This window comes from Macadamia integrifolia, chromosome 6 (assembly GCF_013358625.1).
Source record: "Macadamia integrifolia cultivar HAES 741 chromosome 6, SCU_Mint_v3, whole genome shotgun sequence".
Taxonomy (NCBI): Eukaryota; Viridiplantae; Streptophyta; class Magnoliopsida; order Proteales; family Proteaceae; genus Macadamia; species Macadamia integrifolia.
The window spans coordinates 23,768,058-23,837,318 of record NC_056562.1 but is presented as its reverse complement, the minus strand read 5'-3'; the positions used below and the strand labels follow the sequence as shown (position 1 = coordinate 23,837,318).

The following is a 69,261-nucleotide window of genomic DNA, read 5'->3' as shown; positions in this document are numbered from 1 at the left end:
GAGTTGGATAAATATTTTATTGTTATTTAGTTTCCGTGTTTATTTAGTTTAAATATTCATTATATTGTAATCATTCAATAAAATACTAGATTTGAAAATTCTGAATTAAAATATGAAGCTTCTATTGGATTTGCGACAGTCAAAGGTGACCAAGTGCTACTTAATTTCATCTCTTCGATGTTCATGATCTATTCTTTCTCTAGTACTACCATCTACTTTCCCTCTTAATTTTTTCCTCTATACTTGCCGAGATTTTGTTTTATTGTTTCTATGCTTGTAAAATGGTACTTTCAGTCCAATTTTTTGTGTTGCCATCTCCCGATCCTTCTCTTTTCTTCTTGAAATTTTGTGTACTGATACTTGTTGTGTGTGTCTCAAATCTTTGTATCCATTTTGAAGATCGTCTCGCTCTGATATTTTGGGTGGCGATCTGAATGAGAATTTTTCTGAGATCTATGATGATAACATAACAAATGTTTGTTCTACTGTCTTGTTGTGTGAGTCGGCCAGAGTTGGGGATTTTCGTGTTACGGTTTCAAGGGAGAGTTCATGCTGTAAGTTTGGTGTTCTTGAGAGATCTCCATTGCAATCTTTCTCCCGTTATAAAGTGAATCATCTTCAGCTTCGCAAGTGGACGTATCACGTCATATTGATGTGTGTTAGATCAAACACCAAGAAACACGAATAAAGGGAGACAATAGATCCATACGACACAGAGATTTAACGAGGTTCACACACCAAGGTGGTGTGCTACGTCCTCGGGCAAAGAAGAAGATGATTCACTATACAGAAGAGAGATTACACCCTAGTAGCGGCGAGGAAGAACTCGCCCTGAAAACCCTAGCTTCGTGAAAACCCTAGAATACAATGACTTTCTCAACAAGCAACAGTACATTATATATATATTCCAAAAACGTGGGTCGAACCCATCGGGTCGCGGTCGATCCGATCGAACCATACCGTGGGGGCGTAGCCCCCGCACCCCCATACGAGATCAGTGATCGGGTCGCCACCAAAATATGTCGGATCGGGTCAATCTTCAAAACGGGTCAAGAATTCGAGACAAACTTAACAAATCTCCACCTTGGTTTGAATTCTCCTCCAACAGATAAACAAATAGCTAATATCTTCATCTTCTCCAATAGCCCTCCAAAGGGCTGAACTCAAACACGACAAACACCAAGTAAGTTCAAGCAATGCTCGAACTTACCAACACATAAAGGCTTAGTCAACATATCAGCTGGATTGTTTTCAGTACCAATCTTCAACACTTGAATATTACCTTGAGCAATTATCTCTTTTATGAAATGATACCGAACATCAATGTGGTTTGTCCTCTCATGATACATAGAATCTTTAGTCAAGTGAATAGCACTCTGGCTATCACAATGGACAACAGTCACCCCATGATCCATGCTGAGTTCTCCCAACAACCCTCTGAGCTAAATAGCTTCTTTAATTGCCTCAGTCACTGCCATATACTCTGCTTCAGTGGTAGATAATGCAACTGTAGCTTGTAAAGTAGTTTTCCAACTAACCGTACTTCCTCCAAGAGTAAATACATGGCCTGTGAGTACCTTCTCTTGTCAAGATCACCTGCATAATCTGAATCAACATAACCAGATAAACTATCACCATTCCTCCCAAACTCCAAACAAACACCAGAGGTCCCTTTCAAGTACCTAAGTATCCACTTCACTGCTTCCCAATGAGCTTTACCTGGACATGACAAATATCTGCTCACCACACTGACAACTTGTGAAATGTCAGGACGAGTGCAAACCATAGCATACATAATGGAGCCAACTGCACTAGAGTATGGAACACGTGACATGTACTCCACCTCTTCATCTGTCTTAGGTGATAGAGCAGTTGAAAGTCTAAAATGAGATGCAAGAGGAGTAGTTACAGGTTTGGCATCTTTCATGCCAAAACGATTCAATACCTTCTCAGTGTACTTTTGTTGAGATAGCCACAGCTTCCCTGCTTTTCTATCCCTCTTGATCTCCATACCAAGGATCTTCCTTGATGCCCCCAAATCTTTCATCTCAAATTCAGAACTTAATTGTTCCTTCAACCTATTGACCTCATTCCTATCTTTTGCTGCAATCAGCATATCATCAACATAAAGCAACAAATATATGAATGACCCATCAGAGAGCTTTCTGAAATAAACACAACAGTCATATTGACACCTGGAGTATCCAAAACTAGCCATAACTGAATCAAACCTTTTATACCACTGTCTAGGAGACTGTTTTAAACCATATAGGGACTTCTTCAACAAGCATACATGGTCCTCCTTATCTTCAATAACAAACCCTTCAGGTTGATGCATATAAATCTGTTCTTCTAGTTCACCATGCAAGAATGCTGTTTTCACATCAAGTTGCTCCAACTCCAAATCATGCATAGCAACTAAAGCAAGTAGGACACGAATAGAACTATGCTTAACAACAGGTGAGAAAACATCATTAAAATCAATTCCTTGTACCTGACTGTAGCCCTTTGCAACCAAACGTGCCTTGTACCTAGCATCTTCAACACCTGAGGCAGATTCCTTCTTCTTGAAGACCCATTTGCAACCAACAATTTTCTTCCCTGTTCTTGGCTTCACAAGCTCCCAAGTCTGATTTTTATGAAGAGATTCCATCTCCTCATTCATGGCAATCAACCATTTTGTAGAATCAATTAAAGCAACAGCTTCAGAATATGTTGCAGGCTCACTATTTTCAATTGTATCTGCAACAGACAATGCATAAGCAACAAATTCAGCATGCCCATACTTTTGTGGTTGTCTAATATTCCTCCTTGGTCTATCCTTGGCAATGCTGTACCACTCTTCTTCTTGATTCTCTTGAGCATCATCTCCTTCAGTAAAAGTAGGCAACTAGACTAAAGTAGATTGTGCTTTGTTTGAAGATGAACCACCAATTTCAAACTCCACCTTCTCTCTAGATTTTTCTTGACCTTCATCACAATGAATAGGAACTTCTTTCCTAGGATGCAACATAGCAGATTCATCAAAAGTAACATCTCTGCTAATAAGAAATTTTGGAGACTTTGGATCAGAACACCACAACCTGTATCCTTTCACTCCAGATCCATACCCAAGAAAAATGCATTTCTTAGCCCTAGGTTCTAACTTCCCTTCATTTACATGTGCATAAGCAGGACATCCAAATACTTTTAAATTTGAGTAGTCTGCAGGTTTACCTGACCAAACTTCTTCTGGAGTCTTGCACTCAATAGCTGTGCAAGGAGATCGATTCACCAACAAGGTTGCTGTGTTAACTGCTTCTGCCCAGAACTCCTTGCCCAATCCCGCATTTGATAACATACACCTTGCCTTTTCTAACAAGGTTCTATTCATACGCTCCGCCACTCCATTCTGCTGGGGTGTTTTAACAACTGTATGGTGTCTTGCAATACCTTCATTTTTGCAGAACTCATTAAAGTCACCTTCACAAAACTCTAGACCATTATCGGTTCTCAACCTTTTAATTTGTTTCCCGGTCTGCTTTTCAAGCAAATTCTTCCACTGTTTGAAAGTGACAAATACTTCATTTTTGTGCTTCAAGAAATAGACCCAAACCTTCCTAGAGAAATCGTCAATGAAAGTAAACAAGTATCTTGCACCAGCCCCCTTTGAAGCAACCCTGGAGGGCCCCCATAGGTCTGAATGAATGTAGTCCAAAGTTCCCTTGGTCCTGTGAATAGTAGTACTGAAACTAACTCTTTTCTGCTTCCCAAACACACAATGCTCACAGAACTTCATTGCTCCTGTACTCTGACCACACAGCAAGCCCCTTTTACTTAATGATGCCATCCCTCTTTCACTCATATGGCCTAACCTCATGTGCCATAAATTTGTGACATCTGATTCAGACATAGATGATGAAGCTGCTGCAACAGACCCAGTGACTATAGTACCCTGCAGCACATACAAACTGCCAACCTTGATTCCTCTCATCAATAAGAGAACACCCTTGCTGACCTTCATGACTCCACCTTCAGCTGTATACTTGCACCCATTTGAATTAAGAGTGCCTAAACTGATGAGATTCTTCTTCAAATCAGGGACATGCCTGACATTGGACAATGTTCTGACAATGCCATCATACATCTTGATATTGATCGTTCCCATTCCAATAGTCTTACAAGAAGCATTATTTCCCATCAACACAACTCCACCTCGAACTGATTCGTATGTGGAGAACCATTCACGATTGGGACACATATGGTAGGAACAACCAGAGTCAAGAATCCATTCATCCTGTGATCTAACTTTATCATCAGTCACCAAAAGCATATCAGACTCACTCTCATCTTCAGCAATACTAGCTTCTGCAGAATCATCTCTTTTCTGTTGATTTTGAGCACCACCACCTGCCTTCTACTTATTTAAAAGCTTATAGCATTCAGATTTAATATGCCCCTTCTTCTTACAATAATTGCAGGTTAAATTCTTGTACTTAGATTTTGATCTAGCCTTCTTTTTGTCACCATATGAACCCCTTTCATTCGTTCTCCCTCTAGCTACCAAACCAACACCATCAGATTTATTGGTAGTTGTCAACTCATCATCAATCTTCTGCTTGCTTTGCAGATTTGTTTTGACATCCTCAATAGAGATTGTCTCTCTACCATAAATCATGGTATCCCTAAAATGCTTATAAGATGGAGGCAGAGAACATAACAATAATAGGGTCAAATCTTCATCGTCTATTTTAACATCTATCATTTTCAAATCAGTAACAATAGAATTGAACTTAGATATATGGGATTTAATAGAAGTACCTTCACCCATATGAAGGGTATACAGTTGTTGCTTCAATCTCAACCTATTGGTGAGGGATTTGGTGAGGTAGAGGTTCTCTAACTTCACCCATAACTCTGCAGCCGTTTTCTCTGAGAGAACTTCCTGTAGAACATCATTCGAAAGACAAAATTGAATAGCTGAAAGGGCTTTATCGTCCAAATCGCTCCAATCATCATCGGACATAGTTGCAGGTTTCTTCGCCTTCCCAAATAGAGTTTTCTTCAAACCCTGCTGCGTGAGAACAGCCATCATTCGAACCTGCCATAAACTAAAACTGATGTTGCCGTCAAACCTATCAATATCGTATTTCGTTGAAGCCATGGATCGAAGTAACGAAGAGCTCTGATACCAGTTTATTAGATCAAACACCAAGAAACACGAATAAAGGGAGATAATAGATCCGTATGACACAGAGATTTAACGAGGTTCACACACCAGGGTGGTGTGCTACGTCCTCGGGCAAAGAAGAAGATGATTCACTATGCAAAAGAGAGATTACACCTAGCAGCGGCGAGGAAGAACTCGCCCTGAAAACCCTAGCTTCGTGAAAACCCTAGAATACAATGACTTTCTCAACAAGCAACAGTACATTATATATATTCCAAAAACGTGGGTCGAACCCATCGGGTCGCGGTCGATCCGGTCGAACCTACACCCCCGCACACCCATACGAGATCAGTGATGGGCTCCGGGCTTGGGCCGATTCCATCACAGATCTCAAAAAATTTCCCATTCGGGTCGCCACCAAAATATGTCGGATCGGGTCAATCTTCAAAACGGGTCAAGAATTCGAGACAAACTTAACAATGTGTGTGAATCATGTTAAATCTCTGTCATCTTTGTGGAATATGTCTATTTCTTTTTTTTTCTTTCTCGTGTTTATTCCAACAATACTGCCCCAGTGGGATGACCTATCTTGTGTTACCCGGTTCCTTAAGAGGGAGTCTAGAGTGGTATTCAAACAAAGTTTTGACCAGAAGCTAAAACCTCTACTTGGGACCGTTTCAGCCTTTTATCTTTTCTTGTTACTGGTATTCACGGGGTTTTTGAGATGGGATCAGCTGGCCTTCGAAATAGGGAACATCTCCTAAAATTTTAGGCCATTTGTGGATTTCCAATCCTAGCTTAAACCACCCTGAATCAGACCAATTACTCAACCTGCCCGAATCTGTCAAAACCCTCAAAATCTCGACCACAATTTTGGAATCTTAGTTGGAAGTGATGTAATACATTGTACTTTGTATCAAGTGTGAGATATCTTTAGGTAAGAATCATTTGATCAGCATAGATGACTTCCATCAAAATTAATGCATGATCCTAATAGGAGAGGAGACTCAAATCAAGGATTTTAAAGGTAGTGTAGCTCACAATCCAATAGATATCTCGGATCCATACAGATGTCGAGATCCTGATATAGGTTGGCGGATTAGATCCTGTTTTTTTTAAACTTTGGGTACTCTTCAATCTATTGTATCAAAAACATCCATTCCTAAAAATTTCAAAAATAGTGTATCTTTGTAGGGAGTAGGGATCTATACTCAATAGCCCTAGTTCTATCAGCTCCTCTCAATTCAACAAAGCCATATGTGAACATGGTCCTAAAAGGATTGGGTTGTAATAAGGATCCCAATATTGGAAAAGAAAGGTGAGCAACTCCACAAAAGGCAAGTAGTTGTAGTCGCACAGGAAGCAGTAAGAGCAAGAAGTAGGGTTGGCCGATAAGAGTAGCCTAAGTAGCAAGCATATAGGTCAGAAGATGGGTTAGAGCAGGCAGTGTTTATGGAGGAAATACATTGCAAACATGAAAGGGTTGGACTGATTGTTCAGTGGGCGTATGCAATAAGTAAACACATCTGTGCATGGAGCAATTGTCGCCTGTTGGTTCTGCAGAAGTGTTGTTTGCCATATGAGGGCTATGATCACTCACCACCATGGAGCATCCTTTTCCTGTTAAAAAATAAAATAAAATAAAATCTGTGCATGGATATACATATACATAGATTAGAGCTTATTTAAGGTTTGTTAGGGATGGATGAGCTTAAGTTGTTTGAGCCATGAGATGGTGTGTGTTGTAATGGGCATACCCTTAAGCTCAACCATGTAAATCATATCAAGAATCATAGTGCCTTTTTTTTTTTTCTAAAGATGGGAATCCAAGCCTTCGGATTGACTAGTCCTGCAGACCCATAATGATCCCACAATTACATGGGTTGAGTTATATTGGGGTTGAATGAGAACCATTCAACTTTCACTGAAACAGAAAGTAAAAAGAGTCGAACTTAGAACCACAGGCTACCTAAGATAAAAATCCCTTGCCAACTCAAGTGAAGAATTATAGTGCTTTTTCTTTAGCAAGTTAATCCGAATTAAATTTGAAAACCAACGATTCTGGTTAACGAATGAATTTCACAACCTCTCCCATCATGATTTTAAAATTCGGATCAGATCAACTAGGATCGCCAAGATTGAATCGGCATTGACTGAAACCGATCTCCAATATCAATCCAATCCAATCTAAACCGATCTCCTCAGGAGAAAGTGGGAAGGGGATCCACGCTCCTTCTTGAGCCTTCCTACCAGCTTCCATGCCACCTTGGTTCCATCGCCTACGTCAATCATGACACCCCAATTTTCTCATTTGTGTTCCATCTTGATTCTTCATTTGAGAGTGCCGCCCTGTGTGAATTGCATTCAAATGTATTTCCATCTGATGCTGACATGCCGAAGCGGACGTTTGAGGACGAGGGTGTGAAAAGTGAGCTCTTATTCTATCTTTCCTTCCTTCTTTGTTACGTTTCCTTTTCTTCTTTTATTTTGCACCTCCCTCCTTTAAGTCTTTTCTTTGGTTTTTTCTTTTGCATGGATCCTCGTTGTGAGGACCACAACATTTATACTCTACTAAATATAGTGACACTCAGAAAGACTTTTTTTAATACTAAATATATATTCACCATAATTCTGAACAATTTCACAATTAAAAACAGAACACGCCCGAATTTTATTAAACTGGTTCATGGTCTAATCTAAGTCGGATTTTGTCTAATCAAATCGTGGTTTCAAAAATGACCTAAAAATAAGTAGAAAGTTTTTTATTCAGATACTAGGGAATTTCCTTGCCACAGCACTGTTCCACAAATCACAAGTGGATACCACTGAGGGTTTTTTCTTAGATAAGTAATATAGTTTAGAGTGTATAATCCCATGAAGAAGAGTAAAAGTTAGTACACCGAACAGTGTCAATTGTATTTTTACCCAACTTGGCAGTCAAGTCCAATCCGCTTTTCAATGTTCGAGCCTCTTTTTTTTTTTTTCCTCCGGCCACATGGAAATCCACCAGCTCTTGTCACTTCCAAATTAAAATAATACTTGTGCAGGTCACCGAATAAAACATGTGTTGTTGATAACCAAGTGGGAGCTTGATGGCAATATTTAAGGTAATTTACAACGTCATCTCCTGGAGAATGTCAGTACTATAGGGACACCTCCTCTTTTTTATCAAATTAGACTCGGATCCCCTGTCGTTGGTTAGTGTTAAGTGATGCAATGAAATAACACTTTATCTCTTATGAGTAAAACATTCTTATCTTATTATACCAAAAATGACTCTCCATTTCTCACCGACTCTCCTTTCCACATCTCCTTCTATCCTTCTCTCCCTGCGAGTTCAGCTCCATCCGTCCCAGCCCAGTTCAGCTCCATCCATCGCCGACAGAAGTGCTCCATCCGTCGCTGCCATCTTAGGTATCCGTGAACGGCTCGTTGGTTTTAAGAAAAAGAGAAGAGCGAAGTATAGCTACTGGACAATTGGGATCAGAGAACACTTTACTGTAAGAATTTGATCAGTTTCTCCCTAGTTCATCTGGAATTTGATGACATGCGATAATCGTGGCAATGTCAGATCTTTGAGCATTCAGATTTGGGTTTGATAATTGGGGTGTACCTTGATTTTGGGTATGGAATAAGCCAAGTTTCCCAAATATGACATTTGAGCATACAATTTAATCTCTACCAAGGACACTCGGCAGAGCAACCTGGAGAAAGAATCCCTATCAAATTTGATCTCCTGCTGCTTAGCCAGCCCTTCCTCCTCTTCCTCCTTGCCATCAACACCACAAACTCCAGAATTTCAGGCACGACAACAAGAAGGTCTTCCGATTTCCCCACCCCTGCCTCCACCGTCACCCTTGATTACTATTTTTGTTTCCTTTACAGTACCTGTTTCTTTTTATATCATTTGGCTTCTTCCCCAAATTCTCTTTCGTATTCTTGTCCCTATCACCACCACCGTCTTTGGCGTCTTTGTTGTTCTTTGACATGGGTGAAATGAGTTCAACTTTCTTCTTCGTCTTCTGCTCTATCCTCTCCTGGAGCTTCCCTGGGTCCATCGCCCATATCACCGTTAGCTTGTTACTGCTGAAGTCCCCTTTCACGTCTTCTGTTTGAACCTCTCAAACAGAACAAAAAACCAATAAAATGTAGAGCAAACAATCAACAAAACACGTAGAAATTAGAAAACAGAGAACATAAGACCAATCGAGACAAAAGAACTAGAAATTAGTGAAAACATTCAATAGTCCAGACTCCAGATTTCTAGTTCTGTGATAAATTCGAAGGACCAAAAGAATTATAAGTAGATTTAAATTATTACAAAAGGGAGGATAAACGGGTCTGAACATTCCACATACCTGTAGTTGCTGAAGGGTGTTCGCAGCCGCTGTAGATTTCGTCGCTGAAAGGGAGAGTGAGCTGGGTTTGTTTCTTCGATGGATTTGGGGACTAAAACTAATGAGGGTAATTTTAGTACTCTCTTATTTTTAAGGGTAAAATGGTATTTAGAAGAAAAATGAACTGCTGATGTCAGCATTCTTGGTATATTCTATAACATTAACTGACTGCAAGGGATCCGAGTTTAATTTGGTAAAAGAGAGGGGTGTCCCTATCATACTGGCATTCCCCGGGGTGTGTGTTGTAAATTACCCTTATTATTATGGGATTAAAAATCAGACAAAGCAACTCAGAAAGTGAGTCAACACTCAGCCTTCCACTTATTTACGTAAACTATGATTTTGTGAAAGACAATTGAGTCAGTCAGTCCAATATTTCCTAATAAAAAAACAAACCAAGAGAGTCTCTTGAGAGAAAACTCTTCTCTGCAACTGCAACTACACCTTGAATTTAAACTTCAATTTCATGGCGGCACTAGATTTGGCTTCCTCCTCCTCCTCCACTGTCTCCACAGGCGGAATCCGATTTGCAAGTGGGGAAGACACTCCAAATGACATGGGATAAACCGTTATCAATGATGCTTTTTTCTCTTTTTTCAGATTTTGTTATCTATAATTTTCATTAACTTGAGTTATTTTCTATTATAGGCAACTGATATGATAAAAAGGATGAGTTTCCCGCACAACTGGCTAATTAATATTACTAGTGAACATTTTGAGATGATGTCCAATTTTAGATTTCTCTTCATTGCACACCCAAACTTCAAGGGAGACTTTTCACGCCTTCCTTCCACATTAAGACGGTTTGGGGGAAAGTGTCAGGAAATTCTACCAACCGATTTTTATCATAAGAAACTAGTTCATCTCGACCTACCAGGGAGTAAATTTTAACAAGTTTGGAATATCAAGACTCAAGATGAAAGTAAGGTCTAGTATTTGACTTTTCCCTTTCTCATTTGATTATTAAATTATATGGATAGTAATATATGTATGTTTTCTCATTGTTTGGCAGTAGTTCCAAAATTTGAAAGTTCTCAATCTTAGTGATTGTCGATATCTATCTAAGCCCCTACACTTTTCATGGTTTCCTAAATTGGAGAAATTAGATCCTGACCCCTGCATATCCTTGGATGAGCTAGATGAGTCCATCGGGCAATTGAGTCAACTCAAAAGTCTTAATCTCAAATATAGCATCATTAAGAAGTTGCCAGAGTCCATTGATGATCTAAAATCTCTAGCCATGCTTGACTTGACGGGGACACAAATAGAAGAACTCCCACACAACATATCCAAGATGAGTTCTTTCAAAGATCTTATTCTCAAATCGTGCAACTCACTCAAAAAATTGTCTGAATCCATTGGTGATCTAAAATCTCTAGTCAGGCTCGACTTGACGGGGACATAAATAGAAGAACTCTCACAAAGCATTTCCAAGATGAGTTCTCTTAAGGAGCTTATTCTCAAATCATGCAACTCACTCAAGAAATTGCCCGATGCTATTGGACTATTAGAGGAACTTGAGGTATTAGATTTGAGTATACTACTGATAGAGATATAATCTGCATTCACCATTTTAAAGGCCTTGACTGGTTTGGGATTCCGTTGCAAGAAAAAGATGCCATTGAGATTTTAGATATCATTCCACTCAACGCCACTGTGAAATTCTGTGAGATATTGTTCAAGAACAGGGAACCTGACCAGAATAAGCCTAATTCCAGTGATTTGCTCAAGTGGTCATATGTCAATGATGCGTTTAAGATTAGAGTCTGTTTCTGATGTAATGGGGGAAAGGGGAGAGATGATGAGGCAGCAGACAGGTCCTTTTCTTAGCATGACTTAAGGTTAACCAGCCAGCAAATGATGATGATGATGATGATGATGATGCAACAATCTTACTGAAGAGGTGAAAACTGTTTATGGATGCCAACACTAATGATCTCAGACTTACCCTCTACAGAGATGTTTTGGTTGGTTCTTTACCTTACTTTAAAGGGTTCTACTTGCACATGTGTATAATGTTAGAGAAATCAAATTAATAACAGCTACACATGATAAAGTAATTGAAACAATTGTTATATTACTCCATCTTTTTTCTTCTTGTCTCCCTATTTTGTAGTATGTTGTGTTTGACTTCCTCTAGAATAGGACTGTGAATGGTTCTTCAGTGTATTCAGCTGGATATGATTTGATAGATGAGTAGGGGAGGGTGATCTCTAATCCAGACAGATGGCCTTCTTCTAAGGGTGGTAAAGGGTTTTCTGAAGTAGCCAAACAAGTTCATGCCATGGGTTTGATTCATGAGGGGAATAAGTGCACATGCAGTCAATGCAAACACACCAATCTTGGACATTACAAAGGTCTTGTTCTTTTTTCTTACCATAAGATTCAAATTCTCTTTCTTCTTTCCTTTTGGCTATGTTTGGTTGTAAGGGGAATTAAAGGGAAGGGAAGTGAAATTTTCATACTTAAAAAGAAATATATGTAATCATTACCCCATGTGACTATATCATTACTTCAAATCATTCCATATTTGGTTATAAAATTTTACTTTACTTTACATCCAAAACCCTTTGCTATAATATGTAAAATGTATCATTAACAAATATGGTTAAAAAAATCAAGTAATTTATATAATCACATTGAATCACATGGGGTAATGATTATAAACATTCCTTTTTTAAGTAAGATAATTTCACTTCTCTTCCCTTTAAATTTCCCTTGCATGCAAACGGAGCCTTTGGTTTTAAATGATTCCATATTCTTCACTATTAGGTTTGTTCTAAACTTCACTCGTATTGGTGAAATTTAAAACTTGCATCACCTGCCACATGGCAGTACAAGAGGTGATACTATGCACCCATCTCACTCATGAACACTTCCTCTCTTCATTCCTTGATGATGTGTTCAGTCTGCCCTGCCCTGTATTCATAAGTTCCTTGATGCAGCCAATCGTTATATTTGTTGGGTTTATGGTCTTGAACAGTGGATTTCGATATTTGGATGCAGCCAATCATTATATTAATTGGGTTCATGGTGTTGATCAGTGTAAATAAAGAAATTTAAAGGGCTATAACATTACAGGTCCTACATAGCAACCAAAAATTTCTGAAATTATTGAGCGGGTAAAACTTTATACGACTAAGGATTTAATGGGTCATAAAAGTTCTAATTGGTGAATAATATTTATTATCTTTGATCTCTTTGCGGTAAAGCATGGCTGCATCTTTGGTGATTACTTGGACATGAATGAGATAAGAACTGTGTCAAAGGTGAATTTTAAATAACCTATTCTACTTTAGTTGTTAGTTATTTTCCAGTTTAGACTATTTTTATTTGAAGGATCACTCAATTGAGTCTTAGGGCTATGTCAGTTGTGAGCATGTGTGGTTTATATTGTACATGATTTTTTGTGACAGGGACTTTGCTATTGCTGGTATGGTAAGAGCCAGTGATTTGCAGGGGAAGTCATAGCCTGACTTAGATATGCTACCATTGGTGTGGCTAACTGATCCAGTCGGAATGGGGCATTAGTATGTTGTAACTGAATATGTGACACTTATCTTTGTTCTGTTTATTGGCCCTTTCAAGAAACTAATCCAACTAATGATGTACAAATCGCGGTATAAACTTCGACCTTTTCTTTCTTTTCTTTTTCAGATTTTGAATCTAGTACAATAAGCCTGGAGCGGGGGATCATTGGTTGTGAGAATGCAATTGCTTTGTGGCAATGAATAATGTTTGGGATTGTTTCTGAAACAATTTCAGTACAGGTTTTTGTGATGAGGCCTCGTCTCTTGTACTGGTCCTTTTCTTATGTTGCTTGAGTCCAACTTTCTCAACAACTAACAATAGTTATGGTCTTATGAAGGTTTTATTTTTCTGGCGATATGTTACTGGTGTCAACACCAAGCACAAACGGGTTAATTTCATTTCCAAGGGATTGATAATTAGCCATTACGCGGCATCATCTGAAGCTTATGCTAACAACCCACCAAGAGGCTGGAACGATTATGACTGGATCATCTCTAGAAGATGAGTTCCTTAGAAATGCAAAAGTCATCACTAACAGTCTACTTGGTCATGGGTATAAGGTCAGAGGCTTGACAATAATAACAGTTAAAACAAACACAAAGGAAAGTAGAACACATTCACCTAAGACAGAGATTTAATGAGGTTTACACCAATATGGTGTGCTACATACTTGGAGGAAGAAGAAGGTGATTCATTATATTGGAGTGAGATTACAACGGAGTTCTCTCAAGAACACACGAACTTGTAGCAAGAACTCTTGCCTAAAAAATCCTAAAATAAAAAAAAACCCCCAAATCTCACAATGTCTGCTCAAGAAGATAATACATTCAATCCTTCAACTCGGGTCGATCCATCACAGATGATAAGTACATATAAGAAGAAGGTGATTTATCATATTGATTGTTTTTAGCGTTCTCATTTAAACTATGGTTTGACCCAATAAATTTGGATCAAGTTCATGTACAAGAACAATCTCATACGTTATTGGACCATGGATTTGAAATCTATTAAATAAAAATAGAAAAAATAGATTCCAAATCCATGAACCAAGAACATAAACCTGATCTACTCTTTAACCCAACAATGCTTCACTACCTTTGGTACGGTACTAGATTTCCTCCGCTTGAAAGAACCTCAAATAATACTATCCACACAAAGTTTCAAACAACTTCACCCGTAATGTATATTGATGGGCCCAACACGAAAGCTAAAAACGAGAGCATAATTTCCAAAAGCACACCTCACCCAACTAAGATGGCCAAGACTCCTTTTCCATGGTGGAGCAACTTGCCTCAACGTTTGAATCAATAGCCATGGACGGGCCCAATACAGAAGACTTTAGAAAACCGTAATTTCCAAGATGGACACCTCGCCGACATACAAAGACAAGTCTCCTTTCCATACTTCATAGCCTGGTTTTAAAAATCCGATTGTATCGGTCAGGATCGTTCAGATTAGATTGGTATTGATTGAGTCTGATTCCTAATCCTGATCGGTGTAATCCGATCCTAACGAATACTTGTTGCTACTCGTTGAGAAAGAAGATCTCTTTGGTCATCTTCTTCTCTGCAACTGAAACTGCAACTGCAACCGCAACTGCAACTTCATGGCAGCACAAAATTGGGCTTCCACCTCCTCCTCTGCTGCTTCCACAATTGGATCTTCCAGCAGTTACGATGTGTTTCTCAACTTCAGAGGAGAAGATACTCGCAATAACTTTACTGGTTTCCTTCACAAAATTCTGAAAGACGGGAATTAATGCCTTTATTGACAGTGAAAATTTGAGGACTGGAGAAGCCATTGGCCAAGCCCTCCTTGGAGCGATTCAGGGCTCCAAGATTTCGATCCCTGTCTTCTCTAAAGGTTATGCGTATAGCAAATGGTGCTTGCTTGAACTTGCTCAGATAGTTCAATGTCAAAGATCCAACGGTCAAATGGTCCTGCCTATATTCTTCTACGTTGAGCCATCACATGTTCGGAACCAAACTGGAAGTTTTGAAGAAGCATTTCGGGAATACGAAAAGATTTTGGAGCCCCACATAGTGGAGAGTTGGAGGGAAGCTTTGCGAGTGGTAGGGAATTTGAAAGGAGAAGTTCTTGACGAAACTAAGTAAGTCTCGAACCCTTTTCTTTTAGTAGTCTTATTATGATATCTTACACTTAATTAACCAGTTATTATCTATGTATTTCATTCCTTTAAGCCCATTCCATTTCCATCTGTTCCAGTTGCAAATACATATGAGCCTAAGTGAAAAGCCACCACACTACCCCTACTTCGTATATAAGGTCTCTCATATTTCAAATTTTTACTCATACCAATTATTTCTCATTGTTAATATATATATATATATATATATATTACTGCTTTCTGTTCCATCAAAAACTTTAAATTTATATGTTATTTCTTTACTAGATATTTTGATCTTATCAGTTATTGTTGTGATTTTACTTTTGATATAAATGAAATGATAGCAGGGATCAAGCAGAGTTGGTTGAATTAGTTGTCAAAAGGGCTCTAAGTGAATTGGTCAGTAGCACACAGTTGGCTGGGTGTAAGTACCGTGTTGGAATGGATTCCTGTGTGAATGATCTATTATCATTATTAGATATTGGCTCAAAGGATGCTCATTTCGTGGGAATCTGTGGTTCTGGAGGCATCGGGAAGACAACTATTGCCAAGGCTGTATATAATCACATCTTTTCATCCTTCAAGAGGCATAGTTTTCTTTCAGATGTTAGAGAACAAGCAATGCAATACATGGGTCTAGTGTCTTTGCAAAAACGACTATTTAAAGATATCTTCAAAGCAGACTTTGATATAGGCGATTTTCATACTGGAAAAAAATTGATAGAAGAAAGAGTCTGTAAAGAAAAGGTTCTTCTTGTTCTTGATGACGTGGATGGTAATGAACAAATAGATGCTTTGGCTGGTGGACTCAATTGGTTTGGTCATGGAAGTAGGGTTATAATTACAACCAGAGATGAACATATTTTGAACGTCGCTAAACTTAACAGAGATAAAATATATAGGCCTCAATTGTTAGATCAAGAACATTCTCTTCAACTATTTAGTTGGCATGCCTTTCAAAACAACCAGCCTCCTGAAGATTATATGCAACTCTCACGTATTGTAGCAGTCCATTCTGGAGGGTTGCCGTTAGCTCTTGAGGTGTTTGGCTCTTACCTATCGGACCTAAGCAACAAAGAAGAGTGGGAAAGTACAATACAAATATTGAAAGAAATTCCTCCTGAAGAAGTCCAGAGAAGGTTGAAGATAAGTTATGACAATCTAGAAAATGATTATCAAAAGGCCATATTTCTTGATGTTGCATGCTTTTTCATTGGATGGAAGAAAGAAATTGTAATTTCCATATGGGAAGCTTGTGGCTATCATCCAAAATCATCAATATGCAGATTAATAAAAAGATCCCTTCTAAAATTTGAAGATAGTTGGGATGGTGAATGCTTGATGATGCATGACCATATTCGAGACATGGGAAGAGAAGTTGTCTTAGAAGAAGGCCGTATGGAGCTAGGAAAGCGTAGTAGGTTATGGTCTTATGGCGAACTCTTAGAAGTATTAGAAGGAAATAAGGTATATTTGTGTGTGTGTGTGTTGCATTAACACTTCCACATTTTAAAATTCTTTTGGACAATGATTGTATGCACTCCACTGCTTGTACACCACCTCTCCAAATGACATGGATGTGCTTATATCATTGTTCCTTTTTTTTTTTGGTTACTATTATCCACCAATTTCCATTAACTTGAGTTATTTTCTATTATAGGGAACTGATATGATAAAAGGCATGAGTATCCCCTATGCCTCAAAGCTGCCTATTAATTTCACTAGTGAACCTTTTGAGATGATGCCTAATCTAAGATTTCTTAACATTAGTTCATCAAACTTTGTGGGAGACCTTTCACACTTTCCTTCTTCATTAAGATGTTTCGAGTGGAAAAACATACCTTTAGATACTTTACCTACTAATTTTTATCATAAGAGATTAGTTTATCTCAACATATCAGAGAGCAATGTTAAACAAGTTTGGAAAATCAGGCCTCAAGATGAAAATCAGGTATAGTATTTGACTTTTTCTTTTGTCATTTGATTGTTAAGTTTTATGGATAGTAATATATGTTTTCCCTTGTTTTGACAGCGGTTCCAAAAGTTGAAAGTTCTTGATCTAAGTACCTGTGTCTATCTATCTACGTCTCCGGACTTTTCATGGTTCCCTTACTTGGAGCAATTATATCTTGGAGGATGCTATTTATTGGATGAGTTAGACGAGTCCGTTGGGCAGTTGTGTCAACTCAAGTCTTATTCTCATATCATGTGAAGCACTCAAAAAGTTGCCTGAGTCTATTGGTGACCTAAAATATTTAGTCAATCTTGACTTGTCGGATACATCAATAAAAGAACTTCCAGACAGCATTTGTAGGATGAGTTCTCTCAAAGAGCTTACTCTTATATGGTGTAATTCACTCAAGAAGTTGCCTGAGTCCATTGGTGAACTAAAATCTCTAGTGAAGCTCGACTTGGGGGAAACACAAATAGAAGAACTCCCATACAACATTTCCTGTATGAGTTGTCTTAAAGAGCTTATTCTTACATCATGTAGGTTACTCAAAAAGTTGTCTGAGTCCATTGGTGATCTAAAATCTCTAGTCAAGCTTGACTTGAGGAAGACACAAATGGAAGAACTCCCAGACAACATTTCCAAGATGGGATCTCTCAAAGAACTTATCCTCACATTGTGTAATTCACTCAAGAAGTTGCCTGAGTCTATTGGTGATCTAAGATCTCTAGTCAAGCTTGAGTTGTCAGAGACACAAATTGAAGAACTCCCAGACAGCATTTCTAGGATGAGTTTTCTCAAAGAGCTTACACTTAAATCATGCAACTCACTCAAAAAGTTGCCTGAGTCTATTGGTGATCTAAAATCTCTAGTCAAGCTTGACTTGACGGAGACAAAAGTGGAAGAAATCCCAGACAGCATTTCCAAGATGAATTCTCTAAAAGAGCTTATTCTCATATTTTGTGATTCATTCAAAAAATTGCCTGAGTCCATTGGTGATCTAAAATCTCTAGTAAAGCTTGACTTGACGAAGACACAAATAGAAGAACTCCCAGACAACATTTCCAGGATGAGTTCTCTCGAAGTGCTTATTCTCAAAAGGTGCATTTCACTCAAGAAATTGCCCATTGGTGTTGGACTATTAGAGAAGCTTGAGGTATTAGATGCTGAAGATTGCACTAAACTAGTGAAGCTACCAAGATCAATGGGAAGAATGAGACGGCTGCACAGCATTAACCTGACTTGGACCAATATTTCTAAATTCCCTGATGATTTTTTAACGCTCTCAAATTTAGTGAATTTGGAAATCAATCATTTGAGGTCGCTTCAGTCTCTCCCAATAGATATGTCACCTGTGAAAACCTTGAAGAAATTAATGATTTGTCAATGCAAGAAGTTGAAATACATCTTGATGCTTCCCTCAAGTTTAGTTGAACTTTGTTGTGAAAAATGTGTTTCATTGGTACGACTACCAGATTTGTCAAAGCTGAAAAATTTGACAACATTGAATCTCAGGTATTGCAAAAAGCTAGAGGAGATTCCAGGCCTTGAGGGAACAGAATCGTTGAAAGAATTGAGTGCACAAGGATGCTATAACTTGACACGTACTCCAAGGAAGATACAGGTTCAAGTCCTTGTTCTATTTTCCCATAAAACTAATTGGAACTATTAGAAGTTCACTGTCAATTAATTTAATACTTTGATTATTGACTTTCCCTTTCCTTTCCCCTTATTATTGGCAGGGAACACTTTTACCAAACAACAGGGAACTTAGTTATAGTTATTCCTTGACTGCAAATGATGGGATCTATAATAATGGATTTATTCTTTGCCTTGTTCTGGAATTCTTCTTCACCATTGACTACAATCTGAAAGTGAAAGAGGGTCACATATTAAGGACCAATATAGAAATTTGTGCTTGTATCCACCAAAAAGATAAAAAAATGAAGTGCTTTCATACGCTGAGAATTAAGGATCTTGAGTATACTACTGATCGAGATGTAATCTACATTCACCATTTCAAAGGCTTTGACTGGTTTGGGATTCCATTGCAAGAAAAAGATGTTATTGAGATTTTATATATCCGTACATACCGTTTCAAATTAAAATTCTGGGAGATCTTGTTCAAGAACAGAGAACCTGACCAGCAAAAGCCTAATTCGAGTTCAGTAGCAGATTTCTTCAATTGGTCATATGTTGGTGATGATGGTGGAGCAGTGACATTAAATTATTGGCCCAACCAGCAAGGGAGGAGGAGGAGTACCATATCCCATTTCTTTAGTCGTGTAGGATTCGACCCTGTTTCTGAGGGTCTCTACTATTGAGGCATAAGGTCCTTCTTTTAGCATGACTATGGAAATATTTCTTCTGGACAAGAATGATGAGACAACTGTTGATTCTGGAGTTCACTGATTGTTAAAGGTACCAACACCAATTCAAGTAGTTTTGTTGAATTAATTTTATTTTTCATATACATTCTAATTATTAATTTAAATAATAATTACTGTGTACCATCTGAAGCTTTGCTTGCAGGACATGATGCTAACAACCCACCAAGAGGTTGGAATTCATCTACTGAATCATCTCAGAAGATGAGTTCCTAATAAATGCAGAAGTCATCACTAACAGTCTACTTGCTCATGGCTTTAAGGTTAGAGACTTCAGATTAATAACACCAACACATAAAAGTAATTGAAACAATTGTTATATTACTCCTTCTCCAATGATTATAACAGTGAAATCTTTTACATGACACTTAAATCATATTTTGTATCATGTTGAAGTTGACTTCCTCTGGTATAGAAGGAATGTACCTGAATGGTTTTTCAGTATATTCAGTTGGATATGATGTGATAGATGAATGGGGGAGGGTGATCCCTGATCCAGACAAATGGCCTTCTTCTAAGGGTGGTTTTTTGAAGTAGCCTAGCAAGTTCATGCCATGAGTTTGAAGTTTGGGATTCATGTCATGAGGGAATAAGTGCATATGCATTCAATGTTAACACACCAATGTGGGAAAATCAGGGTTAACTGCTCGATTCATATTGACTTAATTCATCCATGTGGGAAAATCAGGACACAACAGTATATTTTATTCGAACAACTTCATATGTTGGGGTTAGAGGACGCAACAATGTTCCTGAAGAGGTGGAGGAAGAAGAAGCTAAGTCAGTTGGTTTGGTAGTATGCAATTGCTATGTGGTAGTGAAGGCTGAGGCCTGAATCAACTTTTTCAACTAGAAATGGCTATGGAGAATTTATTTTTCTGACAGTATGTCACTGTTATCAACACCAAGAACAACCAGGTTAGTTGAATATACTTACTTTCTGATCTAACCTTTCTAATTTGGCGGAGGGGTAGTTGAATACTTGAATCCTAACCTTTCTATAGGGGCTTGTTGCAGCAACAAAATCTATTTCCTCACAAGAACATGGGGTGGTGCTCCTTTTTCAATACATATCTCATCTTCAGCCTGGACTATAAGTCCCTATGGCATACTTTAATCTGTAAACTGAAATATTCTCTTCGAGAGTCTGTTAACTCACTGTCCTTGCAGATGCCAGCACTAACACTGACTCAGGTAATGACCTCACACTTATTACTAAGCCATTTTCGGATGGTTCTTTACCTTATTTTGAAAGGTTCAGAAAGGATTTGGCCCTTTCTTTTCCTGGCAAATAAAACAGTAAGTTGCTACTGAAAATTAAATCAATTGTTGCATAACTCTGTTTGTTTCGATGTAAGAGTTTACTTACAGGTTCAAGAACCCAATTCAGTTTCCCAATTTTTTATAAGAGATATTCACTCTTATAAAAACCCCAAGCAACTCTTATTTTGATAAGAGATCTTCACTCTTTCTTCAAGAACCCAATTCAGTTTCCCAATTTTTTTGATCTCTTATTCTTTGACTCTTTTTTTTTTTTTTGAATTCTTCTTTGGCTTTCAATCTATTTGCAATCCTTTCTTCATGAGCCGCCATTAATCTTCTTGAATGCTGTTCCTTATCAATGCAATCTCTATACGAACCTTCTGTCTGTAAATCCAAAAATATCACCCTGAAATCGATCGTGGTTGATCGTTGGGAGGATTGGTTTTGCCATTGATGTGAAGTAATTCTGCAAGTCGGTTAGTAAGAGAACTGTGGTTTTTAGATCTAGATTTCTCTTTCTGGACTCAAATTTCTGAGTCCGCCATCACTGAGCAAGTGAAACCAATGAATATGACAATTGAAACTTTTACTGACATGATTGTTATATTACTCCATCAACAATGAATATCACAATTAAAACTTTTACTGACTTTGAAAACCTCTCTTTTCTACTTCTCTCTCCCTATTTTGTAGTATGTTGTAGTTGATTTCCTCCTGTATAAAAGGAATGTGAATGCTTCTTCAGTATATTCACATCCATGATATGCTGTGATAGATGAATGGGGGAGGGTGATCCCGATCCAGACAATTGGCCTTCTTCTTCTAAGGGTGGTAAAGAGTTTTCTGAAGTATCCAAGCAAGGTCATGCCATGGTTTTAACAACAACAAAAAAAAAAAGTTCATGCCATGGGTTTGAAGTTTGGGATTCATGTCATGAGGGGAATAAGTGCGCAGGCAGTCAATGCAAACACACCAATCTTGGACATCACAAAGGTCTTGTTCTTCTTCCCTACCATACAATTTCAATCTCTTTTTCTTCTTTCCTTTTGGTATTAAATGATGTCAAATTCTTCACCATTAGGTTGTTTTAAACTTCACTCATGCCTGGTTAAGTGTAAACTCAAATGAAATGAATTAAACAGTTCTCTCATTGGTGGCCTGATGTAGAAAAGTAGTTATAAGAGAAACCCATTGCAGAAAGTCCGGAAGGGATGCTGTTGAGGCATGTTACAGGGCAGTGTCCTTAAGCAGTATTTAAACCCCTCAGGCAAATCACAAGTCCTTGCCCACAATACCCTAGCCACTCCCCTACCCTGCCCTGCCCTGCCCTGCCCTGCCCTGCCCTGCCCTGCCCTGCCCTGCCCTGCCTTATAAAGTCCATTGAAATTATCTTCCACTTACAATGTGGGGAGTAAAATAAAGACCAAAGACAAATCCCAAACTACTAAAAAAAAAATTCATTTTTGAAACTGTAAAAGAAAAAGAATGGCTTCAAAGTTGAGACAAAATTTTTTGATTTCTGCAATTATTTGGACCTTGATTTGCATGTGTTCCTGTTAGGGAGGTCCTAATGAGGTGTTTGGTAAACAATTTAAGGCTCACGATATAGGACGTGGACAAAGTGCTTGTTCTTGGATGTCACAGTGTTTCATGCTTGTAATACCAATTCGGGAGCTGGAAAAGCCTTTTTCAGGTCACTATCACCATTATGCGGAATGGGGCATGGATTTTGGTAAAATTTGATTGCGTCCAATTGATATGTCCCTGTGTTCATGGTCTTGATCAGTGTAAATGAAAATTTTCAAGGGATATAAATTACAGGACTGACTTCACAACAGAAGTTTCTGAAACCATTGGGAAGAAAAAAAAACTTTTTAAAACTAAAGGTTATAATGGGCCCATAAAAATTCTAATTGGTGACTAATATTGATTGTTTTTTTTATGTCTTTACAATAAAGAATGACTGCATTTTTTTGGTAATGGCTTGGATGTTGTTGAGATGAGAACTTTGTCAAAGGTGAATTGTAACAGTCTTATTCTACTGTAATTGTTAGTTCTAATCCAGTTTAGACTATTTTCATTTGAAGGAGACTGTATTAGTCTACTTATTAATTATAGATCTTGAGGGAGCTTGACCGCTCCATCATGTATTCCATCTCTCCCAGAACCCATACGACACCTGCCATGGCCAAGAATGTAAATAGTTGTGAATATGCATAGGATAACCGGAAATGATTGGGATAAGTAGGAAGATGTAGCAGCCAGTTTCAATATATCAATGTAAACTGTGTTCTTTAAAATTTTTTTATTGATCACTCCGTAGAGTTTTTGGTCCACATGTTAGTTGTGTGCACGTGTGGTTTATAATGCACATATGAACTTTTCTAATGGGGACTTTGCTAATGCTGGCATGGTAGGAGCCAGTGGTTTGCAGGGGAAGTCATGGCCTGACTTAGATATGCTACTACTGGGGTGGCTTGCTGATCCAGGTGACACTTAGGTAGAAAGCTTTAGCTTATAACTTCTGAAATTTGCAATCACTCACAATTTAGCAAAAGACGAGCAAAAAGAGAAGTGGTAAGAATCAAAATAAACACATACATAAACAGATTTAAGTGGCTTGGCTTTTTAACTTTTGTCCATGAGGCATAATTCAATTTCTTCTTTATTATGAGAAGAACAGAAATTGGACAAGCAAACAGCTCATGTTTCAGGAAAAACAATAGCACGGAACTCTTTTACCTCCATCTCCCTTGCTTTCTCAATTATGTTAAAACAGACTTTTTGAGACTAGTCTGATATGCCTTATTATTTATATTGTTCCCACTCTCCAATTCAAAAGCCTTCACATGGTAACCCTAAACACTCCACAGTTGGATTTGAACACTATCCAATGGATAGGATAAAAGATACATTTCGACAAGTTCTCATTGAATGCTGCTTTGTTGAGTCAGATGAACCATCTCCCCTTGTTAAAGAAGATGAAAAAAGGGCATATAACCACAAAATGTAAACAAAGTACATATCAATTGAATCTTAAGGGAAACTCTCTCCTCAAAAAAAAAAATTTTTTTCCAGAAACAAAGTTCTGGCCAAGGTCTGCTTTTCTATATGGGCATATCCCTACACAAGACAAGAGATTAATGGTCCATGACCATAGAACAAAATTATTACTGCTTGCCTGGTTATAATCTCTTGAACCAGGCAAAAGTCTACAAAACAACTTGCTTAATATTTAGGTTTAGCTTGAAGATTTTCATATGTGAGCTTTCAAGGGCAGATACTTTGATGAAGTAAAAGCTAAAATTCAATTAATATGGATATTTTTGTATACTAGGTGTCAAAGAAGGGCCACATAAACTATCTAATCTCAGTCCAGATGAGCAAAGAACTCAGGTATGTGGGTGCGATCTGTAATGACTTAATTCCTTTCAAGTCATGGGTGTTATAGAGTTCAATTTTTCTTAGTGAGAGGTGACAAAATTTTCTTAGGTGCAGGTGACTTTATGGTCCATGGCCAAATCGATCACCTCTCATGTTTGGGTGTGATGCAAGGCAAATTGATATGAGCATATAGAATCTCATCACAAATCCTGTATTGCTGAAAATAAATTCTTTTAGCACAAACAACATGGAGGTACGCACACTATCCACCTTTTGATCATATTAGTCATTTCAAAAAGACTTTAGAAGGAAATTTACAATGGAATAATTATGTGTTGTAATTTCAGTTTTCTTACATCTCTGGCACAAATGTTTTAAGTGGCAAAGGGGTTCTCACCAAGCAATCTATAAGTTTGAAGTATGAACCCATATTGGAAACAGGTGTTTCAGTTCCTACTAGCTGCATGGATCAGAATTCTAAAGGTTAGGTTGTTGAAGCTCTTAGCTAACTCCTTGAACAGATCTGTTGGAAGGATTTCTCGGGAAAGAAGCAAACAAAAGCCTGATATTTGCTTCTATAAGAAGAAGGTTCTCTTGACATCTTATGGAAGGTTTCTACTTTAATTCATTTTTATATTTAATTGGTAACATCACTGTCAGTATTGCTTCTTATACTTGTTTGGATGTTTTCTGTGTGATGATGAAGAGAAAATCAACAAACAGAAATAAGAAGGAAAATTTCCAACTATCAAAAACAAATGCACCGCATTTTTTCCTGGATGCTTCTCTAAACCAGATTACTCATGAAGAGTCAAAGAACTTCTCAATATCCCCTTGCAGATATGGTGCTAACTAGGGGTGTAAGTTTAGCCCTGATGATCCGAACCCGCCCTGAGTCTGAACCCTGTCTAACCCGACTATGAAGGCCAACCTGACCCAACCTTGTGTGGGGTTGGGCCGGGCCTGGGTTGAGGCATAGAAAACCTAGCTTGACTTTAACCCGCCTTGAGTTTAACCTTAATTATTATTGTGCTTTGTAGAATGCAGGTGCCTCTCCTAACCAAGGGATTTTCTTGTTGTTGTCATTGAGTTTCTTGTGTAACAAGAATATGATAGAGACCAGTATAGCCAAAAGAGAAAGCACAAAGCCAAAGGAAAAACCATATGTAGAGCCATGAATTAAGGAATGAGGAGAGGTGGGGGCTTGGAGTACTTGAGTTTCTTGGTCTTTATATATTGAAAATTAAGCATTATTATAGATCAAGATGAAATTCTAACAACAGTGAGTGATTGGATTATGTCTTGATATGTTGACTTTTGATGGAGGGGATTAAAAAAATGGTCACATGAAAAAATAGGGGCACATGGAATTTCCATGAAAAAATGATAAAATATCACGTTTAGTTTTAATTAAAAAATCGGATTTCAATTCATATCAGGAATTGAAATCGGAATTAAATCCTACTTATTAAAATGTGATTCCACTACGAAGACCAATTAGGATCAACCCGACCCAACCCGGCCCAATCATGACCCTGGCAGGGTTGGGCCTAAGCATGAACCCGACAGGGTTGGGTTAGGATGAGCATGAACCTGACAGGGTTGGGTTAGGGTTGGGTTGAGTTTTGGGACCTAGGGTTGGGTTAGGATTTTAAGAAACCCGGCCCAACCAGGCCTTGTTTCACCCCTAGTGCTAACCAGGTGTTTGTTCTATACAAGATGGCAGACTTTTCCTTTGTACCAACCCTTTTTGGATGTTATTTATAGAAGTCTAAAAGCTATATATGGTCTTTTTTTTTAAGATAATTTGCCAAAGTACATCAATAGTCGATTTGCACAATTCTACACGCATTGCTTCAAGATCAATGTGAAAGAACTAATTAATTAGCTGACTACAATAGAACTCCAGTCATTGTGGAAGGGCTAAATTAAGATGATATGGGGACTGATATTTGAAGCATAATGACTATTTATAAAATAAAGTATCTTGAGGAATGTGAAAGTACATGAAGCATAAAGGTTATGAAATCATGAACTCCTAGATGAGTACTCGAAAACAATTAAAATTTCTCAGCTTTTATTGTTAAACAGCCACAATGGAAAAGGGCAGGGCATACTTGTAGGAAAAGGTTTAAAAGCAGAAGCAAGAAATTAATAGGAAAAAAAAAAACATGAGTATTCATCCTTGGAAACTAATTTTAAGATCTACATTCTTCAATCACTAAACACAGCTAAAAGCCTGTTAACACTACTTCTATTGTCCCCATTAAAACTAGATGAACCTATGATTTCTTGTCTTATTATTAATATATTGATTCTATAGGAGAGGTATATCTTTCCTACTTCAACCAAAGGCTTTTGATTTCACCTTATTTAAACACAAATTGTATGTCAATTTCGTATAAAATTAGTAACTAGAAATTTTTTTGCCTTTTCATTTCACCTTATTTAAGTTAATATGACACCTAATGTCTGAAAAATATTTTCATAATTTTATGCAAAAACTTGAGGAATCCACACTAAACTATCTCAGTTTTATATATACGAAAATGTTAAGGTCATAAACATCATCTGCCCAAGGCCCCAAGTAGTTGTTAGATGAACATAAATCATATTATTCAACCCCTCGATTTTTTTTTTTAATTTTTTTTATGAGTCTTACGTGTTTCAATGTCATAAAATCCAATATGGCATATTTGCATTAGAAATGTGACTAGCATCATCACATGTTATATAACCCTAACAAAACATTTATATCTATAAATTGATCTTATTTCTTTTATTCATACGGCATGGGATGTGAGATCTCCGGGTTGAAATCGTCTGCAATTCCGATCTCGTACAATTCCGTGCAATACCACCTTCAGGTGGTGACACGTGTATTGATCTGGTACAACTAATAAAACATTAAATCAGTGAAGAGACATTTAAATCAAATTTGGACCATTACATTGGTATCAATACACGTGTCACCCCCTGAAGGTGGTATTTTACGGAATTGTACGAGATCGGAATTGCAGACGATTTTTTTTCCGAGATCTCCATATTCTGACACGGCATATATAGGATCCACTTACCCTGTCGCTGGTTTTTTTTTTTTTTTTTTTTTTTTTTTTTTTTTTAATTTAAAGATAGAAACAAGCAATTAACTACAAAGCAAATCCACCTAGGGTGTTCCATTGGTCTAAAGACGTTGTGTGTTAATAGGCATCTCTAGCTCGAGTCTCCATGCAATTGATTTGTTACAAGGGTTAGGTGTGGCTATGTGTAACCGAGGTCTAGTACCCCTGGACCTGAATTGTAAAACCGGACAGGTTCACCACTCACCTAGTGTTTGGGATAAGGGACCATAACAGGTTAATCCAACTTAAATATTCTCTCTACTTTTCTTAAAAGGACTCCATCTGATTCCCCTACTAAAATCAGATCTAAAGAGAAAAAGTATCCGCTTGCCCAAATCTGCCTTGAAAATGTTTTGATTTGGGCCAGATATCCGGGCCCAAACTCATCCCAACTAAAATATTGACTTACAACCAGGTAATATTATGATTCCAATTTCCTCAGCTTAAAAGATACCTCTAACAGTACTATCCATACAAAGTTTCAAACCACCTTTTCACCAGAAAAAAAAAAAAAAAACCACCTCACCCACAAATAATGTATAGTGATGGGCCCAATACGAAAGCTAAAAAGGAAGCATAATTTCCAAAGGCATACCTCACCCAACAAAAAAAACAAAGGCCAACCCTCTTTCCATGGTGGAGCAACTTTAGAAAACAATACACATCGACGGGCCCAATACAGAAGACTTTAGAAAACAGAAATTTCCAAGATGCACACCTCACCGACATAGGAAGACCAAGTCTCCTTTCCATACTTGATAGTGTGGTTTTAAAATCCGATCAGGATCGTTCAGATTAGATTGGTTTTGGCTGAGATTGATTCTCAATCGTGGTCAGTTTAATTCGATCCCGAATGATATCATTTCAATTCGAATTGATATCAATTTGAGACCAGAAAGCTACAAAAACCCTAATTTCCAAAAGCATACTGTGATTTCTTGAGAAGCACGTGGAAGCTGCCTAATACTTTCCTTTCCTTTTATTATCAACTCGGAAACCAAGAAATTTACTAGCTGGGTAGTTGAGTGGTGGAATTCTTGGATGTCACATGTTTCATGCTTGTGAATATCAATTCAGGTGCTGGAAAAGCCTTTTTGGAAAAGCTTACGGTGAATGACTTAAGTAGAAAACTTTGGCTTATAACTAATAATATTGTTAAGCACTCACGATTAGTGAAATCCAAACAATAAAGAGAAGTGGGAAGGATCAAAGTAACCTGGAACACTCCACAGTAGTTGGATTTGAAAACTATCCAGTGGATAGGATAAAAGATTCCTTTTTGACATCTTTTTTTTTTTTTGGGAATATTGCTCTGCTGAGTGAGATGAACATCTTTCCTGTTTCCTGTGAACAAGATGAGGAGCATATAAGCTCTGCTGAGTGATATTCAGTTTCCACATTTTGTGCATATTACCACAAAGTGAAAACAAAGGACAATCAAATTGAATGACATGGAAAACTCTCTTTCTCACTCTTCTGTTTTCAGAAACATAGGCTCCGTTTGGTATTGTTCTAAAAAAAAGTTTTTGGAGTTTTTTCGTTCTGTTGGAACGAAAAAACGGAATCTTCTGTTTGGTGCACTTATGGTCTGTTTCTGTTTTTTTGGAACAAAAAAGTGAAAAAAAAAAACTAAAAAAACGAGATTGGACGGAACTCCATGGAGTTCCGTCTTCCCAGTTTCGTTCCATTTTACAAAAAAAAAAAAAAAATTAAAAAAAAAAAAAATTGTTCCCGATAAAAATCTGAAATTTTGAAACACCATTTTTTCGTTTTAAACTGCATTTTGACACAGAAACTAAAATTTTCGTTTTTGACACGAAACGACGTTTCTAAAACAGAAACGATACCAAACGGGCTCATAGTTCTGGTCAAGGTCAACTTTGTTATGTGTCTGGATAGCAAGGATCAACTCCCCCCACAAAAACATTTTTCCCACAAAGAAAATGAAAATTATTCCTCATTCTCTCTTACCACCACGAAGTTCTACTTTTTCATATCTTAGCTCGTCCTTCTAAGATCAAAACTAACTTAATTATTGTCTCCTCAAACAATACTATCCACACAAAGTCTCCTTGTCATACTTGATATGGTTTTAGAAATCAGATTGGATTGGTCAAGATTGCTCAGATTAGATTCTTATCCCTATATGGACAAAAACAATAATTTCCAAAAGCATACGTCATAGACGACTGACTTAAAGTGGCGTAGTCTCCTTTACTTTATATATGATTCTACATTTCCTAAGCTTTAAAGATACCTCAAATAATACCTTCTACATAAAGTTCCAAACAACTTCACCCATAATGTATAGTGATGGGCCCAATATGAAAGCTAAAAAGGAATAATCATAATTTCATCCCGTAAATAGTAAAAAAATAATGCTTTAAAAAATAAAAATAGAGACAAACCCTAAATCCTTGTGCCCAATACAGAAGACTCTAGAACGACCGACTTCCACAATGGAGCAATGCACTTCCATATAATATGATTTCCTGACAAGCACGCGGAAGCTGTCAAGTACTTTCCTTTCCTCTTAGTTCCAACTTTTTCAAAAGAATACCAAGTGGAGAGTAGATACAATTATTATTATTATTTATTATTAAGGGAATAAAAATTAGACATAGCAACTCAGAAAGTCAGTCAGCAGAGTCAATACTCGTTTATTTAAACTATGATTTCGTAGAAGGCAATTGATCAGTTTGGGTGAATTGGTAGAGAAAGTTTCTTGAGAGGGAAAAAAAAGAAAAAAAAGAGCTCTTTGAACATCATCTGATCTTGTCTGCAATTACAACTTCCAACTTCATGGCGGCACTAGATTCGGCTTCCTCCTCCTCCTCCTCTGTTGCCTCCACAGTTGGATCTTCCAGTTACAATGTGTTTCTCAGCTTCAGGGGTGAAGATACTCGCTATAACTTCATTTGTTTCCTTCACAAAGCTTTGAAAGATGCAGGAATCGATGTCTTTCTTGATAATGAAAACTTGTGGACTGGAGAAGCAATTGGCCCAACCCTCCTTAGAGCGATAGAGGGGTCAAAAATCTCGATCCCTGTCTTCTCTAAAGGTTATGCAGATAGCAAATGGTGCTTGCAGGAACTTGCCCATATATTTCAATGCTACAAATCCAATGGTCAAATTGTCTTGCCCATATTCTTTCACGTTGACCCATCACATGTTCGGAACCAGACCGGAAGTTTTGAAGAAGCGTTTAGAGAGCACGAGAAGATTTTCGAGGCCGATATAGTAAAGAGTTGGAGGGAAGCTTTGAGAGAGGTCGGGAATTTGAAAGGAGAAGTTCTCAAAGAAACTATGTAAGTCTAAAGTCCACAATTTTTGCTTTTTTCTCAAAACTTAATTAAACGATTATCTATTTATTTCATTTTGTTAGACCATCATTCTATTTCCATCCGTTTCACTTCAATTTCTCATAAGTGTTTATGTTTTTTTACTGCTTGCTTTCCATTCCATAAAAAATTTTGAATTTATATGTTCTTTTCTTTACAAGATAGTTTGATCTTAACTGGTTTTTTTTGTTTTGACTTTATTTTTTTATATAAAATAATTGTAGGAATCCAGCAGAGTTAGTTGATTCAATTGTCAAAAGGACCCTGAGTGAATTGGTTAGTAGCACGCATTTGGCTCAGTGTGAGTACCGTATTGGATCTTCCAGTTACGATGTGTTTCTCAGCTTCAGGGGTGAAGATACTCGCAATAACTTCATTTGGTTCCTTCACAAAGCTCTGAAATATGCAGGAATTGATGTCTTTCTTGATAATGAAAACTTGTGGACTGGAGAACCAATTGGCCCAACCATCCTTAGAGCGATAGAGGGGTCAAAAATCTCGATACCTGTCTTCTCTAAAGGTTATGCAAATAGCAAATGGTGCTTGCGGGAACTTGCACAGATATTTCAGTGCTACAAATCCAACGGTCAAATTGCCTTGCCCATATTCTATCACGTTGACCCATCACATGTTCGGAACCAGACCGAAAGTTTTGAAGAAGCGTTTAGGAAGCACGAGGAGATTTTCGAGGCCAATATAGTAATGAGCTGGAGGGAAGCTTTGAGAGAGGTCGGGAATTTGAAAGGAGAAGTTCTCAAAGAAACTATGTAAGTCTAAAGCCCACAATTTTTCATTTTTTCTCAAAACTTAATTAAACGATTATCTATATATTTCATTTTGTTAGACCATCATTCTATTTCCATCCGTTTCACTTCAATTTCTCATAAGTGTTTATGTTTTTTTACTGCTTGCTTTCCATTCCATAAAAAAATTTGAATTTATATGTTCTTTTCTTTACAAGATAGTTTGATCTTAACTGGTTATTTTTGTTTTGACTTTATTTTTTTATATAAAATAATTGTAGGAATCCAGCAGAGTTAGTTGATTCAATTGTCAAAAGGACCCTGAGTGATTTGGTTTGTAGCACGCATTTGGCTTCCAGAATAAATGATCTGCTATCATTGTTAAATATTGGCTCTGATGATGCTCTATTCGTGGGAATCTGTGGTTTTGGTGGCATCGGGAAGACAACTATTGCCAAGGCTGTCTACAATAGGATCTTTCCAACCTTCAATAGGCACAGTTTTCTTTCAGATGTTAGACAACAAGCAACACAATGCAAGAGTCTAGTGTCTTTGCAGAAGCAACTTCTTAAAGATATTTTCAAAAGGGACCATGCCATTGAAGATTTACATAGAGGAAAGAAATTTATAGAAGAAAGACTTTGTAAAGAAAAAGTTTTTCTTGTTCTTGATGATGTGGATAGTAAAGAACAGATTGGTGCTTTGGCTGGTGGGCTCAATTGGTTTGGTCAAGGAAGTCGGGTCATAATCACAACGAGAGATGAAAATATTTTGAACATAGCTAAAGTCAGTATAGATAAAATATATAGACCCCCATTTCTAGATCATGAGAATTCTCTTCAACTATTTAGTTGCCATGCCTTTCAAAGCAAACAACCTCCTGAAGAATATATGCAACTCTCACGTGATGTGGCAATACATTCTGAAGGGTTGCCTTTAACTCTAGAGGTGTTTGGGTCTTATCTGTCAGACCATAGCGACAAAGAAACATGGGAAAGTACATTACAGACTTTGAAAGAAATTCCTCCTGTAGAAGTCCAGAGAAGGTTGAAGATAAGCTATGACAACCTAGAAAATGATTATCAAAAGGCCATATTTCTTGATGCTGCATGCTTTTTCATTGGATGGAAGAAAGAAATTGTAATTTCCATATGGGAAGCTTGTGGCTATCATCCAAAATCATCAATATGCAGATTAATAAAAAGATCCCTTCTAAAATTTGAAGATAGTTGGAAAGGTGAATACTTGGCAATGCATGATCATATTCGAGATATGGGAAGAGAAATTGTCTTAGAAGAAAGCCGTATGGAGCCGGGAAAACGTAGTAGGTTATGGTCTGATGGTGAAATCATGGAAGTACTACAAGAACATAAGGTAAGACCAAAATGCATGCCTCTCTCTCTCTCTCTCTCTCTCTCTCTCTCTCTCTCTCTCTCTCTCTCTCTCTCTCTCTCTCTCTCTCTCTCTCTCTCTCTCTCTCTCTCTCTCTGTGCGTGTGCGTGCGCGCATTATAAAAAATTACATTGCAACCAAGCACAATAAAAGCATGGCACATTAATGCACAGTTCCACATTTTAAAATTCTTTTGTACAATGATTTGGATGCTATCCATAGCCTTTACTACGTCGTTTCAAATGACATGGGATGTGTTTTTATCACTTTTCTCTCTCTTTTTTTTTTTTTTTCCCATCAATTTCTATTTACTTGAGTTATTTTCTATTATAGGGGACTAATATGATAGAAGGAATGAGTCTCCGCTATCACTCAAAGACGCCTATTGAGGTCACTAGTGAACCTTTTAAGATGATGCCTAATATAAGATTTCTTGACATTAGTTCAACAAACTTTGTGGGAGACCTTTCACAATTTCCCTCTGCGTTAAGATGTTTAGAGTGGAAATACATACCTACAGATACTTTACCTACCAATTTCTATCATAAGAGATTAGTTTATCTCAACCTATCGGATAGCCGTATTGAACATGTTTGGAATATCAGACCTCAAGATGAAAATCAGGTATAGTATTTAACTTTATTTTCTCATTTGATTAGTAAGTTTTATTGATAGTAATATAGTAATATATATATATATATATATGTGTGTGTGTTTTCTCTTTGTTTGACAGGGATTCCAAAATTTGAAAGTTCTCAATCTTGGACACTGTGAACATTTATCTAAGTCCCCAGACTTTTCATGGTTTCCTTATTTGGAGAAATTAGATCTTCAACGTTGCACATCTTTGGATGGGTTAGATGAATCCATCGGACAGTTAAGTCAGCTCAAAAGTCTTATTCTTCATTTGTGCAGTTCATTCAAGAAGTTGCCCGAGTCCATTGGTGATCTAAAATCTCTAGTCAAGCTTGACTTGACGGATACACAAATAGAAGAACTCCCAGACAGCATTTCCAGGATGAGCTCTCTCAAAGAGCTTATTCTCAATTCGTGCCGTTCATTCAAGAAGTTGCCCGAGTCCATTGGTGATCTAAAATCTCTAGTCAAGCTTGACTTGACGGATACACAAATAGAAGAACTCCCAGACAGCATTTCCAGGATGAGCTCTCTCAAAGAGCTTATTCTCCGTTGGTGCCATTCATTCAAGAAGTTGCCCGAGTCCATTGGTGATCTAAAATCTCTAGTCAAGCTTGACTTGATGGATACACAAATAGAAGAACTCCCAGACAGCATTTCCAGGATGAGCTCTCTCAAAGAGCTTATTCTCCGTTGGTGCCATTCATTCAAGAAGTTGCCCGAGTCCATTAGTGATCTAAAATCTCTAGTCAAGCTTGACTTGATGGATACACAAATAGAAGAACTCCCAGACAGCATTTCCAGGATGAGCTCTCTCAAAGAGCTTATTCTCGGTTCGTGCCGTTCATTCAAGAAGTTGCCCGAGTCCATTGGTGATCTAAAATCTCTAGTCAAGCTTGACTTGATGGATACACAAATAGAAGAACTCCCAGACAGCATTTCCAGGATGAGCTCTCTCAAAGAGCTTATTCTCGATTCATGCCGTTCATTCAAGAAGTTGCCCGAGTCCATTGGTGATCTAAAATCTCTAGTCAAGCTTGACTTGGCGGATTCACAAATAGAAGAACTCCCAGACAGCATTTCCAGGATGAGTTCTCTCAAAGAGCTTATTCTTCTTTATTGCGAATCACTCAAGAAATTGGGCGATGGTGTTGGAGTATTAGAGAAGCTTGAGAAATTAGATTTGACAGGTTGTACTGAACTAGTGAAGCTACCAAGATCAATGGGAGGAATGAGATGTTTAGATAGCATTAACCTGAATAAAATGAAAATTACTAAATTTCCTGATGATTTTTCAATGCCCCCAAATTTAGTGGAGCTGGAAATCAATTCGCTGAGGAGGCTTGAATCCTTCCAAGTCGATATGTCACCCTTGAAAACCTTGAAGAAATTAAATATTCATGAATGCGAGAAGTTGGAATACCTCCCGGAGCTTCCTTCAAGTTTAGTTGAACTTTGTTGTAAAAATTGTGTTTCATTGGTACGACTTCCAGATTTGTCAAAGCTGAAAAATTTGACAACAGTAAAGCTTATGAATTGCGAAAAGCTAGAGGAGATTCCAGGCCTTGAGGGAATAGAATCGTTGGAAGACATGTATGTACAAGGCAGTTATAACTTGACACATACTCCAAAGAAGATACAGGTATGTTTTCTCCTAAAATTAATTGGACCTATTAAAAACTGTTAATTATTAATTTAATACTTTGATTATTGACGGCTCGGGTTTCTTTTTTCCTGATTATTTGCAGGGAACGCTTTTACCATTCAACAGGTCACTGGAACTTTGTTATAATTATTCCTTGACTGCCAATGATGGGATCGATAATAATGGGTTAATTCTTTGCCTTGTTTTGGAATTCTCCTGCTCCCTCTACTACGATCTCACGTTGGAAGAGTTTGATAATCTATCGGACATAACTATAGATGTTTCCGCTTGTATCCACAAAAAAGATAAAAAAATCAGGTGTTTTCATAGTCTCAGAATTAAGGATATCGAGTATTCAACTGAGCGAGATACAATCTACATTCACCGTTTCAAAGGCTTTGATTGGTTTGGGATTCCGTTGCAAGAAAAAGATGCCATTGAGATTTTAGATATCAGTACATACAACAGCGCCACTGTGAAATTCTGTAAGGTATTGTTCAAGAACGGGGAACCTGACCAGAAAATCCCTAATTGGAGTGCCTCAATGGTAGCAGATTTATTCAATTGGCCATACGTGTATGACGATGGTGGAGTAGTGACATTAAATTATTGGCCCCACTTGCAAGATTTCTTGAGTTGTATGGGATTTGACCCTGTTTCTGAAGTAGTGGGGAACGAAGAAGTGATTCAGAGTCTTCAAGACAACGATGATGAGGCATCAAGTCCTCCTTCTCTAAGACGAGCTTAGCATGCTGGCCACGAGAGGAGGTTGAAGGATCAAATTATGTTCCTAAAGAAAAAGAGGAGAAAGAGGAAGTGTTAACGAGGGCTACAAGAAACTACAAGGACGAGGAGGCATCATCATGTTCATACCTTCTTACCCTGGCTTTAACAACATCGTCATCACCACCACCACCACCACCATCACCATGTGTAGTATTGGCATCTCCCTCTGACAATGACAATGACAATACCGAAGAAGAAAAGGAGAGGAATAACATTTTCCATACAGTAGATTTCTTGAGTTGTTTAGATTCTGTTTTTCATGTAATGGTGAAAGATGGAGAGATGTTGAGGCCTAGCAAGAGACCTCGTCTTCCTGATCTCAATGATGATGAAGCAACGGGTCCTTCTCTTAGCCTGGCTTTGAATAGCGAGGTTAATCACCCAACAAATGATGAACAAACATGCAATGCTACTGCTGTAATGGTGGAAGATGGAGAGATGTTAAGGCCTAGCAAGAGACCTCGTCTTCCTAATCACAACGATGATGAGGCAACGGGTCCTTCTTTTAGCTTGGCTTTGAATAGTGAGGTTAATCACCCGACAAATGATGAACAAGCAAGCACTGCTACTAGAAATGGCTCCGATTAACCTCGAACTCTATATTGGTCGATTTGATGATTCCTAGAAATGGCTACGGAGGATTCATTTTTCTAGCAATATGTTACTGGTATGAACACCAAGCACAACCAAGTCAGTTGAATGAGAATCTTCTTACATTCTAATCTAACCTTTCTATGGGATCCTTGTTGCAGCAACCAACTACTTCCCCGACAAGATCATGGGGTGGTGCCTTTCTTCAACTGAAATATTCTCTGTTGGATCAGGATCAACTTAATATGTAATAACTCAAATGTCCTTGCAAATGCCAACACTGACATCAGGTAATGACCTCACACTTATCCTCTTAGAGGCATATGTTTGGGTTGGTTCTTTACGGTTTCTTTTTAGCCTAAAATCATCAATAAAACAAGTTTTACAGTAAAATAATAATTTTCATTATTTGTTTTCTAAGATGGAAATTTTTGATGGATGTAAAATTTTACTTCATATTTATCAGTAAAATTTTCCTTGTTTAAATGTTCACGACTCGTAACTCATTTTTTCGAGTTTTCAAACTTCGGTGGTAGGACATAAGAATAAATCAGTACTCTGGGTAATGCATATTACTTGCATTTCATGTTTCAACCTATGATTTTCGTTTTAAATTAAAAATAAAAATTCAAAATTGGACATTTAGATATGGCCTTTGATTGGGCTTTGGGTATAGTACTAGGCTTGTCAATGGATTATATGTATTTTTTTTTTTTTTTTTTGGGTTAACCAATGGATTATATGTATTTATGAATGGCTTTTTCAGTTTTAACAACTAATATGACAGCAAAATTTATCAGGAAAAAAAAATCAATATAAATTTAATTAGTGTTGAGTGGAAATATATATAACCTTTCTAGCTCATCATATTAACTTGTGAATAGGCTTACTTTATGTTGAAACAACTTAATTTATAGACCATAGTTGATTATTATTATTATTATTATTATTATTATTATTATTATTATTATTATTATTATTATTATTATTTTGTTAAATCCACAGTTTAATTACCGTATAAAAGAAGAGAAATGGTATCTTGCATGACCCACTCAGGAGGGCATTTTGTTATGCCCCAATTATTTTCTTGAACGGCTCACCAAAAAAAGCATTCTGGATTTTGTAGATATTTTAATAACATCCCCAAGGTCCCTTATTCACAAATCAAGTTTCAACATCAAATAGAAAAATTAACTTTAGTGCTACTAAATGGGTGCATCTTAGTACTTGGATTATTAAGTGTATTCATGCTAATATAATCTAATTTTACTCAGCTCAATTAAGCCTTCGCTCAGTTAAATGTGGCTAGCTACAAGGATCTTGTTTGCCACTCTGGACTATTTAGAGCCACCTTAGTCACCTTACCTGCAAATTAGGGGTGGCGGGGTAAAACATGTAAGTGGGTAAAAAGGTACTAATTACCAGCTCTACAGATGTATGTGTGTGGAATCCATAAGCCCCAAGGAGAGTTGGACTCATAAGCCAGCCAATATTTGTATTCGTTAGGTTTGATTTGGGTCAGATTTGGGCCCAAGTTCAACTCATACTGGCCCAAACTCAGCCTAAATAAATTTGGTGCACATCAGGTAAATAAGCTGTCAGTGGGCTATTCTTATTTCATATCCCTTCAATGAGCTAATCAAAACTATTTGAAAATTTTAGGAGAAAGTTTTTTTCTACTGTGTGGGAGATTCACCACATGATCTTAGGGTTTACAAACAACTATAGGGTTTTAGTATATTTTCTAAAATACTCTCTCGATAGCCTCCCATGCAAGTTTGAAGTCCCACAATCAAGAGATTCCCCCTACACCATGACTTAAGGACAATTCGGTGGAAAAATATATCCTCCATATTTTAGGTAAATTGGTCATAACATGGTGAGCTACCCCTCAATATAACTGGCCACCCCCTTAAAATCCAAAGGGCAATGATTACAAGTTTACAACACCTATCAGGCAGCTAAATTACCCAATCAAATCAAATAGAACAATGAGTCATATAACCGTGGATCCAGATTCTCTCCAGCGCGCATCCAATAGCTGGAAAGCACTTGAGATGCATATCAATACAATGAGCAAGATTAACTACTAAAATAGTAAAACACCTTTCTGTTCGTAGAATTGTTTCTGCAGGTTACCCATGGGTGTTGCTATGATTAACTAAATTCAAATAACATAGAAAACATATGTGTCGCCACATGATTATCCGGATGAGATGTGATATGATAATCTTTTTCTCATTTTAAGTATGTTTTGATTTACTTTTGCAAGAGATTCTCATATTCAAGGAAGGAACATTTAATTGGGTATAATTTGGATTGATTGGCCATCACTTAATGAGGAAAAAACCTCATTACATCCCTTATTTAGTTCTTTCTCAATGGTAATGTTAAGCATTCTTTCTTTAATACTTATATGGATATATGGATATATATTTTTTCCCCCTAAATCCATAATTGCTTACCAAAAATGGTTAAAAGTTAGATAACGATAGAGCTATTGAGAAACAGTTTAGGCTATTTATTTTGCCTTTCTCATCCTCATCGTTTGTCTGAGGAGCTAGCTGACACAGTCATAGAACCATGAGATTCTTCTTTTTCATCTCCCTCTTATTTTTTGGTCTTCTTCTAAGGTATGCCATCTTAGCCACTGTTTCTCTTTTCTCTTTTCTCTTGATTATCAGTATTATAACGATAAGTTTAAGTGATTCACTGAACTTTTTTTTGTAGGCAATCAATGGGTTTCAAACCATTTCTGATTCTACTTAGTTCCATAGGATTAGGAGTTGAAGCTCTCATTTTATGAAATTATCAACAAAATGGACTTAAATTTGCATTTTATGTAAATATATGGACTTAAGGATAGCATATAAGAAATAGATTTACTAGTATCTGAATATCATATTCTATTATTCAGACAAATCAAATGTCATGTTTTGTTATACAAAACTATTAAGAAACCATCCCTGATACTCTGATAGAATTATTGTTTTTATTTTTTGGTTCTTTGTTCCTTGTGTTGAATGGGTTCCTAGAGAATATGGTAAGAGCTGAGTTTATCAATTACATTACAGGGAACTATCTGAAGCTTTGCCAGCAGGACAAGATGCAGACACCCCTCCAAGAGGCTGGAACTCATATGACTCCTTTTCTTGGATCATATCAGAAGAAGACTTCCTAAGAAATGCAGAAATCATCTCTCACAGTCTACTTGCTCATGGATATAAGGTTTGAGACTTTAAAATTATAACATCTACACAAAATAAAGTAACTGAAACGATTGTTATATTACTCCATCAACAATTAATATCATAATTAAAACTTTTACTGACACTTTTAAAACTTCTCTTTTTTCTTCTGGTCCCTCCCTATTTTGTAGTATGTTGTGGTTGATTTCCTCTGGTATAGAAGGAATGTAGATGGTTCTTCAGTAGATTCAGCTGGATATGATGTGATAGATGAATGGGGGAGAGTGATCCCTGATCCAGACAGATGGCCTTCTTCTAAGGGTGGTAAAGGGTTTTCTGAAGTAGCCAAGAAAGTTCATGCCATGGGTTTGAAGTTTGGGATTCATGTCATGAGGGGAATAAGTACACAGGCAGTCAATGCAAATACACCAATCTTGGACGTCACAAAGGTCTTGTTCTTCTTCCCTATCATACAATTTCATTCTCTTTCTTCTTTCCTTTGGGTATTAAATGATGCCATATTCTTCAAAATTAGGGTTGTTTTAAACTTCACTCATGCCTGGTGAACTGTAAACTCAAATAAAATGTAGTTATAGTAGAACCCAGTTGCAGAAAACCTGGAAAGGATGCTGTTTAAGCATGTTACAGGGCACTGTCCTTAAGCAGTATTTAACCCCCTGGAAAATCAACAAATCTTTGCCACAAGAACCACACCCCCCCACCCCCCCAATCCCCTTGCCATTCCCCTGCCCTGCCCTGTAAAGTCTTATTAAATTTATCTTCCACTTGCAATGTGGAGTAAAATAAAGACCAAAGAGAAGTCCCAAACTAGTAAAAGAAATTCATTTTGAAACTGTGAAAGAAAAAGAATGGCTTCAAAGTTTATAAGGGTCCAATTATTCAAACATCAATAGGTAACAAGGTTAACTAATCATATGGTGCTTCAATAGTTAGTTACAATAGGATAAGCCATTATTTCTTGAACACACCAAAAGGGAAAGGAAGATTCAACTAATTAATGAACTTGGCATTTTGATTCTAGAACTCAATTGGAACTAACTGTTTGGACCTTCATTTGCATGTGTTCCTGTTAGGGAGGTCCTTACGAGGAGTCTGGTAAACAATTTAATGCTCATGATATAGGACGTGGAGACAGGGCTTGTTCTTGGATGTCACAGTGTTTCACGCTTGTAGATACCAATTCAGGAGCTGGAAAAGCCTTTTTGAGGTCATTATATCACCAGTATGCGGCATGGGGCGTGGATTTTGGTAAAATTTAATTGCATCCATTTGACAAGTCTTTGTTTTAATGATCTTGATCAGTGTAAATGAAAAGGGCTATAAATTTTTATTTTTTTTTGGCAGTAAAGCATGACTGCATTTTTGGTGATGACTTGGATGTAGATGAGATAAGAACTGTGTCAGAGGTGAATTCTAACAATCCTATTCTACTGAACTTGTTAGTTCTGTACCAGTTTAGACTATTCTCATCTGAAGGAGACTGAATTAGTCTAATTATTAATTGCAGATCTTGAGGGAGCTTGACCGCCCCATCGTGTATTCCATCTCTCCCGGAACCCATGCAACACCTGCCATGGCCAAGAATGTAAATAATTTCGTGAATATGTATAGGATAACTGCAGATGATTGGGATAAGTGGGAAGACGTAGCGGGACATTTCAGTGTATCAAGGTAAACTGTGTTCTTCAAATATTTTTGTATTGATCATTCAGTAGTCTTAGGTCCATATATTAGTTCTGTGCTTGTGAGCTTTCCAATGCACAGGTGAACTTTTGTAACAGTGACTTTGCTAATGGTGGCATGACTTAGATATGCTACCACTGGGGCAGCTTACTGATCCAGGTGAGACTTGGGTATAAAGCTTTAGCTTATAACTTCTGAGATTTACAATCACTCACAATTAACGAAAGCCAAACAAAAAGAGAAGTGGGAAGAATCAAAGTAAACACACATATAAACAGATTTAAGTAGCTTGGCCTTTTGACTTATGTCCATGGGGCATAATTCATTTTCTTCTTCATTATGAGAAGATCAGAGGTTGGACAAGCAAATAGCTCATGTTTCAGGCCAAAACCATAGCACTGAACTCTTTTACCTCTTCCATCTCCCTTGCTTTCTCAATTATGCATAAACAAATTTTTTGAGACTAGTCTGATATGCCTTATTATTTATATTGTTTCCACTCTCCAATTCAAACCATCACATAGTTACCCTGAACACTCCACAATAGTTGGATTTGAACGCTATCCAATATATAGGATAAATATATCTTTCGACAAGTTTTCATTGAATGCTGATCTGCTGAGTAAGATTAACTGTCTTTCCCTGTTAAAGAAGATGAGAAAAGGGCATATAACTACAAAATGTAAACAAAGGACACAATCAAAATGAATCTTAAGAAAAACTCTCTTGTCAATCTTTTGTTTTCATAAACAAAGTTCTGGCCAAGGTCTGAAGATAAGAGACTAATAGTCCATGACCATAGAACCAAATTATTATTACTGCTTTCCTGGTTATTTTCTCTTGAAGTGAAATTGGAACCATCTTAAAGATATAATGAACTATCTAATTTCTATCTCTTCCCTTTTCTTTCTAATTTACTAATATTTTTCCAAAAAAAAAGGCACTTAATATTCGGGTTTAGCTTGAAATTTTTCATAATTGAGTTTTCAAGGTAGATACCTTGATGAAACAAAAGCTAAAATTCAATTAATATGAATATTTTTTTTTTATACTAGGTGCCAAAGAAGGGCCACATAGACCATCCAATCTCAATTTAGATGAGCAAAGAACTCAGGTATGTGGGTGAGATCTGTAATGACCTAATTCCTGACATCCTTTCAAGTTGTGGGCGTTGTAGAATTCTGTTTTTCTTGGGGGGAGGTGACTAAATTTTCTTTGGTACAGATGACTCTATGGTCTATGGCCAAATCACCTCTCAAGTTTGGGGGTGATGCAAGGGAAATTGATATGAACACATACAATCTCATCACAAAGCCTATATTATTGGAAAAAAATTTTTTTAGCACAAACAATATGAAGGTACAATATCCACCTTTTGATCTTATTAGTTCTTTCCAATAGAATTTAGTAGGAAATTCACAATGGAATAACTATCCGTTGTAATTTCAGTTTCCTTACATCTCTGGCTCAAAAGTTCAAAGTGGAAAAAGGTTCACGCCAAACAATCTAAAAGCCTGAAGGATGAGACCATATTGGATCAGAATTCGAGTGCCTTGATAGTAGCAAATTACTTCAATTGGTCATAGGTGTACGATGATGGTGTAGTGACATTAAATTATTGACCCAACCAGCAAGAAACAGACATCGAAGATGAAGTCTCTGGAGACATTTCTTCTAGACAGCTGTTGATTCTGGAGTGAGGGATCATTGGGTCAGATAATGCAATTGCTTTGTGGCCATGAAAAATTGTTTGAGGATTGTTTCTGCTACTGTTTCAGCATGGACATTGTGTGATGAGGCCTCGTTCTCTTCCACCTAGCTAGTCCTTCTCTTATGTTGCCCGAGTTCAACTTTTTCACTCACAATGGTTATGGGGGTTTTATTTTCTGGCGATATGTCCATGCCAAGCACAAGCAGGTCATTTGAACCTACTTAGCTTTTAATACATCCTTCTAATTTGTTCAGGTCACCCTGAGAAGAAAAAGAAATTCTAACTTTTTATATGTTTGTTTCTGTGATCAGCTTAGTCAATGAGTGGCAAATGCTATTTCGATCATGAAGACCACGCCATCCAATTAGTAGGAGGTTGCAGAAAGTGAGTCCCTGTTGCAATTGCTACTTGTTTCCTGTTCTTGCTTTTATAATCTGAAATAATGTTAATCACATTGACATGATTTGATTCTGATTTGCTCTTGAACCGATCAACTCATATATAAATTACGGGAGGAGGAACACTGTCGGTCTAGTGTGTTATCCACATTGAAATACAACCCTTATTTTCAGGGGGTAAGGGCTTTGACTGGTTTGGGATTCCGTTGCAAGAGAAGGATGCCGTTGAAATTTTAGATATCGGTACATACCAAGCCACTGTGAAATTCTGTGAGATCTTGTTCAAGAACAGAGAACCTGACCAGAAAAAGTCTAATTCGTGTGACTTGATGGTACCAGATTTCTTTAAGTGGTCATACGTCAACGATGATGGTGGAGAAATAACATTAAATTATTGGCCCAACAAGCAACAAACACTCCGGAGTCGTTTAAGATTCAATTCTGTTTCTGATGTAATGGTTGAAGAGGGCGAGATATTGAGGCGCAGTAAGGTTAACCAGCCAGCAAATGATGATGATGATGGTCTGGGAGGATTCCCCTTTGACGGTGAAGAAGCTGAGACAGAATAGAAGAATAGAATTTATTTATTACAACTTCTTCATATGTTTAGAGGATGCAACAATCTTCCTGAAGAGGTGAAAACTGTTTGGGGATGCCAACACTTGCACTGAAGTCAGGTAATGACCTCAGACTTACCCTCTAAAAAGATTTCTGGGTTGGTTCTTTACCTAACTTTAAAGGGTTCAGAAAGGATTTGACCCTATCTTTTCCTGGCAAATAAAAAACAGTAAAAGTTACTGCTGGAAAATACATCAGTAATTTAGATAATGCATATTATTGCCTTCTCACCCTCATGACCTTGTCTGTCGAGAAATGGACATGATAGCTTAAGAGTACAGTTTCATGAAATTATTTAAATTTTAATTTAGTTTCTAAAGGATTTTAAGTGATACATTGATTTTTTTCCCAAGGCACTCATTCATGGTTTTATAAAAAATATAAGAGGGAAAGGGTTGGGCATGCTGCTAGCTTTCAGTAAACTAGCAGCATGCACTAGTTATGCATGCAGGGCTGGACACAAGAGGGCAGGGGGTCTTTTCCACCGAGGAAGGAGAGAGAGAGAGAGCGAGAGAGAGAGAGAGAGAGTTTGGGCACACTTTTATCCCAAAATAAAATTACTGAAGATATAATCCATTTCAAATGATAGAATTACTGTTTTTATTTTTTGGTTCTTTCTTCATTACAGGGAATTGCCTGCGGGCCAAGAGGCTGGAGCTCATATGACTCCTTTTCTTGGATCATATCAGAAGAGGAGTTCCTAAGAAAAAAAAAAAATATCATCTCTTACAGTTTACTTGCACATGGATATAAGGTTAGAGACTTCTAATTAATAACACCTACCATCTTTTTTCTTTTTCTCTCTTACTTTATCAATCACATGGTAAAGTAATAATTGAAACAGTTGTTATATTACTCCATCTTTCTTCTTCTTTTCTCCCTATTTTGTTGTATGTTGTGTTTGATTTCATCTGGTATGGTTTGATAGATGATTGGGGAGGGTGATCCCTGATCCAGATAGATGACCTCCTTCTAAGGGTGGTAAAGGGTTTTCTGAAGTAGCCAACCAAGTTCCTGCCATGGGTTTGAAGTACGGGATTCATGTCATGAGGGGAATAATTGCACAAGCAGTCAATGCAAACACACCAATCTTGGACATCACAAAGGTTTTGTTCTTTTTCTTTACCATAAGATTCAAAATCTCTTTCTTCTTTCCTTTAGGTCATGTTTGGTTGCGAGGGGAATTAAAGGGAAGGAAAGTGAAATTTTCATACTTAAAAAAATAAATATATGTAATCATTACCCCATGTGATTATATCATTATTTCAAATCATTCCATATTTGGTTATAAAATTTCATTTTACTTTACATCCAAAATCCTTTTCTATAATATGTAAATTAAAAATTACATATAAAATGTATCATTATCAAATATGATTAAAAAAACAAGTAGTTTATATAATCATATTGAATCACATGGGGTAATGATTATAAAGATTCTTTTTTTAAGTAAGAAAATTTCACTTCTTTTCCTTTTAAATTCTCCTTGCATGCAAACGGAGCCTTAGGTATTAAATGATTCCATATTCTTCATCATTAGGGTTGTTTTAAACTTCACTCAGATAATCTGGTGAAAATACTTACATCACTTGCCACATGGCAGTACAAGAGGTGATACTATGTACCCATCTCAGTCATGAACACTTCGGGTGTGTTTGGTATGCGTTCTCAGAATCCATGTCAGAAACATGTTCTTGAACGACATACATATCGTTACTTCCTTTTCGTATCCAACAGCCTACCGCCTATGGGCGCCCTCCATTATTATTATTATTATTTTTTTAATTGCTGTGAAGGTAAACTTCAAAGTTCTCGCATCAACAATGGAACAAGTTTTTTGGATTGCTTTTTCATCATTGCAACCTCTCAATAGCTACTACTGTCGCCACCCAATGTGAAGTAGGATGGCAAAATCGCCTGTGCCTTCCACCAGTTCAGACTCTGCCATACAGATCTCCAGCGCTTTTTTTCCCCCTCCTCTTCTAATCAATGGTTTTAGGGATGTTTCTACTTACCATCGGTCGGATTATGGGGTCCCTTGAAAATTTCCCCTTCAATTACTGCCAACAGTGGGAAACTTACCTGAACTGGTGGACGAATCTCTTCCATACTTCCATTTTTCTCAATTGTCCCTTTCATGAGAACCCTTGACACGCCAGAGAGAGAGAGAGAAGTCAGCTCTTGCGGAGACATTCAAGAGCTCCACACTCATGCCAGAGCTAGTAAAGCAAACATAGAGTGAAATCAAATAGAGAGGATCCCAAATCGTCAGCAAAGATCCTCTTACTGTCTCAGATGTGGTACCTTGTAGGAAATACCTCCTCCAATCTCCAACCTCTGTTGTCTTCATCAAGTTCCTATACTCTTGCAGTAGAGTCCTCAGGTTGCCTACGAGTTGTTCGATGAAATGCTGACATGCATTCTCAAAATAAGAATGCACTTTGGCTAAATGTGTGTCCAAACAGTATTCTCATTCTTAGTCAAGAATATATTCTGCAATCAGAGAATGGGAATGTGCATTCTCAGAATGGGAATACATACCAAACACATCCTTCATCTCTTCATTCCTTGATGAAATGTTCACCCTGCCCTGCCCTGCCTTGCCCTGTATTCATGAGTTCCTTGATGCAGCCAACTGTTATATTTATTGGGTTTATGGTCTTGAACAGTGGATTTCGATATTTAGATGCAGCCAATCGTTATATTAATTGGGTTCATGGTCTTGATGAGTGTAAATGAAGAAATTTAAATGGCTATAACATTACAGGTCTTACTTTGCAACCAAAAATTTCTGAAATTATAGAGTGGATAAAACTAGGGCTGTCAAAAAAGCTCGGTCAACCCAAACCAGCCCTAGCCCGCCCTGAGCCTGAACAGGGCTTGGGCTGAGATTTCAGCCCATAAGGTGGGTTAGGGTTGAGATTTTCAGGCCCGAGGCAGGGTTGGGTTGGGTTGGGTTGAGACCTCAACCCAGGCCCAACCCGACCCAACTCGACCCAATCCAATCCAACCATATGTATTAAGTATATAATCATATAAATATGCTAATAATTATTAATGGGTAATTATAGAAAAAGGTCTTTCGTTTTCCACAATCTACACATATACGAAAATTTTGGTCTTTGGCCTCTACAATGCATCAAGATCAAGCAACCAAGTAACCAATAGTTTTGGGTTGGACTAGATTGGATTAAACCCGGCCCAATCAGGGTCCATCAAGGCTGGGTTGGGCCGGGTTGGGCCGGGTTGGGTTGGTTTAAACCCGATAGGGTTGGGCCTGGGTTGAGTTATCCCAACCCAACCTAGGGCTGAGCTGGGCTTGGGTTGAGCTAAGAGACCTAAAAAACTCAGTCCAACCCGGCCCATTGATAGCTGTAGATAAAACTTTATACGACTAAGGATTTAATGGGTCATAAAAGTTCTAATTGGTGATTAATATTGATTATCTTTGACCTCTTTGCAGTAAAGCATGACTGCATCTTTAGTGATTACTTGGACATGAATGAGATAAGAACTGTGTCAGAGGTGAATTTTAAATATCCTATTCTACTTTAGTTGTTAGTTATTTTCCAGTTTAGATTATTTTTATTTGAAGGATCATTCAATTGAGTCTTAGGTCTATGTCAGTTTTGAGCATGTGTGGTTTATAATGTACATGATTTTTTGTGACAGGGACTTTGCTAATGCTGGTATGGTAGGGGCCAGTGATTTGCAGGGGAAGTCATAGCCTGACTTAGAGATGTTACCACTGGTGTGGCTAACTGATCCAGGTGAAATGGGGCATTAGTATGTTGTAACTGAATATGTGACACTTATATTTGTTCTATTTATTGGCCCTTCAAAAAACTAATCAAACTAATGATGTACAAATCGCGGTATAAACTTCTGTTACTTTCGTAAACATTGCTGCAGGATGAAGAAGAACATTCATTTCTTATCGCTTTATTTTTTAATGAAGTGGTGCCACTAACTGGAGCAATTACCCAGAGATATAGAAGAATAAACTGAGATTTAGAAATTGAAACTCTTTCCTTCCTAATTGCAATGATAAACCAGCTTGGAATAGCCTATTATTAGCTTTTTTGTTTTGTAGGTGAAAAGCAAGGAGATGAAGAGAGCCCAAACTGTTGCTTTCCCTTTTAAGAGATTCCCATTCTGATGATAGTTAATCCAATCAAGGCTCAATAGTGGAGTATGTGTGGTTTGCTATGGGTTCTGACATGAGAAGCTTTGAGGCAAGGTACTGTAAATTCATCTACCTAGCTGATCCCAACTAATCAGATTTGAGGATGATCACCTTCTGATCCTCAAAACAGAAGATGAAGGCCTTGCTGGAATGCACCAATGCCTTTGGTATCCCAGAAGTCTTGGATGCTTCTTGCTTGAACTCTGCCTTATTAAGAGGCCTTAAATTATTGCAATGGATTTGTTCAAATGTTATTTTCTATTTTTTACTGTAGACCACCATCTACTTTCACCCACCTCTCACATTAGGTCATTACATCCTTTTTTTTAATTTTTATACTGAACCTCAAAGAGAAAGAATATTTCAGATTAGGGGGAGGGGAGTGAGATTTTTCAAACTAACTAAGGGGACTAAGGGGAACTTGATATTATGACTACATACAAAGGAGGGGAGTGATATTTCCTAAAAAAATAAAGGAGTTATTGTTGTCTCACACGTTTTCGAATACATATGTGAAATAATAATTATTTATTTATTTTTTCCTAAGATGTGAAATGACATGATTTTAGTTAATTACATTGAAAGGAAAAATGTGTGCACTAATAGGAAAATAAATAAATTAAGGTAAAAAATTTAATTAACCATACAATAATCATGACCGTGCACAAAACCTTTTGTCATAAACTTATGGGATAGAATTGGGCCACATTCGAAGGAGGACTAACTCTATCTCACCAGCAGTGAAATCCCAAACATGGTCCTGCCCTCAGACTGAAAAGCCCAACCAAAGCATTGAAATTTTCAAGTGGCCTTGGGCGGATCTGGGCTCAGTGGACTAAACTTAAACACCTTAGTATTGATCCCTTTTGTGAGTTCAACAAGGTAAATACGAAGAACTCATTGACAATTATTAAGTAATAAAAATTAGAAGCAGGAAATCAGAATACCCTACCTTCCATTTGTTTAGGTAAAAACTTGGAAGGCAACCTGCTGACTCTGTCTAACGTTTCCTACTAAACTTTTGGAAGAATCTCACCAAACTAAACTTACTTTGGTCCAAGTCCAACAATAAAACCATTTCCTCTTTGAGAGAATTTCATTCTCCTTATTAACTTTCCCCATCACAGTAGAAATTATAAGATTTCTATATGATCAAACAGCCATGTAATATAAAAGTGGTACATTTAATGAGGGGTGTCAATCGGTCTGTTATCGCAGGCCTAGTGGGTCAATATCCTTGAACCGTGACTTATTTAAGGAATGAGTCAGTCTCGGCCGGTTTTCAGACTTTAGCCGATCTTCTGATGGGACTAATTGGACTATAAACAGGCCTTAAACGGGGTAATGTACCAATAAAACATCAAACGGTTCTTAAACGGTCTTTAATTGTCATATATTTAATATATTTTAATATACTTTCTTAAATGATCAACAATTTAAAAAAGATATTACACTTAATCACATTGAATAATTGATAAAAATATCAATAAAAACCTTATTTTATCCAAAAAAAAAAATCAAAATATACATATAAACGGTCGGACACTAAGCATGTCAGGTCAAGTCAGGCTTGTAAACAGGCCAATCGGGTGCCCGTTAGGCTTACCCCTTGTACTGTGTACTATCTATTTATAAACTAGGCTTGAGCCCAACATGTTTAATAATTGGTACAAATCGGACCAATCCTTAAGCGATCAAGCCCGATCAATCAAATCAATGCGATTTTGGGATTGACACCAAGCTGCTCCTATTGGGTTTTCCAGGAATATCGGGTTACTAGGATAATAATTGGCCCAGGAAGTGTATGGCTCCTCTCCATAGAGGTACATGCCATACAACTCATTTCTTAGCTTTCATTCCTGTTTTCAAGGGTCTTTGGTTTTCTCTAGTATTTCACTAAAGTAAATCTACCTAAGTGGGAATTGGCCCTAGATAACATAGTAGCAGTAAAATGTTGGCCTCTTACCAAGGATTTAAGGGGCGTATCGGTATTGGTGGCAGGTCAATACCGATCTGATACCGATCCGGATTAGATCAGATCACTGGGTATCGATCAATTTTGCCCCTACCTTTTATAAAAAGTATTATTTTTTTACTATTTTATCTCTGAACTGATCTGGATTGGTTAAGGATCGGGGATCGGGGATCGATCTTAGCCGATACTGATCCAATACAGCTGATACCATACCGATACTTGAAACCATGCCCCTTACACTATTTTCCCATATTTTCCAAAAGTCTCATAATCATGGTGAAACCACGCAAGGTTCTAAAACTCTAGAACAGTAATGGAATCGGTCAAAGCGGATATCATTTTGGAACGGATTATATTGGACTATGTCTAATAGATCTACTATTTTATTTATTTATTATTATTATTATTAATTTTTTTTTATAACCTTTGAACTGTAATTATGGAACAAGATCCAAAAAATCAAGATCAAAGACCGATCAAGGCCAAACCATCTCGATCCAATTGATACTAACCGTTTTGTTCCGTTTTCAGAACCATGGAACCATATGCTTCCACGATCTGTGATTTTCGGGAAGGCTTTAATTTTTTTTTTGGTTTTATGGAGCTGGATACTGAAATTTGGCATCTAATGAACAGGGCATCTTAACGAAGTAAATGTTTAAAAAAATCGTAATGGATTAGAAATGAGAAACTATTTAAAACGGGCTTAATGTCTGATCTGATTTTAAGTCATTTTATATCAATCAAATCATGGTTTAAATATCGGTCACATGGCTAAGAGATTACATTAGATGTGAATATTTTTTTACTAGTGGACTCTAAGTTCGCATTTTAGGTTTCAGAGTTGACCAAAAACAAATCACGGTTTAAAGAATGTATAAAAAAATTGAGAGTTTCTTAGTGAAGGAAAAATCCAATTGATCAACATAATGTCGATCACATGGCTAACTACAGATTCCTTGGGATGTGAATATTTTTAAACAAGTGGACTCCAAGTTCTCGAGTTCATTTCAACTTACCATAGCTTCGAGAATAAAGATCAGGCATCATTGGACACCCTCAGCACCCCACGTTGGAAAGGATCCAAATTCTTCAATTGCTTGCCTCCCAAAAGTCAAATCCACCTACACCTATTACAGGAATTTTTTTTTTTTCTGCGAACCTGAATAGCAAGACCATGTGGAAGGAATAATTTGTTCCATATTACAAGGAAATAGACAGATTCCCTCACATTGGAAAGAGGTCATAAAAAAACCTAACTGGTTACATTGACCCTTTTTATAAGGAAATAATTGAGGTAGGAAAGAGTATACCTAAGAGGAGTGCTTCTCAAGCCTAACAAGATTAAAAGAAAAGGAGAGTTCTACCAAGAAAAGACCAAACATCTTTGCGATTGCAAGTTCATGGCTTCGTCACAGGCTATTACTATTTCATCTGCCTCCTCCTGCCGGCCTTCTTCTTATGATGTGTTTATCAATTTCAGAGGTATTGATACTCACAATAACTTTGTTTCGCTGCTTGACGAAGCTCTATGGAAATATGGAATCAATGCCTTCTTAGCTAACAGATCACTCTGGGAAGGAGATGAGATTCACTCGTCGCTTTTGAAAGCAATTCGAGGATCCAAAATCTCGATTCCTGTCTTCTCTAAACACTATGCAGATAGCAAATTTTGCCTCTTGGAACTTGTTGAGATATGGGAGTGCCGTTTATCTGAATGCCAATTCATTCTACCAGTATTCATTGATGTTGAGCCACGAGACGTTCGAAATCAGACCGGAAGTTTTGAGGAACCATTTCAGAAACACCAGACTAAGTATGAGCCTGCTACTGTAAAGAGTTGGAAAAATGCCTTGAAAGAGGTGGGGGATTTAAAGGGATGGACTCTCAAGGGGGAAGCAAGTGATGAGTAAGTCTTACTCCCACAAACTTTACTCCTAAGCTACTCTTTACATCATATCTATATATATTTTGACAAATATCATACTTGTATCTTAGTGGCTTATCTCACAAACTTCTTCTTCCTCCTTACAGTATGAAATAAGAGTGATATACGGGCCTTGGGAGTTGGAAAGGATGCCTATGTAGGTATCATGGACCTCCGTCGGGTTCGCGATATGGCGCATAGCGCATGTACACACGCTAGGGTTCGACCCTAATGAGATGAGATAGTATCCCCTGGTCATCAAATGCCAAAGGGGGGGGACACACGTTATGGGTAAAAGGGAGTCACCACCTAGAAAGGGTCTAGGACCCATAAATGTTTCCCCCAACCAAGGGAGAGAGACTAATGACTCTGATGGATAAGTCTGGTTTGCATCAAGATTCTGAACAAGTGTCAAGTGACAGACTGAGAAGGTATTAAGCACTCAGTCTGCCCAGCCTTAAGGCCGGTCTCCTTTTGTTTGACCAAAGTTTGTTTGTACCCTACTAAGTAGTCCTAAATCTAGGTCACTGAAAACCCTAAACTAGGTATCTAAGCATGGCATGTGAAAACCCTAAACCAAGTATCTAAATTATGCTAGCTAGGTTATGATGCAAATAATGAAATGATTATGCTAATTAAAATTAAAAACCCTAAATGATTTAATTGATGTATTATGAGTCTTAGATTAAGCTAATGAAATAAGCCTAAACCTAGGATTAGTTTAGCAACTTATGAAACCCTAAATTAAACTAATTCGATTAATTGAGCCTGACCTAGATGGATGATTAATGAATTTATGAAATCCTAAATTGAATTAATTAAAATGATTATTCATAATTCCTAATAATTTGTGAAATAAATTATTGCAATCCTACTTAATATAATTGTTAAAAGATTTATAAATTAAATGAGACCTAATTAATTTATAAAAAAAAATGAAATGGATTAATTACATTAAATGAATGCATTTTTACTAATCTACCTAATCTAGTATAGGAGGATTAAACTAAACCTAAAGTTTAATTAAATTAATTATGAAACCTAATTGCACTAATTATGTTTACCTTAAGCTAATATAAGATGAGTTAAACATTTTTCAAAACCCTAGTTAAGCTAATGAGAAGAGAATCTTTTAATTAATTAATCTAGTTAATTACCCTACATTAAATAACTAATTAGGTGATTGATTAAAATAAACAAACCACTAGAGGGGAAAAGATTGGTAATTACACATTTAATAAATTGAATTGAATGAAGAAACCAAATGCAGTGAGTAAAAAAAAACTAAATTAACAAACCACAATTGAATAAACAACAATTGAAATGACTAATTAGGTTAACTACGTTACTTTAATCAATGTAGATTGGTACTATATTAATGCGAGTGAGGGTTGAAGTACAAAAGATATGAGATAGTAGGAAAACCTAGATCCCCAATACGTACCTAATGCTACGAGCCGGTTTGAGGGGGGGTCAGCCACGCCCTTGCTAACATACGCCCTAGACTACATCCCATACATTATTTAGAGGGAAATAAAATGAAATCATTTGATTTTAAATTTTAAAATTAGGGGAATCCCAACCCTAAGTTCTAGGACTAGATACATTACAGACTTGAAATCAAACCAAAATGGATAAAAAAAAGGGAGGGGAAGATTCCACATAGAAAACATAAATGAAATAACACTATAGAAGAAGAAGAAGAAGAAGAAGAAGAAGAAAGGTGAGTTGCAGGTTATTAGTTGCAGCAGCAGGGAAGAAGAAGAAGGAGAAAGGTGAGTTGCAGGTTATTAGTTGCAGCAGCAGGGAAGAAGAAGAAGAAGAAGAAGAAAGGTGAGTTACAGGTTCGGTTAAGGAAAAAGAAAGGAAGGAGAAGGGAGTGGAGAGGGTTTGGCCCTGGTAAAAGAGAAAATAAGAGAAGAAGAAGAAGAAGAAAAAGAAGAAGAAGAAGGAGAAGGGACTGAGTTGCAAGTTCGGTTAAGGAGAAAGAAAGGAAGGAGAAGATGAGAAGAAGAAAAAGAAGATGAAGGTGGGACTGGTTTTCTGCTACAGGAAAGAAGAAGAAGGAAAGGAAGAAGAGCTGGGGGAAGTGGATTCGGTTGCTGCAGATTTTGGAGGAAGGAAAGAAGGTGGGACTGGTTTTCTGCTACAGGGAAGAAGAAGAAGGAAAGGAAGAAGAGAGGGTCGGCTGATATTGTTGAAGGGTTGCAGCAGCAGGAAGAAAAAACAGAAAGGGAAAAGGAGAAGAAGAAGAAGAAGAAAAAGTGGTGCTGCAGGTTTCAGTTGTGGAAGAAAACGAAGTAGCAGGAGAAGAAGAAGAAGAAGTGAAGGAGGTTCGGTGGCTGTTGTTTAAGGGTTCCAATGGCGACAAGGAAAGAAGATAAGGAGAAGAAGAGATGGGAGAAGAGATTAGGGCTTGAGATCCTAATCTAAGGGTAAAAAAAAAAGCAATAAAAAGAAAACTAAATCAAATCGAACCTAGTAATGTAAATATATTAAACCACAAATACAATTGATTCATTAAACCAAGATATAATAGTAATAGAAAACAAACCAAATTAAAAAAAAAAAAAAAAAAAAACAGATTAGCAAAAACCAACGGTTGGACCTAACGACCCAAATCAAACTATGTTGAACCCAATTAAAACAAAATAAACTCCATTGAACCGGAATCAACTAATTCACATTTAATAAACCATGCTAAACCAAATTAAAGCTAATTAAACCTAAATACACCTAATTGAATCGGAATAAACCAATTTATATCTAATAAATCACATTAAACCGAATTGAAACTAATTAAACCTAATCTATTAAATCAAATAAACTAGTTCTAAATTGCAATTGGGAGAAGAAAAATACCTTAAACCCGGCTTTAATCAAGAAACAAAGGGAGATAACCCTTGTGCTTTAAGCCCCAAATCGAACCGAACCAGACTAGATCTCCCGGCTCAAGGAAGGATTAATATGTTAAACTTTTAGACTTTGAAAATTTTTGATTTTAGAGGGAAGAAGTTAGCTAAAACCTTGATGGGGCCATCCTCTCTCCCAAATTCTCAATTTTTTTCTCCTCCATTTTGGAAGAGAGGAAGGGCTATACTTATAGTCTTAGGACTTGAGACAATTCTCTCTTATTTCCGATGTGGGACTAAAAAACTAGAGAGAATTGTCCAAAAAGGCTTGCTTTTGGACAAAGGGGTTTGGGCGCCATGTGGCACTCCTTGGTTGCTCGGAATGGAATCTGATACTAAACTTTGGAGTCAACTTTCAGGGGTCATATCTTTCAAACCGTTAATCAGAATTCGACGTGTAATATGTCGTTAGAAAGCTCAGTCCAAGCACTATCCAATGATGTGAGACACGATTGTAGTCTTGACCGGTAACCTTTACGAAAATATGCATAAAGTAGGGACCCGGATCATATAATGAAAGAGAGAATCGAGCGTCGATTCATATAGTTCTCGCATCAAAGAGTAATGGCCGACTTGAGGGGACAAACAACAATAATCCACAACATCAAATTTTAATTTTTGAAAACATTTTCTCTTAAAAGTTTATAGGGGAAAAATGGTCATTTTCTACTTTAAGCTTAAAAATTCTCCAAGTCTAAAATATCCAACATGTAATTCTTCATATTGTCATCATTGCCGGGGGGTGACAAAATTCGGTGTCTACAGCCTAACTTATGAAAAAAATTTGGTAGTTGCATGACTGTATTGGTACAACATAATGAGTTATGTTCTCTCCATTAAAAAGGAGGATGTGATTTGACTGATCGTCAAGGTCTCCTATTAATCTCCTATCAAGTGTGGGTGGTCTATTAAATTTTGATAATTAAAATCGCCTCTATTTATTTCATTGTAGTAGACTAGCATTTTTAAACCATGTCCCATACCCAATGGCTATGGAGAAATTCTTGCCACCTTTCCAGAGACTACGTAGTTATAAGAAATTTTTACAAGTCTAAGAAAGATTGGAAAAAATTGGATTGAGATCCTTTGTAGCGCTACACGCCCTGTAGCACACATCCAATGACTAGGAAGCGCACATCCAATGATCAAGAATGCCTTGGGTTGCGCTTGAACGCCTTGGGCTGGATGTCTGAGCGTTCCTAATCGTTGAATGTGTGCTACAATCTTCTAGCGCCATAGAGGAGCTTGATCCGCAAAAAGTGGATTGACAAAAATAGATGTCTACATAGCTTGGTTAGTTAGACATAGACACCCATTTTGATCCTCACGAAAGAAAAATTGTTCCAATGATTACTCATGTCATGACACATTTGTTGGAACGAAATACACGGTAGAATAATGAGATGTGCAGGCATGCCAGAGTTGTACAAACTCGAGAGAACAGTCATAGAATATTTACTGACTTCGAACCAAGGAGAAAGTGAGGTCTTTCCATGCCTCGATTGCTCCAATGACTTAAAATTGAAAGAAAACTCATAGAAATAGAAAAAAAAGGAACTTCATCCATTAAAATTGATTCAGGAAGAACACAATCCATTGCATCAATCATAGCAGAGCAAAGGACTGCTATGAATATAAACTGAGAAAACCATGACGAAACACGGGCCGCCATGGTCTTTGAGACAATCATGAAGAAGCACGGGCCGTCATGGTCTTGGGTAAGAAACAGACTAATATGTTAAGAAAATACAAAGAAAAGACTAATCTTCTAAGGAAACATAAAGACAAAGAAGGAAAAGATAAAGACTTAAACTAGTCTACTTAAAAAGGAAAAGATAAATGATGCATTGAGTTGTTGTTTGATCTATAAGAAATTTTTTTTTTCCTTCCACCATAGTCCCTTTTATTGGTTTATTTGAAAGATCCTACTCTTTTGTAGTTTTGTAACTGTAGGAACCTATGTGTTATATCCTTAGTGGGATAGTTATTGGAATTACAGTCCCTTAATTGATTGTAAATGTCTTAACCACTTAAGCCATATATTTGTAATTTTCTTGGAACTAAACCACATTGTATGAATTATGTTGATAGACAATTGGTCAAGTTGATCAAAAAGTCAGAATCGGTAACTGACCGTAAGAAGTCACAATCTATCAGTTGACCGTAAGATGTCACAATTAGTCAGCTGACTTTAGTTAGAAACAATCAATTCATAATACAAACTCCTCATTATCGGTCAAGCTGACAAATTTTTCTTGCAACCAATTCATGTTGGTATGAATTCTATCTTCAAGACCTTTCTGTACAATGATTAGTCCTTTAATATAGGTTCATTATCATCTGATTGTTTAATTGCCTTGTGTAGTGACCGTGAATCGTCTGGTTCATAGAATCTCCAGATTATGGTACTAACAACATCCCATCACCTTCTCTATAACCCATATTCATCCGTCTACTTAAAGGTAGCAATCTTTGGATAAGGATTTTAGGCCCAAAATTGAGGTAAAATGTTGTTTCAAGAGCATGATTTACAAACTTCTAGAAATCGAAGGAAAATGACTTTATCGGGTCGACTTTGTGGATAGTTTAGAACTTTTATGGACAGGGATGAAGGAATTCCCGTGGGTTCTTACCCTTTCCTTTTTTTTATTCCACCATGTCTTTTCTCCTTCTTTCTTAATTATGGGCAGGGATGAAGGAATGTCAGTGGTTTAAACCGGTGGAGGTCTACTATAGTGTTTGCATTTACATTAGTTAGTAAACCTATACCATAGAGGGAGATGCTTTAGTCTAGAGTTGCATTGTCAGCTACAGGGGCAGAGTACACTGCAGCGGTTGAGGCTGCCAAGGAATGAGTCTGGTTGGCTAGATTGGTTTGTGAGTTATGATTAGAGCAAGGAGCTACAACATTACATTGTAAGAGTTAGAGTGCCATACTTTTACAAAGAATTATGTGTTTTTTGCGATAACAAAGCATATTAATGTGAGGTTTCACAAGCTCATGGAGCTTGTATCAAAAGGTAGTATTCATTTGAGGAAAATTTATGTAGATTACAATCTTGTAGATATACTTACCAAGCTAGTCACTATAGAGAAGTTCAAGTCTTGTTTGGACTTGGTTAATATTACTCATTGTTGAAGATGAGGGACACACCAAATTGGTACAGGTTTGTACCTCTATGGAGATATGCAAAATGAAGGCATCTATAGATTATCTTTACAGGAGGCTCGATAGAATTCAAGGCTAGGTAGAGATTGTTGGAGATATGATGTCTTTAACTCCATCTATGGTAAAAGTGGTTGAAATTCCAGTGGATGGTAGGAAATATAAAGGAGGTGTTAGGATGAGCATTGTAACCTTATTCTCCATTGATAGTGAAGAGGGATCTCATCTCACTAAACATAGGCAATCTTGTTGAACCTCGTACATCTAAGTGCATTGTTTGTTCTTATTTTTTCATTCTTTTATGCATCGTTTTAGGGTTGTTTTTCTACAATAAATAAATAAATAAAAGCAATAAAGATTAGGGATTTCTTTATTTAAGAAGTGAAACTAATCTACTAAAAAATAAAATGGAATTCTGAAGCCATGCACTAAAAATGGAGGAGCTTTAACTGCCTTTTGATTTGATTTAATAGAAACTTTAGGTTTGGCTGATTAAAGTGGATCAAGGTGATAATTTATTGTATATGTACAAGAAAATGGAAAAGTCTTCTCCTTAATCTAAGCTAATTGGTTCCTCATGGAATGTAACCATATCAACAGCCAGCTAACAGCTAGAGATAAGGAATGCACACATAAGTAGGAAGAAAAATAGAAAAGAGAACATATAGAATACAAGATCCAGTCAATACTCCCCCTCAAGTTGGGAAGTGGAGATCACAAACCAACTTGCTAATTATAAAGTTAGTCTTGCCCAAGCCCTTGGTGAGAGCATTCAGAACTTGAAGCATGGAGGGTACATAAGCTGTTGTGATGCTACCAAATTGAATTTTGTCCATATGAGATGACAATATATCTCGATATGCTTTGTCCTCTCATGAAACAATAGATCATGATCAATGTAAAGTGCAGCATGTAGTTATATAAATATCCGATCTAGGGGTGTCTTCCAACCTAGACCATACCCACTCACATTAAAAAAGGGAAAATGGGGTGTCAGGAATCACCACCTAGATAAGGATCTAGGATGTAACACCCAAGAATACAACAAGTACCAAACCCGCTTGGGAGATTGGTGATGTATCCCCACCAAGAATACAACAAGTACTAGAGGGTTTGGGGGATTGATGAGGGTATGCAAAATTTAGTCCCACATCGCCTAAAGAAAGATTACTGAGCTAATTAATAACCTCTAGACTTAAGACCCATGGTCCAAAGAGGACAACACTATGCAAGTTAATGGGGTCAGGGCATTACAAATATTATTAAAATAGACCCTGTTAGCGTGTGGGCCCACACCGGGAATGTTGTGCCAAAAAGGGGGAAGATTGTGACACCCAAAAATATGACAAGTACCAGGGGGTTTGGGAGATATGTGAGTGTGTGCAAATTTTAGTCCCACATCGCCTAGGGAGAGATTACTAGACTAGTTAATAACCTTTAGCCTCCTTAATATGGCACAACGCAAATTAATGGAGTTGAGGTGCTACATAGAACCCATAAATGTCTCCCCCTTTTGGGAGAGAGAATAAAGTCCAATGAATGGCTTTGGTCTATTCAGATCTCTAGGTAAGCTCAAGGTTACAGGCCAGAAAGGTGTTAGGTATTCAGTCCATCCATCTTAAGTCCAATCTCCTTTTATTTAGACCATTCATAATGCTCACTAGAACCTGTATACTATCATGTATAGTAAAGCAATGAAAAAACCTTACTCTAGTCTAGGTCACTAAGTTAGAAAGTAGATAAAGCATGTCATTTTTCTTGCTTTGTTTTTTGTGTATTATAAGCCATGTTGTATATTTGATTTTGATAATATTTATTAAGAAAATGAAAGGTACTTGATCGTGGCCCCTGCACCAGTGCAAGAACCAATGAGAGCGTACACAAAAGGCATCCAAATAGACAACGATCTCTTGCCCTATGTATCATTTAATATATATAATTTTAAAATAGATAAAAAGTCGATTTAATCAGGTGGTCTGGGGTGCCTAAAAGGCTAAAACCTTTCTTGATCGCAACCAGACTCCTACCCTAATCTTTTTATTCGATTAGTTCCATGGATCCATTGTAAAGTCAATCTTGTGTTTGTAAGTCTTAAACCCTAGTCTAAGTCACAATTCTTTTTTCTCTCTCTATCTACCAAAGAGGTGATGATAATCTTGTAACATTTAGAGGGTGGGTTAATATCATGTAGGAGACTTGAAATAAAGAAATTTTGTTAACACACAGTGCCTTTGGACCAGTGGAGCTACAACCGGGATGTTTTGTTTGGGTAAATGAAGAAGCTAAGTCAACTTTGATAAACTCAAATTAACCCACATGTCCTAGTTCTTCATGATTTTTCAAAAAAATTGTTTAAGAATGTGATGCATTTGGCAGGCAAATTATTACGATGTTAGTGTAAGAGGGCAAAAGTATAAATCTCCAGTTGGTATCACTAAGAAATCCATAGTGCCAAGTCTAATTTTTCTAGTTTTAAATGAGAAGATTTACAAGAATTTCATCAAGGAGTGAGACTCCTGGCAACAAATAAAGGCTGAGAATGTTGCAAGTATCAGGTCTTCTTCAACCTTTGCCTTTTCTACCAAAATAAATAAATAAACAAGATTACTTTGGTTTTTGATGGATTTTTCCACCTACAAGTCCTCTCAGACAGTTTTTTTTAGGGTTTTTTTAAAAATTTTATTTTTAGAAAAAAATTATTTAAGAAAAGTACCAATTATATTATGCTAGGATTTTTTTCACTACTTTAATTTCAAATAAAAATCAAATCCACCCATACGTTGAAAGGAAGAAGTTCTCCTTGAACTTCTCACTTATTTCCACTGCCCACTGCTTTCCTATTCTGTGTCTCAGCACTTGTGAAAATATTTACATCCTTTATATTTAAGAACCGAGGATCAAGTATTGATACTGTAAAGCCAACAAAAACATTTAGAGTGTGGATCATTGTTGTGTAGGCATTGCATGCTTCATGAGTGGATCCACCATATGTAACCTAATAGATCCAATCATTGCTATTAGTTACTGATTAATGGAGATTAAGGTCAACCTGTTACTTTTGCCCGATCCTATTACATTTTATTATTCATGACCTTCTCCATTGCATGCATTATGTATTTCATTACACAATCTTAGACTAGTTCATGGAATCAATACGTTTTTATATTTTTTTTTGGTAGAAATCAATAATGTTTTTATAGCTTACAATGTACTTTTAACCTCTATATGATATATGATTGGGTCATGGATTTGAGGTTTAAGTCCACTGTTGTCCGATAGACCCAGTTTAATTTTTTCTTGGACCTTAATTGAAACATTTTTTAAAATTTGGTCCACCTAATTATTTATCTATAATTTCACCAAAAATGAAAAAAAAATGATAGAAATCATACCGACTTGTACCGAAACCAAAGTTTTAAAAGGAGTGGATCACACATAGGATATAAGTGTTAAAAATTAGCTAGCACCAATAGGAAAGAGTTTGTAGGCATAGCAAGCAATAATGGCTAAAACATATTTTGACATTGAAGAGAAATTTTGTCCTTTTTACTTAAATATTAAACATTTTAACCACTATAGTACTAGACACACCATGGCAATCCATATATATACTTAGTCATGATTGATTAGAATTGATTAATACTAGGAAAAGGAAGTTAATTACCATAAAATTTTCCCCTTCCTTCAAATTTATAAAAAAATAATAAAAACAAAATTTATACTTTGACATTATATAAATTGAATTACAAATTTATAATATATATATATATATATCAGCATTTAGGTCTTCAAAACAAAAGCAAAACAAAGTCTGAACAACTTATAATATGATACATCAGATAAACATGATAATATAAACTGTAGTTGACATCCTATCTATATCCTTTCAACTAGACTGAAGTCACTGTGGCTGAATTTTTGGCAAAGAAGGCTTCCAAGTCAGGTGTTTCTGAATTCTTTGTGAATTTTCCTGATCATATTGTCAATGATCTAGAAAATGATGCGAAGGACATGCATAGATTTAGATTTTGCTAGGATAGTGGCTTGCTCTCTCTGGTGATGGCCATGCCGAAGGTGGAGTTTGCAAGTTTTCCTAACGGTTTTTGTTGTGTCCTTTTGATGTATTCATTCTCCTTTTTTAATAATATTATCTTTTTAGCGAAAAAAAAAAAAGACTGAAGCCAGTATTGTTTGGTCCACTAAATGTTGATTTAGTTTTCTTTCTACATGTGGAGGAATAAGGTATCACTTCTAGTCGTCGTTACATTTTGGTATGCATTATTCTGAAGATATGTATAGCTTCTAGTGAGAGAAATGTCAAAAATAAAGATGTTAGCCACCATTTCTTCTGCTCTGTACACTAGGCTTGATTTCTCAATTTCTACCCATACTTATTTCTCATTGGTATTGCTTATCATTTCTATTTTTTTTTTTTTCCTATTTCATCATAAAGTTGAGTAATCTCTTCTTATGCTTTACTAGAGATTTACCTATTGTTCTAATTATCATTTAACTGAAAATTGCAGGGATCAATTAAATTTAATCAATTTAATTGTCCAACGGGCTTTAAGAGAACTAGGTAGCACTCCCTTGAATGAATGTAAACACATTGTCGGAATAGATTCCCAAATAGCTAAAGTAACTTCGTTACTGGATATTGGTTCCAATGATGTAAAATTTGTGGCAATATGTGGCATGGGTGGCCTCGGAAAGACAAAAGTTATATATGATCAAATCCAAAGAAGCTTTGAAGGGAGTAGCTTTCTTACAAATGTGAGAGAAGAAGCATCACGTAAGGGGTTAGATTCTTTGCAAAAGCGTCTTCTTAAAGATATCTTGAGGTGGGACCCCGAAGTGAGCAATGTTTCTCAAGGATCAAAATTGATAGAAAAACTACTTCATGGAAAAAAAATTCTTCTTGTTTTTGATGATATGGATGATCATAAACAACTTGTTGCATTGGCTGGTGGAATCAACTGGTTTGGTCAAGGAAGCAGGGTCATCATAACAACTAGAAATAACCAAAGTTTGAATGCACATGAAGTTGATAAGGATATTCAAATATACATGCAAGAAGCATTGGATTTGAAGTATTCTCTTCAACTCTTTAGTTTGTATGCCTTTTCAAAGAATGAACCTCCTCAAAGTTATATGCAACTTTCATGTCGACTCGTATGTTATGCTGAAGGGTTACCCCTAACTCTAGAGGTGTTTGGTTCGTTTTTATCTGGCAAAGACAAAGAAGAATGGGAAGGTACGATAGAAGGATTGAAAGATGTCCTTATTGACAAGGTCTCTAGAATGTCAATAAAAAGCTATGAGGATGTGGTCTTGACAAAGATGAGGATAAGTTACACTAAACTAAGTTATTTTACGAAAATTATATTTCTTGATATTGCTTGCCATTTCAATGGATGGGCAGTACAAGAAGCAATTTCATTATGGGAAGCTTGTGAGATGCATCCAAGAGCTGCAATAAAAGAGCTCACTCAAAGCCACCTTCTAGAGATTGATGCTTATGGGGCACTGAAGATGCATGATCAGCTTTGTTATATGGGAAGAAGAATTGTCATGGAAGACAACGGTGGGGACCTCACCAAACGAACTAGATTTTGGCATCAAGATGAGATCTTAAAAATATTAGAAAAAGGCAAGGTAAGAGACATCGACATCTTCTTCTAGTTCACTTTTTATTATAAATAAGGGGATCGGATGGGTTTGCTGCCTCATCATGTGACCCTTGCATCAGCATAGAGGTTAATGAAGGAGCTTATAAAGGCATCCAACAGGAAGGGTGGGATGGTCATTTGCCCCCTTGTGTCTGTGGCCGTAAGAAATGCAATACATGCAGGGTTTTTTCCCCCCTTTAAATATATCATTTAATCTTAGTATGGGCTGTCTCTACTTGTTTTGTTAAAAAAAAATAGGCAGCTAACACAAACATTGGTGGGTCTAACCTACCCCTCCTAGGATAGTATGGAAGTACGGCTTGCACTTGGTATTGCCACTTTGAGCATATGATCTAAATATATTATATTAAATACAAGAGAATGACCCAGTATAATAAATATTAAGTGCATTAAATAAGGTTCTACATCTTTCTTTCTTTCTTTTTTTTGAGGAAGATTGCATCAAATTTTCTTTACTTGGGACAATATTTTTCTGGTGTAGGAAACTCATATGGTTGAAGGTGTCCTCCTCATTAAGGATTTTAAATTTGGTGCCAAAGTTGATTTCAGCTGTGAAGACTTAAAGAAGATGCCTAATTTAAGATTTCTCAAAGTCAATGGATGCAACCTCAATGGGGATTTTTCCCACCTTCCTCCTAGTTTAAGATGGTTCAATTGGAACCCTTTGACAATTCAACCAGTCAATTTTTATCATAAGGAGTTAGTTCATCTTGACCTGTCAGGAAGTGATATCAATCTAGCTTGGAATGATATACCTCAAAATGAAAATCAGGTAGAGTACAATTGTCTTTTTTTTTTTTTTTTTGCACTTGTTTTATTATCAAATTTAAAATGGAGAGTAATGTTTTTATCATATCTTTGTATTTTGTTTGACAGCGGTTCCAAAAATTGAAGGTTCTTACCCTTAGTGGCTGCCAGTATCTCTGTGGCTCTCTCAACTTCTCATGGTTTCCGTGCTTACAAAGATTGGATCTTGGGGGTTACAGTTCTCTTTTGGAGCTCACAGATAGTATTTGTCAGATGGATTTTCTCAAAACTCTTAATCTCTCTGGTTGTAGGTCATTCAACAAGTTGCCTACGTGCATAGGAAATCTAAGACAATTGGTTAAGCTTTCGGTAAGTGGGACAAAAATTGAAGAACTACCTGATGGTTTAGGGCAGTTAGAGAAGCTTGAGGAATTAGATGTTTCAGATTGCCATCAATTGGTGAAGCTACCCACATCAATGGGTAGAATGAGGAGTTTGAGTCACTTTTACCCTCAACATACTATGATTGTAAAATTTCCAGATGACTTTTCAAAGCTCTTGAACTTAAAGACGTTACGAATGGTCATGGTGGAGATAGATGATGATCAGACAGACTACAAGAGGCATGAATCACTCCCAATCAGCATGAGTGGTTTTCCTTCTCAGCTTCAGGAGCTATATTTGGCAGACTACAAAAACCTTGAGTCTCTCTCACAGCTTCCCTCCACTTTAGCTCGCTTGGACGTTAGGAACTGCATTTCATTGAAGATAATCTCAGACCTCTCACACTTGGAAAGCTTGAAGGACTTAGTACTTTATGAATGCAAATCATTGGTTAGATTGCCAGATTTGTCAAATCTGAAAAGATTGACAAAATTAAACATTAATGATTGTGAAAATATAGAGGAAATTCATGGCCTTGAAGGAACAGAATCATTGGAAGAGTTGAATGTGCAAGCTTGCAACAAAATAACAGAGTTACCAGATTTGTCAAACCTGAAAAGATTGAGGGAATTAGACATTAGCGATTGTGAAAATCTAAAGGAAATTCATGGCCTTGATGGAATAAAATCCTTGGTAGAGTTGAAAGCTCTTGGCTGCCACAAATTAACAGGGTTATCAGATTTGTCAAACTTGAAAAGATTGAGGAAATTAGACATTAGCGATTGTGAAAGTCTAGAGAAAATTCAAGGCCTCGAAGGAACAAAATCCTTGCGAGTGTTGACAGCGAGAGGATGCCAGAAATTAGCAGAGCTGCCAAATTTGTCAAGCCTGGAAAGATTGCATAGACTAGACATCAGTGATTGCGAAAATCTAGAGGAAATTCAGGGCCTTGAAAGAATGGAATCCTTGGAAGTGTTGAGAGCACTAGGTTGCCACAAATTAACAAAATTACCAGATTTGTCAAACCTGAAAAGACTCAGGATAAATAAGCATTCTCTATCATGAGTCCCTGTTGATGGCAATACCAAGGTGGGGACTCACATCTCGTGTTAGTGATTTTTTTCATTTTATTTTTTTATTTTTTTTTCATTTGCATGTAAATTTTTTTTTTGTTCTTCTTAATAAAATCTGATCTTCTAGCAAAAAAAAAAAAAAAAACATTCGCGATTGTGTAAATCTACGGAAAATTCACAGCCTTGAAGGACTAGAGTGCTTTCTTGAGTTTTGGATTGGACTCTGTTACTGAAGTAGTAGGGTAAGGGAAAGATGATGAGGCGTCACAGTTTCCTCAGCGTGAATTTAACACCGTATGAAATGAAATTAAATGATGGATATAATCTGCAGAAAATGTTGAGCCAACAACCAAACAAATTGATGATGAAGTTAAAAGGTACCAACACAAATACGAGCAGTATTCTCATATCCTAGTTACTGATTTAATTTAATTTTCCCCCTATCTTCCAAGAAATTAAAATTAAACATAAATAAAAATTTTCTTCCTTTGATATTTGTTTATATCTTCCTCAACTTGATCAATCCATAAAATTAAGGATTATGGGTTTTACTTTCTCCAATAAATCTCTAACATGACGTAACGTTTTTTCCTTTCTTTTTCAGATTTTGAATCTGGTACTGGCTTGTCACACTTGTATGCACAATAAGCTTGGAGGATGCAATTGCTGTGTGGCAATGAATACTGTTTGGGATTGTTTCTGAGACAATTTCAGTACAGGTTCTGTCTCTTGTACTGGTCCTTCTCTTATGTTGCCTGAGTTCAACTTTCTCAACAACTGACAATGGTTATGGAGGTTTTATTTTTCTGGCGATATGTTACTGGTGTCAGCACCGAGCAGAGTTCAACTTTCTCAACAAGTAACAATGGTTATGGAAGTTTTATTTTTCTGGCGTTATGTTAGTGGTTTCAACACCAAGCACAAACAGGTTAATTTCATTTCCAACGGATTGATAATTAGCCATTACTGGGTATCATCTGAAGCTTATGCTAACAAGCCACCAAGAGGCTGGAAATACTATGACTTGATCATCTCAAGAAGATGAGTTCCTTAGAAATGCAAAAGTCATCACTAACAGTCTACTGGCTCATGGGTATAAGGTCAGAGGCTTCAAATTAATAACTGTTGGAACTAACACCAAAGAAAAGATGACGAAAAACAAAACATATTCAAGCAAGACACTGAGATTCAATGAGATTCACACATCGATATGGTGTGCTACGTCCTTAGATGAAGAAGAAGTTGATTCATTATATTGGAAGAAGACTACAGCGGAGATCTCAAGAACACCTGAACTCGCAGCAAGAACACTTGCCCAGAAAATCTTAAAATGAAATAACCCCAAATCTCACAATGTCTGCTCAACAAGATGATAGTACATATACTCCTTCAACTAGGATTGATCTATCACAGACTTCAGAAAAATCCCATTCGGATCGCCGCCAAAATATGTCAAAGCACATTCAGTTGGATATAATGTGATAGATGAATGGGGAAGGGTGATCCCTGATCCAAAGAGATGGCCTTCTTCTAAGTGTGGTAAAGGGTTTTCTGAAGTAGCCAAGCAAGTTCAAGCCAGGGTTTGATTCATGAAGGGAATAAGTGCATATGCAGTCAATGCAAAATTTCAAATTAATACACCAATCTTGGACATCACAAAGGTCTTATTCTTCCTCCCTGCCATAACATTCCAATATTTTATCTTCCTCCTTTTAGTATTAAATGATGCCATATTCTTCAAAATTAAGATTGTTTTAAACTTTACTCATGTCTTGTGGATTTAACACTTCAATCACTTTGGCATATGGCTCTCTTGAAGAGATTTACAGCGCACTGTCCTTTAGCAGTATTTTACCCCCTCTGGAAAATCAACAAGTCCTTTCCACAAGACCCAGACCCAGACCCAGACCCAGACCCAGACCCACACCCCCACCCACGTACTTGCCCTGCCCCTCCCCTGTCCTGCCCTGCCCTGGCCTCTATTAATGTCCCTTGAAATTATCTGCCACTTCCAGCGTGGAATAAAATAAAAGACCAAAGTCAAGCCCAAACTAGTAAAAGGAATTCATTTTTGAATCTGGGAAGGGAAAAAGAATGAATTCAAAGTCGAGCCAAAACAAAGGCAAGTCAGGTAAATAGTCCACAAATTAAAGCTAATTTCCAAATCTTCACTTCAAAAATAAAAAATCCCTCGACTTGTGTAATATCCTATCCTATATTTTTTATATATTTATAGACTCACCCATGTATGGCCATATGGCTGGTGGTTAAGCACAAAACATCACCAGGCAAAGTCAAGTTTCTATGGATGCAATTAATCAAACATCAATAGTTAACAAGATTATCTAATCATGTGGTGCTTTGTACTTGGTTGCAATAAGATAAAGCCCTTATTGCTTGAACACACCAATAGAGAAGGAAATTTTCAACTAATCAATGGACTTGGAATTTTGATTCTTGAACTCCATTGGAACTAACTATTTAGACCTTCATTTGAATGTGTTCCATTTAGGGATGTCCTTACGAGGCAGGGCTTGTTCATGGATGTCACAATGTTTCATGCTTGTGAATACCAATTCAGGTGCTGGAAAAACCTTTTTGAGGCTGCTGTATCACCTGTATGTCGAATTGGACATGGATTTCGTAGATTGCTGTGCAATTGATTCGTTCTTGAGTTCATGGTCTTGATGAGTGTAATTGAAACTTTCAGAAGGGTATTACAATTCAATATCCTATTTTACAACCATAAGTTTTTGGAGTTGTCGGGTAGATAAAAACTTTTTACAACTAATGGTTATAATGGATCAACAAAAGTTTTGATTGGTGACTAATATTGATTGTTTTTTTTATCTCTTCACAGTAATGCAGGCCTGAATTTTTGGTGATGACTTGGTCGTAGATATGATAAGAACTGTGTTAGGGTAAACCATAAAAATCCTATTCTACTGTAGCTGTTAGTTATTTGCCACTTTAGACTATTCTCAGTTATAGAAGACTGAATGAATCTGCTTATGAATTACAGATCTTGAGGGAGCTTGACTGATCCATCATGTTTTCCATCTCTCTTGGGACTAATATGATGCCTGTTATGGCCAAGAATGTAAATAGTCTCGTGAACATGTATAGTGTAAACAGA

The 69,261-nt window shown here is 37.0% G+C and overlaps 4 protein-coding genes, 1 long non-coding RNA gene and 1 pseudogene across 8 annotated transcripts; all 6 read left to right on the top strand.

The window, feature by feature from the left end:
* The first annotated feature begins 15,011 nt into the window (after positions 1-15,011).
* Positions 15,012-17,417, top strand: LOC122082152 (TMV resistance protein N-like). Its single transcript, XM_042649634.1, has 4 exons — positions 15,012-15,187; positions 15,553-16,672; positions 16,866-17,156; positions 17,238-17,417. Exons 1-4 carry the CDS (start codon positions 15,012-15,014, stop codon positions 17,415-17,417), a joined length of 1,767 nt encoding a protein of 588 aa, XP_042505568.1.
* Positions 17,418-17,520: 103 nt separating this feature from the next.
* Positions 17,521-21,688, top strand: LOC122082151 (disease resistance protein RPV1-like). Its single transcript, XM_042649633.1, has 4 exons — positions 17,521-18,780; positions 18,899-19,577; positions 19,677-19,806; positions 21,582-21,688. Exons 1-2 carry the CDS (start codon positions 17,521-17,523, stop codon positions 19,478-19,480), a joined length of 1,842 nt encoding a protein of 613 aa, XP_042505567.1. The 3' UTR covers positions 19,481-19,577; positions 19,677-19,806; positions 21,582-21,688.
* Positions 21,689-21,825: 137 nt separating this feature from the next.
* LOC122082150 lies at positions 21,826-24,814 on the top strand (annotated as a pseudogene).
* Positions 24,815-29,861: 5,047 nt separating this feature from the next.
* LOC122081976 (disease resistance protein RPV1-like) lies at positions 29,862-35,828 on the top strand. 2 transcript variants are annotated; one of them, XM_042649428.1, is made up of 6 exons: positions 29,862-30,179; positions 30,980-31,420; positions 31,678-32,770; positions 33,122-33,412; positions 33,522-35,066; positions 35,173-35,828. In XM_042649428.1, the coding sequence occupies exons 1-6, from the start codon at positions 30,115-30,117 to the stop codon at positions 35,815-35,817; spliced, it is 4,080 nt and encodes a 1,359-aa protein (XP_042505362.1). In that variant the 5' UTR covers positions 29,862-30,114; the 3' UTR covers positions 35,818-35,828. The 2 variants fall into 2 exon arrangements, with proteins under 2 accessions (XP_042505362.1, XP_042505361.1); XM_042649427.1 differs by having other exon boundaries at positions 29,870-30,620; positions 30,878-31,420.
* A 291-nt stretch (positions 35,829-36,119) lies between these two features.
* On the top strand, positions 36,120-43,432 carry LOC122082149 (alpha-galactosidase mel1-like). Its single transcript, XM_042649631.1, has 11 exons — positions 36,120-36,295; positions 36,680-36,736; positions 39,521-39,674; positions 39,826-40,083; positions 40,729-40,903; positions 41,000-41,061; positions 41,163-41,326; positions 42,394-42,452; positions 42,563-42,697; positions 42,788-43,255; positions 43,361-43,432. The coding sequence occupies exons 1-8, from the start codon at positions 36,120-36,122 to the stop codon at positions 42,413-42,415; spliced, it is 1,068 nt and encodes a 355-aa protein (XP_042505565.1). The 3' UTR covers positions 42,416-42,452; positions 42,563-42,697; positions 42,788-43,255; positions 43,361-43,432.
* Positions 43,433-43,545: 113 nt separating this feature from the next.
* LOC122081977 lies at positions 43,546-48,542 on the top strand. Of its 3 annotated transcripts, none has more exons than XR_006141264.1 (6): positions 43,546-44,124; positions 44,694-44,819; positions 44,994-45,171; positions 47,529-47,590; positions 47,738-47,835; positions 48,159-48,542. It is a non-coding gene; the product is annotated as an uncharacterized LOC122081977 (long non-coding RNA). The 3 variants fall into 3 exon arrangements; XR_006141263.1 differs by lacking the exon at positions 48,159-48,542 and having other exon boundaries at positions 43,546-43,690; positions 43,787-44,124; positions 47,738-48,045; XR_006141262.1 differs by lacking the exon at positions 48,159-48,542 and having other exon boundaries at positions 47,738-48,045.
* The last annotated feature ends 20,719 nt before the right edge of the window (positions 48,543-69,261 follow it).

What these genes read in the sequence shown, in the direction of transcription:
- LOC122082152 (XM_042649634.1), top strand. Translation starts at nt 15,012, where the DNA reads ATGGTCCTGCCTATATTCTTCTACGTTGAGCCATCACATGTTCGGAAC. An exon ending in AAGTATTAGAAGGAAATAAG is followed by an intron (nt 16,673 to 16,865) that starts GTATATTTGTGT and finishes TTTCTATTATAG; the next exon opens with GGAACTGATATGATAAAAGG. An exon ending in GGCCTCAAGATGAAAATCAG is followed by an intron (nt 17,157 to 17,237) that starts GTATAGTATTTG and finishes TTGTTTTGACAG; the next exon opens with CGGTTCCAAAAGTTGAAAGT.
- LOC122082151 (XM_042649633.1), top strand. Translation starts at nt 17,521, where the DNA reads ATGAGTTCTCTCAAAGAGCTTACTCTTATATGGTGTAATTCACTCAAG. An exon ending in GTACTCCAAGGAAGATACAG is followed by an intron (nt 18,781 to 18,898) that starts GTTCAAGTCCTT and finishes TATTATTGGCAG; the next exon opens with GGAACACTTTTACCAAACAA.
- LOC122081976 (XM_042649427.1), top strand. Translation starts at nt 30,115, where the DNA reads ATGGCGGCACTAGATTCGGCTTCCTCCTCCTCCTCCTCTGTTGCCTCC. An exon ending in GACCTCAAGATGAAAATCAG is followed by an intron (nt 33,413 to 33,521) that starts GTATAGTATTTA and finishes TTTGTTTGACAG; the next exon opens with GGATTCCAAAATTTGAAAGT. An exon ending in ATACTCCAAAGAAGATACAG is followed by an intron (nt 35,067 to 35,172) that starts GTATGTTTTCTC and finishes GATTATTTGCAG; the next exon opens with GGAACGCTTTTACCATTCAA.
- LOC122082149 (XM_042649631.1), top strand. Translation starts at nt 36,120, where the DNA reads ATGGTGAAAGATGGAGAGATGTTGAGGCCTAGCAAGAGACCTCGTCTT. An exon ending in AATGCCAACACTGACATCAG is followed by an intron (nt 36,737 to 39,520) that starts GTAATGACCTCA and finishes ATTACATTACAG; the next exon opens with GGAACTATCTGAAGCTTTGC. An exon ending in GGCATGGGGCGTGGATTTTG is followed by an intron (nt 40,904 to 40,999) that starts GTAAAATTTAAT and finishes TTTTTTTGGCAG; the next exon opens with TAAAGCATGACTGCATTTTT.